The sequence below is a fragment of the Gorilla gorilla genome, chromosome 20, assembly GCF_029281585.2.
Source record: "Gorilla gorilla gorilla isolate KB3781 chromosome 20, NHGRI_mGorGor1-v2.1_pri, whole genome shotgun sequence".
In the NCBI taxonomy this organism is placed as follows: domain Eukaryota; kingdom Metazoa; phylum Chordata; class Mammalia; order Primates; family Hominidae; genus Gorilla; species Gorilla gorilla.
In genome coordinates this window covers 40,271,380-40,341,715 of record NC_073244.2, presented here as the reverse complement: position 1 = coordinate 40,341,715, position 70,336 = coordinate 40,271,380, and the positions used below count along the sequence as shown (strand labels likewise).

At 52.0% G+C, this 70,336-nt stretch overlaps 1 protein-coding gene across 4 annotated transcripts; it reads right to left on the bottom strand.

Annotated features, from left to right (window-relative positions):
* Positions 1-16,520: 16,520 nt before the first annotated feature.
* Positions 16,521-55,182, bottom strand: VSTM2B (V-set and transmembrane domain containing 2B). Of its 4 annotated transcripts, XM_055370671.2 has the most exons (6): positions 55,079-55,182; positions 54,071-54,673; positions 53,342-53,526; positions 52,289-52,318; positions 50,460-50,931; positions 16,521-17,224 (listed from the first exon to the last, which is right to left on the bottom strand). In XM_055370671.2, exons 2-6 carry the CDS (start codon positions 54,150-54,152, stop codon positions 17,136-17,138), a joined length of 858 nt encoding a protein of 285 aa, XP_055226646.1. In that variant the 5' UTR covers positions 54,153-54,673; positions 55,079-55,182; the 3' UTR covers positions 16,521-17,135. The 4 variants fall into 4 exon arrangements, with proteins under 4 accessions (XP_055226646.1, XP_004060480.2, XP_018869954.2 ...); XM_004060432.4 differs by lacking the exon at positions 55,079-55,182 and having other exon boundaries at positions 54,071-55,023; XM_019014409.3 differs by lacking the exons at positions 52,289-52,318; positions 55,079-55,182 and having other exon boundaries at positions 54,071-55,025.
* Between the last annotated feature and the right edge of the window lie 15,154 nt (positions 55,183-70,336).

Below are 70,336 nucleotides of genomic sequence, written 5' to 3'. Positions count from 1 at the left end.
CTCTCTTGCCTGCCACCATGTAAGAGATAACTTTCCTTCTCCTTGTCTTCCCCCATGATTGTGAGGCCTCCTGAGCCATGTGGAACCATGAGTCCCTTAAACCTCTTTCCTTTATAAATTACCCAGTCTCTGGTATGTCTTTATTAGCAGCGTGGGAACAGGTGAATACAGTTCCCCAGTGGAATTAGTTCCCCTGTTGGATTAGTTCTAATCTCCCATAGTGGTAACTAGCCTGATAGCACACCCTTTTTAGGGTGTCTTCCCTTCCCTGTCTCACTTTCCCTCTACCCTGCAGATATTTCATGACTTCCCAAAGAGACTACTTTTGCTCAAATCCTAATCTCAGGATCTGCATCTGGGTCAACCCAAATTAAGAATTTCAGCAATCTGAGAGTATGGTGTGTGGGGCTCAACTACATTAACTAGAAATATGGAATTATCCAGGACATGCTATTTCTTGAGTCTGTTGGTTAACTGCTTAATGTAATACTATTTGTAGTAATTGCAAGTCAAAGTGCTATGTGTTGTTCCCAAAGGTTTAGTTATTGTAGCCAAATTGTGATTTGCTTGCCTTCTTTTGCTAGCAGCTCCTCAACTTCTCTCTGGGGAGCCCCACCTCCCACCCTCAGTCCTTAGCTCTAGTGTTAGGCTTATGATTCATGCCTGGCCAAGAAGAGCACAATGTCTCCCTGACCACCATGAATGGCTCCGTGTGGCACACAACCCAAGCCAGACAAATGGGCCCATTCCACTAGCTGCTAAATTAGGAAGATGTGAGGCAGGAGCCCTTGGAGTCAAGACATGGAGAGGAGCCTGCCTTGCAGCCAGGTCAGCCCAAGGAAGCCAGAACCAAGAGACAGAAGGAGAATTGGGCCTGATAATGCTTGCACCCTGGGTCCAGCCATGCCTGCACTTTGTAGTCACATGAGTTGTTTTTCTATTACTTGCGATTGAACCAGTCCTGACCATGCTGCTGAATTGAGGAGGGGGGTTCTCTGGGCGGAGGTCAGGGATGCAGAATTCTCTTTTCAGAAGTTGCTTCGCTAATGAGGGTTGCAAGCTACTTTGTGAGCGTGGATGCCCAGAAGAAGACTCTTGGCTCTGGGGCCAGGCCTACACCCAAGATTAACCTCCGTGAAGACCACATGCACATCCTGGGTCCCAATTCTGGCTCTGGATAGTGTTGGGAAACTTGCTTTTCCAGAAGGCAGCTGTGCAGAGGGTGGGCCAAAACATAGGGTACAGTGGCCGTGTGAAGTGCTGAGTACCTGATGCATGGCTGTGTTGCTTCTGCATTGGCAGGATTCCCCTTGGAAGGTGGTCCCCGGAACACAGTGCCATGTGGCCCCCCAGGGCCCCCATATGCCTGTTTCTGAGGCTCTGAGTAAAGGGACATATGGACCTCCACCACCTGGCAGCCTCATGGCAGGCACTGTAGCATTCAGTTTGTAGGGTCACTGGTAAGATGGTGCTGCTGCCCTAAATGGTCCCTGACCCATGCCTGGGGTGCCTTGTGCAGAGACCTTGGCCACCTGCAGACTGATAGCAAGAAGGCAAGGTCTCTGAAGGGCCACACTGGCTGCAGCCACAAAGAGCAGTTGGAATAGGGAAGGCTGGTACCTGTGGCAATCGAGATCACAAACAGGACAGGACAAGAGCAGATGGAGACCAGGGAGGGGAAGGCACATTATGATGGGTGCAGATCAGGGTCTCTGCAGATCAGGATCCATCTTGAAAGAAGGCAGAAGACACCACGACTGCAGGGGATGAGATTTACGGGAGGCTGGGGGCACAGGGTAAACAGCTGAGGACTCTGGGGACTGGGCAAGTGGGACAGATGACAGACCACTTTGACGTGGCCAGTTGATGTGGTCGAGGCAAAAGTGCTGTGTCCAGATGTAGAATTACCATTTATAATTTATCAGTGATGTTCCCATCACCATCCCTGGCAGATGATGGGGTGAGGCTTAGGGCTGGGGTCTGATTTGATCTGATTTGCTCACTACTTGGTGAAAGTAATTGCTTGGCTGAACATTTAATGGTTTGATTTGTAGGCTTTGTTAAATGTCCCTGTGTAAAAAAAGCCTCATCAAAATGTCAGTGACAACTCACCCCTTATCATATCTCAACAAGCAAGAAGGCTTGCTTTTAATCTTTGCAGTTAAGCAAACAGATTTCTCTCATTGGAAGGAAGGAGGGGTGGGTGGCTTCCTTGGTGAGATGAAAAGGGGTGAGTATGTCCTCCTTACCCAATCTGGAATGCTCTGCTACTCAACGTATGGGTCCTGTACAGCCACATCAGCAGCCTCCGAGAGTTTGCTAGAAATGCAGACCCTCAGGCCTTAACCTAAGCCCAGTGAAGCAAGACCTGCTTTTTAATAAGGTCTTCCTGTGATTCGTATGCATGGAGACTGTTGAAAAGTGCTGCTGTGGTGAACATCCTTTAGAGCATCTTCCCAGATCCCGGTGGCTGTCTGTTCCCTCCAACAGCGGGGGTGAGGCTGGTAGTCCTAGGGGTTGGGGCTGGCAGTCCTACTGGATAACTCCTCATGCCTTGTCATCGTTGGCTGAATGAATTAAGGGTGGTTGTCTGACCCAAGCTGTGCCAATCTGAGTGCTTCTCTGGGAATTTGAATTAGGACTCTCTCTCTCTGTATGCATGAGAGAGACAGAGAGAGAGAGAGAGAAAGAGAGAAATGGAGGGAGGAAAGGAAGGGAGGGAGAGAGGGAGGGAGGGAGGAAGAGAGAGAGAGAAAGAGAGAGAAAGTGGGAGAAAGAGGTGAACACCCTTTCTTTGGGTAGCTGCAAGTATCACGAATATTTGGGAGTGGGTCATTTTTCACCAGCTGTGCGGCCCTGAGTGAAGGAAGCCAGTAGGTAGAGAGAGGGGCATGAAGCAGATGTGTTAGACACTGGGTAGTGATGGTGTCTTAGTCCATCCAGGCTGCTATAACAAAATCCCATAGGCTGGATGGCTTAAAAACAACAGAAATTTATTTGTCACCATTCTGGAGGCTGGGAAGTCCAAGATGGAGGCACCAGCAGATTTGGTGTCTGGTGAGGGCTTCCTGGTTCATGGACAGTGCTTTCTTTTTGTGTCCTTGGTGGAAAGAGTGAGGGTCCCTCTGGGGTCTCTTTTATAACGACACTAATTCCATAGAGCCTTCATGACGTAATGACCTCCCAAAGGCCCTCACCTTCTTGTACCATCATTTTGAGGGTTAGGATTTCAACATATGAATATTGGGAGGACATAAACATTCAGATCATAACCCCACCCTGACGTGCAGGTGAAATTCCACACTTGGGTTCCATGAAGCTCCCCCATATCCTGATATACTACCCTGGCTAGCCTAGGCTGGCTTGAGCTGGCTCTGTCACTGCAGCTAGCCATGTCAGTTGGGGATCTGGGCGGCACCCACAGAACCTGCCCCGTTCCCTTCCACTGGGGAGAATCTCCTATTGGTGGTAGTGGAAAGGGGTGTCAGGAGCTCAGGGGAGGTAGGTGGCACCAAGGGAGCTGGGTGGGCCAGGCAGGAGAAGCCACAGCCAGGGCCATACAGCAGAGACAGTTCAGCGCAAACCAAGCCCCTGCCCCTGGGGACCGGCAGCGAGCTGCTCCCCTCATCCTTGCTCCCCTCCAGGGGAAACTGGTGGCTCAGGCATGAGTCAGTGCTTGTCCCAGAGGTGGCCTCGGGGATGGGGAAGCGAGCATCTGGCCACTTTGGTTCCCTCCTGGATCTGCCTCCCTCAAATCTGTGCACACCAAGAACATGGTAATTCCCCAAGGAAACACCCAGTCTATTCCCCAGTGAGGCAAATGGATGCTGGTATCACACAGCTGCACAGTCTGTGTTCTCATCAGAGCCTGGGGCAAGGACAGAGGGGGAAGTCATTTATTTGGGGGTCAGTCTAGAAAGTGGGAGAGAAGGAGCAGAGAGTGTGAGTCTGGAAGAAGAAAAAGCCAAGAAAGGATGTGCTATGGAGCTCGCTGCTTGGGCAACAGGGGTGTGGCTGTACACTGAGGAGCAGGCACAACGCCTTCCGGAAGGACCTGCCTGCGGACAGGGAGATGCAGACATTCACCTGTGGGACCCTCCAGGAGCCATTCAACTGCAGTGTGCTTCCGCAGAGCCTGATCTTGAGCCAAACAGGCTACATGGCTTAGAGGAAGCCCTGGAGGGAAAATCAGAGAGGCGCGGGTTTCCCCTTTGAGTATCTCTTTCTCCTCTACAGGAGCCTGGGTCAGTCCTAGAAGCTTCCACCCCAGCAGGGGCTGAAGTCGGGAGGGCTGCGGGAATGTCAGGCACGGCGCAAAAAGATTCTGCTATAGTCAGGATACAGCTAAAGTTCACATCTCTAGCCCTGAGTGCCTGAGTAAGCCAGGTTGTGGGAAGGTAGTAGACGCCCCCACATTGGAGTGGCTGAATCATCTTGAGGGTCATTTGCATATGATCTTACAGTGAAAATTCCCCTTTTCATCTTTACCAGTGACATACATTGGGAAACAGAGAACTTCATAGCAACAAGCAGGGACAAAATCTCAACTTTCTCTCTGGTTTTTATGGATTTCTATTTTGTAGAAAATGTACACTGTAGCATGCCAAACTCTGTACACCTCTCTAATAAATAAAAACCAATAGCTAAAATATTTCCTGCTTGATGGATCATTTTCTTAGTCCCCGCCTCATAAAATTTGGGGGGGAAATGGCAAATTTCTCATTTATTTGACTGATTTTAGTTTTCTGACACCGTCAACAAATGCAACACATGGCTCTCTCTGACTATTCATTTGCAAAATGTCCACCCAGCCCTGTTTTCTGTTGTCTCGGGTGAGTCTCTGTGCACAGAGCAGCCCGGCTTTGGCAAGGCTAAGAGCTGACGTTTCTCTAGTTTCATTTGCCCAGAGTTTTCCTTGTTATTTTTGATTTGTGGTGTGGCTGGCTTACCCCACACATCTGTCTCCATCATTATAGGTGCCCTCTGATTCACGCGGTGCAGCCCATCTCTCCCAGGCATCGCCTGCTGGAGCTGCTTAGGATGCACCACTCTCCAGGGCTGACTCAACTTTCTGCATATGCTGCCTGTCACAATCCTGTCCCGAGATTTATCCATGCTCTTGAGTGGGCTCCGAGACTCCCACACGGGCTGCCTGTGGTTCAGATACCCCGAGACTCACTGGCTCTTGTTTCCACATCTCAACACGCCTCAGAAAGAGATGCAATGAGGCTGCCACTTCTGGTGACAGCTGCTGGTGAGGAAGGATTGACTTTTGCCCAAACAACAGTGGCTCTGGTTGTAGGGGAGATCCAGCTGTCTGTGTCTAATAAGACTCTCTGAGCACCAGGGAGAGACGAGGAGGCCTCTTAAGACCCAGCTCAAATGCTACTTGAGCTCATTTTCACAAACATTTGATAAGTACCCCCACCCATCACAATGAATTGTTTCCCTTCCTGAGTCACTTGCTAAGCTCCCTACTGTGGGTCTCACAGTCCAGCTTGAATTCCACTTAGCTGTGGAGGTGTTGATTCTTCTTACCAGACCACCAGCTCCCTTACCGGGGGTTAGGGGGTGATCCTTGCATACTTTATCTGTTTCTCCCATACAGGGCTGTTTATGGAGTAGTGATCAATGTGTGTTTGCTGAATGAATAAACGTAGTTAATGTCCAGGTGCTGCAGATCTTTGGGGGTCCATGGTCCCAGAGGCACCCCACATTTCCAGCCTCTCCTTCCCCTGAGTCCTGGTTGCCACCAGGACAACTCTTGGTGGGCCATCTCTTGGTGAGGTGGGTGTGGTAGGGGACCACCCACCCAGAGGTGCCTCAAGCTCCCCACCCAAGTGATGTGCTCAGAGCCCCCGTGCTCAGTTATCAAAGAACGAGGACTAAATAGCATGTTCCTGGAGAGCCTCTTTTTACACAGCAAATGTTCTTCTGAAAACAGGTGGAGAGTTACATCTTTATAAATTGAAGCTTACATTTTTTTGGGGGGTGGAATTGTCTTTTGTTAAATTAAAAATATTATACTGCTTTTATCTTATTACAGAAGTAATAAATGTTCATCACAGAGAAGCCAGACCTCAGTCAGGCATTAAAGTGTCTACAATGCTACTTACATAGAAACATAAACTTTTAACACCTTGGTGTCTAACCTTCTAAATCATTATTCATATGTATGTGTGTGCTTCTCTTTCTCTGTATAATAAAATTGGGATTCAGATCCTATTTTAAACATGCTACAGGAGCTTGCTATTTAAAGGCATTCTGAAGTGAATCCTTTTGAAATATGAATAATTCCTTGGGATTTATTTGTGCTGTTGGTTCAGGCAAAATCCAGAAGTCATAAAGTGTTTATGGGTGGGGGTGAGGGGTAAGGGATGTCTGATAATCTTTGAACATTTGTCTGTCTCTTTCTCTATATCCATTTATCCATCCATCTGTCCATCCATCCATCCATCCATCCATCCATCCATCCATCCATCCTCTATTAGCCTATCATATATTTCCTAATTGAGTGTTGAGAGATTGACATACAGACAGGCAGGAAAGCCAGGGCTGGGTTGATTGAGTGCCCTCCTCAGGGAGCCTCACATGAGCAGCGCCACATATTTATGGCATTCCCCAAGGACTGGATTACATGGCAAAAGATTAACATCCCTGCTGCACAAATTAAAAATGCTCTATTATTTGCAGCATGGAGCAGACTAGCTGAAGATCAGCATCTTCTCTTTGAGCAACTTAATTGAATGTCTCTCAGCCTGAACCCCTCGCTGTATTGATTTGAATTAATTATTTGTGCATTTGTAATCTCCTGGTTTCCCCAGCCCAGGAGTGCCCCGCATCGCAAGGCTGCATGTCTGCCTCCTCCCAAGCCGTCATCCCTAGTCTGGAAACCTTTGACAGTTCTAAGGACAATTAATTAGTCAAATGGAATCAGTTTTTGCTGATAAAGGAGAGCCTTCCTTGTAAAACTGACATCCCATTTTATGGGAATTAACGTTTTGAAAAGTGACCGTGGTCTGTCTTAGTTAAAAGCACCAATTCATTAGGGCACAGTTTGGAGAAACCATGGTAGGTGGAGGTGCAGGGGCGGGGAGCAAAATTTTACCATCAAAGGGCTTAGAAATGAGTCCGTGAAGGAGGCTTAAACAATAATGGCCACGTCTTTTGGTATTTAGGGAGCAGAAAGATGTCTGGTCACAAACAGGGACTTAATCGGTTATGCAGATAAGAGTATGTTAGTAGATTGTGTTTTAGACACACAGCAGACCTTCTTTCAAAGCAAAACCAGAACATTTTGTATACTATAATTTACCAAAATAAAAAAGCACAGAAAAGTCTTGCACAGAAAAAGAAAGCGCAGGTTATCTGCAATCTAATTTAACTTCTTTGCTGTGTTCTTAAATAAAAAACTGGATACATGTTATTCGAAAACATCAATTACCTGCTTCAGGAATGGGATTCTGGTTAACCCTAAAACTTCTTTTGCTTCAGCTCTCTTTGAGAAACACTCTGAATGGCGGCAATGTTTTCTGGCCCTGTGAGGCTGGTACAGTGACCACAGCTGGCCGAGGCTGCAGAGGGTGAAGTCAGGGTAGAGCCAGGGAAGGACCTCCTGGAGTATCATGGGGGCAGCTGTTACTTGGCACCCACCAGTTGTCACCACATAGGAATATGGGCCCCGTGTGGCTGCATATTATATTTTTTTCAGGAGAAGCCAGAAATTTGGGTTTTTAAAACAAATTTTAAGTATATGTGTGTGTTTGTTACATAGGCATATAGCGTAATGGTTGGGATTGAGCTTCTAGCAAACCCACCTCCCGAACAGTGAACACTCTACCTGATAGGTAATTTTTCAACCCTCACTTCCCTCCCATTCTCCTGGCTTTTGGAGTCCCTAGTGTCTGTCATTCTCATCATGTCCCTATGTATGTACCCACTGTTTAGCTCTCTAATCAGGGAGAACATGTGGTATTTGATTTTCTGTTTCTGAATTAGTTCACTTAGAATAATGGTCCCTAGCTCCATCCATGTTGCTGCAAAGGACAGGAGAAATTTGGATGTTTACATGAGACTTTCCGATATTGTAAAATAACAAGAAACATCCCTGTGAACGTCAAACATAGCATGTCTGCAGCCAGATGCAGCTTGAGAAGTGCTAGTTTGCAACCTCTGGGTGGGAGATGGAGTTAGATGTGAATTTGTCTTGGGGACTGTGGAAAAGAAAAGTTGGTACTTTGTTTTTGTTTTAATGTAAGTCCTGGATAGGACTGTATCATTTTTTCCTCTCCCCCCGCCCCTTTTTTTTTTGAGACAGAGTTTCGCCCTTGGCCCCCTGGCTGGAGTGCAATGATGTGATCTTGGCTCACTGTAACCTCTGCCTCCTGGGTTCAAGTGATTCTGCTGCCTCAGCCTTCCGAGTAGCTGGGATTACAGGCACCCGCCACCACGTCCAGCTAATTTTTGTATTTTTAGTAGAGATAGGGTTTCAACATGTTGGCTAAGCTGGTCTCGAACTCCTGGCCTCAAGTAATCCACCTACCTTGGCCTCTCAAAGTGCTGGGATTACAGGAATGAGCCACCGCACCTGGCCATTCATTCATTTTTGATAACACGAGATGTACCCTAACCCATCACTCAGTTTGAAAACTAAGAGTTTTATGACGACCTTCATCCACTTGTGGGCTCCTTATACCTCTGCTTCCCCACACCAAGGTAATCACGGTCTTGTATCCATCTTCACCTTTCCATTGCTTTCCTTTGAAGACAGTTTTATCTTAGCTATGTGTTTTCTTAAGAAGTCTATCTGTCCATCGATCCATCCATCCATCCATCCATCCTCCCTCTATCTGTTGGTTTTAGTTTGGATTTAACTTTATGACAAAGGTATTATACTGTGTGTAATCTTCAGGGCTTTTTTCTTTTCTTTTTTTTTTTTTTGAGACATGGTCTCACTAGGTCGCTCAGGCTGGAGTGCAGTGGTGCTATCAAGTCAAAGCTCATGGCAGCCTTGACTTCCCTGGCTTAAGTAATCCTCCCACTTCAGCCTCCCACATACTGCCACACCTGGCTACATTTTTAAAATTTTTAATAGAGACAGAGTTTCGCTATGTTGCCCAGGCTGGTCTTGAACTCCTGGGCTCAAACGATCCTCCCACCTCGGCCTCCCAAAGTGCTGGGATTACAGACGTGAGCACTCTGCCCTTTTTGGGGGTTTTCCCCACTAATAGATGCTAAGACTCAGTGTTTTGTTTCATGTTCCTTGCAGTTCATTCATGTTGACCCTTGATGGAGTAGCTGGTGTCGTGTTCATATCATTGTGAGAACTGTCTACAGCATCTGCATCCTCTCTCCTGTAGATGGGAACTCATCTGTTTCCAGGGTATTGAATGGGGCTGCCTTGAAGGTTTTTTTTTTTTTTTTTTTTTTTTAATGTTCCCCAGAGCACAAGAGAAAGAGATTTTGCTACTAAGGATTGGAATCTCTGGGTCACAATGTGTGAATGTTCACTTTTAACAGTTAGTGCCAAAGTGTTTTCCAGTGAGGTTGTATCAATTTACACTCCCACAGTCACTCACAGTCAATGCTTAGGTGATCTTGGAGATGGACAACTTCTCTAACACTTGGTATGTCAGACTCTTATTTATTTTTAGGTTTTTAGAGATACGGTCTAACTCTGTCACTCAGGCTGGAGTGCAGTGGCGTGACCACAGCTCACTGCTACCTTGAACTCCTGGGCTCAAGTGATTCTCCTGTCTCACCTTCCTGAGTAGCTGGTACTACAGGCTTGCCATCATGCATGGCTATCTTTAATTTTTTTTTTTGCAAAGATGGTAATATGGTTTGGATGTTGGTCCCCTCCACATCTGATGTTGAAATGTGATCCCCAGTGTTGGAGTTGGGGCATGGTGGGAGGTGTTTGGGTCATGGGGCGGATCCCTCATGAATGGTTTCGTGCCATCCCTTTGGTGTTGAGTGAGCTCTCCTTCAGTTAGTTCACTTGAGATCTGGTTGTTTTAAGAGTGTGGCACCCATCCCCTCCTCGTCTCTCTCCTCACGGCTCTCCCCTCCCTGGCTCTCACTTCACCTTCCACCACAAGTGAAATCTTTCTGAGACCTCACCAGAAGCCAAGCAGATGCCAGAATCATGCTTCCTGTAAAGCTTGCAGAACCATGAGCCAAATAAACCTCTTTGCTTTATAATTTACCCAGTCTCAGATATTTCTTTACAGCAATGCAGTAACAATGGACTAACACAGATGAGGTCTCGCTGTCATGCTAAGACAGGGTCTGGAACTCCTGGCTTCACATGACCCTCCTGCCTTGGTCTCCCACAGTGCTGAGATTACAGGCATGAACCACGGCACCCGGCCTTTGTCAGACTTAAATTTTTGATAATTAAATGGGCATAATCACTGTGGCCTTGATTTGCATTTCTCTTGTAACTATTGAGGCTGAAAACCTTTTATATTTTTTTCTGGCCATATTTTCTCTCCCATGATATGGTGGTTCACATCCTTTGTCCATCTTCCCATTGTACTTATTGTGCATTTCTTTTTTTTTTTTTTTTTTTTTTGAGATGGAGTCAACTTGCTCTGTCGCCCAGGCTGGAGTGCAGTGGCTTGATCTCGGCTCACTGCAACCTCCGTCTCCTGGGTTCAAGCGATTCTCCTGCCTCCGCCTCCCTAGTAGCTGGGATTACAGGCATGTGCCACCAGACCTGGCTAATTTTCATATTTTTAGTAGAGACGGGGTTTCACCATCTTTGCCAGGATGGTCTCGAACTCCTGACCTCAGGTGATCCACCTGCCTCGCCTGTGTGAGCCACCATGCCCAGCCTGTTTTTGCTTTTCTTATTGATTTCTAGGAATTCTTTGTACGTGTTTGATAGTAATCCTTTCTTGGGTGTATTTTGTAAGTCTCTTTTCACTTTCTTTGTGACGGTTTTTGATAAACGAGTGCTCTTTGTTGTAATGTAGTCAAAATTGTCCATATTTTCTTTCTGTCTTTTTTTTTTTTTTTTTTGAGAAAGAGTCTTGCTCTGTCACCCAGGCTGGAGTGCAGTGGCACAGTCTCAGCTCACTGCAACCTCTGGCTCCCAGGTTCAAGCAATTCTCCTGCCTCAGCCTCTGGAGTAGCTGGGACTACAGGTGCGCACCACCACACTGGGCTAATTTTTGTATTTTCAGTAGAGATGGGATTTTACCATGTTGGCCAGGCTGGTCTTGAACTCCTGACCTCATGATCCACCCACCTCGGCCTCCCAAAGTGCTAGGATTACAGGCATGAGTCACCATGCCCGGTCCATATTTTCTTTTATAATTACTGCTTTTTTGGTCTCATTTAAAAAATCTTTTCTAACTTCAAAATCTAAACGAGACCATATATGCTTTCTACTAAAAGTCCACTTACCATTTCTCCCTTTTAAACAATCAGGTACAGGGAACACATGTGATCTTTGTTGGGTCTTTGCTAGTTGGTGGCAAGTTAGGCTTGGTGTGAAGTCATGTTTTCTGTGACTTGAAATATATTTTTGGTGCTCCTTGGGTCTTTGTCATTTAAAAGGGGTCACCCCTGGTGGTGTTTCCAGACTCTACCTCATGTTGTGTCTGCAGCCACAAAGTGGGGCAGGTCCCTCATAAAGGTCGTGGGTTTTCCATGTGTTTCTAGGGCCCCTGGCATGAGGTAAAAGGTGTATTTATGCTGTGATAGGGTGTGCAGGCTCTTCTTGGCTGATGAAGGCAGGGAGCCCTGAGGGGCAGCAGCTCCATTCTGGGCAGACCGGGCGCCCAGTTGGCTGAGGTTTCACCAGTGCTGCACCACTCCTGCTGCTGCAGCCTTAGTGAGAAGGAAAGAAACGGTATTCTAAAGCAGCAGGCTGCTACATACAGGTGTGTGCATGCATATAGGGGCAAATGCATCAAAGCCTCTGGCCACCTGTCCCCCAGGAAAAGCAGGAGTTGCATCCTCTGAAATGCGGCAAAATGAATGCCCAGTGTCACCCAAAGTGGGGATGGGCCCACTGGAAGAAGCAGTGCAAAAATAGGCAAGAACTCGCCGGGTGCAGTGCCTCACACCTGTAATCCAAACTCTGGGAGGCCAAGGTGGGTAGATTACCTGAGGTCAGGAGTTTGAGACCAGCCTGGCCAACATGGTGAAACAGTCTCTACTAAAAATACAAAAAAATTTAGCCGGGTGTGTTGGCGGGTGCCTGTAGTCCCAGTTATTTGGGAGGCCAAGGCAAGAGATTTGCTTGAACCCAGGGGCAGAGGTTGCAGTGAGCCGAGATCATGCCACTGTACTCCAACCTGGGCGACAGAGTGAGACTCCATCTCAAAAAGAAAAAAAAAAAAAAGGCAAGAACTGTTCCCCTGGCTGGCAGGTGCAGAAGTCCCTTTAGCCACAAGCTCAGCAGCTCACAAATGGCTGTTTGCTGTATTCCAACCAACGGCAGGCTTGGATCCGACAGAGCTGTTGTTTTCTGAGCCAGAGCTGTAACCAGGAACGTGGGGTTGAAACAGAACTGAAACTCAGAATGCTGCAGCTCTGCTCATACCACCTCCTGTCAAATTCTGGGAATTCCTGTCCTTCCTTCCAGGCTATGCCCCTAAATGGTGGCCGCTGCCTGGAGGGCGCAGGTGGGTCAGCACCACATGAGGGGCTAGAATCAGGGACAATCCTCATCACCAGGCAGAGCAGGGCTCCTCCACGGGGGTCTGGGCTTGGCTCGGTCTCCACCTGCCCCTACCCTGGCTGCCCTCCTTCTCTTCCCTGCTGTCACTCAGCCCCGGGCTGGGGTGGAGTTTGCACTCCCTCTGGACTCCTGTCCCTCACTTTGGAGTTAGTTGCTACACAGACCCACTGCTCCACAGTCTCTTGAAGCAGGCGGGGGTCCTCTCAGCCTGCACCTGAGCTCCCGAGGCCGCCCACAGTGCATTCTTCCCAAACCGAAATAAATTGTCTTGCTCTCCAACCCCAGCCCATGTCTGCCCAGGCTGAAAGCAAACTCCAAAGGGAAAGGCAGTTTTGGGAGTGAGCACCACGCCACGGTTTTTGTTTCTGGAGGGCGCTTCTCTCTTCTGGTTTGTATGCATTCCATAAAACACAGTGCAGGCTGAGCGTTCTTTGTCCTCATTCTCGGAGTGCATGAGACCCCAGAAAACGGGAGCCCAGGCCCCGTGGATCGGCACTACGGATACTTACGGGTGCACTTAACGTCTCCTTTCTTTGTGTCCTGGGCCTTGGACCAGTGGGAATGCTGGCAGCCGCTCCACGGAAGCCTGGGTCCAGAGATTTGCCTTGGCTTCCAGCCCCACGACAGCCCCAGTCTCAGTTCCATTAACTTCTGCTGGAGGCCAGGTTCAGCCTCCCCTTCAGGGAACTTGCTCAGCCTCATGCTCGGCTTCCCACCTGGAAGTTCTCTGTCCCCAGGAGGCAGATATGAGGAATAATTTTCTGTGTTTGAGGGGAATCGTCTTTGTGCAGAAAAAGCTGGTTTCTCCAAAGCACACCTGTTCCTCTCACCAGGGCCCATCACACCAGCCCCTCCCCTGTGCCCATCACACCTGCCCCTTCCCTGTGCCCATCACACAAGGCCACGCCCCTGTGCCCATCACAACTGCTCCTTCCTCTGTGACCATGACACCAGCCCCTCCCCTGTGCCCATCACACCAGCTTCTCCCCTGTGCCTATCATAGCAGTCCCTCCCATGTGCCCATCACACCAGCCCCTCCCCTGTGCCCATCACACCAGCTTCTCCCCTGTGCCTATCACAGCAGTCCCTCCCCTGTGCCCATCACACCAGCCCCTCCCCTGTGCCCATCACACCAGCTTCTCCTCTGTGCCTATTACACCTGCCCCTCCCCTGTAGCCATTACACCTGCCCCCTCCCCTATACCCATCACACCAGCCCCTACCCTGTGTCCATCACACCAGCCCCTCCCCTGTGCCCATCACACCTGTCCCCTCCACTGTAGCCATCACACTTGCCCCTCCCCTGTACCCATCTCACCTGCCCACTCCCCTGTGCCTATCACAGCAGTTCCCCCCGTGCCCATTACACCAGCCCCTCCCCTGTACCTATCACACCTGTCCCCTTCCCCGTGCCATCACACCTGACCCCCTTCCCTGTGCCTATCAACCTGCCCCTCCCCTTTGCCCATCACACCAGCCCCTCCCCTATGCCCATCACACCTGACCCTCCCCTGTGCCCATCACACCAGCTTCTCCTCTGTGCCCATTACACCTGCCCTTCCCTTGTAGCCATTACACCTGCCCCCTCCCCTGTACCCATCACACCAGCACCTCCCCTGTGCCCATCACACCAGCCCCTCCCCTGTGCCCATCACACCAGCCCCTCCCCTGTGTCCATCACACCAGCACCTCCCCTGTGCTCATCACACCAGCCCCTCCCTTGTGCCCATCACACCACTTCTCCTCTGTGCTCATCACACCAGCCCCTTCCCTCCCCTGTGCCCATCACACCGGCTCCTCCCCTGTGCCTATCACACCTGCCCCTCTCCTGTGCCCATCATAGCAGTCCCTTCTATGTGCCCATTACACCAGCCCCTCCTCAGTGCCCATCACACCTGTCCCCTCTGCTGTAGGCATCACACCTGCCCCTCCCCTCTACCTATCTCACCTGCCCATTCCCCTGTGCCTATCACAGCAGTTCCTCCCCTGTGCCCATTACACCAGCCCCTCCCCTATGCCTATCACATCTGCCCCTCCTTTATGCCCATCACATCAGCCCCTCCCCTGTGCCCATCACACTTGCCCACTCCCCTGTGCCCATCACACCAGCCCCTCCCGTGCCCATCACACCAGCTTCTCTGCTGTGCCTATCACATCAGCCCCTCCCCTGTGCCCATCACACCTGCCCCCTCCCCTGTGCCCATCACACTTGCCCCCTCCACTGTGCCCATCAAACCTGCCCCTCCCCTGTACCCATCACACCTGCCCCCTCCACTGTGCCCATCACACTTGCCCCTCCCCTGTGCATATCACGCTAAAGGTTGGGAGCTTCCAGGCTGGGACCTGACTACCTGTGTTTGTACAGAGGCATCTGGTTTTGGTGATGGGGAATGACTCCCCAGCTCTCCATCCCCTGGAACGATCTGGTACAACGTCACCCTTACTGACACATTGTCCCCCTTCCACCGGTATCCGGGAAGTACGGTTTGCTCTCCAGCACACTGGGCCAGTATTTAACATGACATTAGCTGCTGCAGTATTGAGTTAACTATAAAAGGAGATGATCCTTCTGGACAGAATCACTATCCACCAGACAGAGTGATTAAACTTACAGCTCAATTGGTGCTGATCAATATAAAGGAAATGTGAAACAAGTTAATGTACCCATCAGAAACAGTGGTCCCGACGTTCTCTCCACACAGGCCTCCCCCGACATCAGCTCCATCCTGGGAGTCTCCGTACACGTGGGACTGTCCAAATGCACAATTACTCCTCCCCTGAGCTAAATACAGTCGATCAACTGCACACTGAGCCAATCAGGACAGGCTGGCTTATGCTGCGATAATGCCCGAAGATGAGTGGGTGAAGCGGCAATGGCGGACTTCTCATGGGGCCGCAGGATCCAGAGCTGGCCATAGGGAAGGCTGTGTTCATCGCAGTCACTCAGCGACCTAGGCTGGAAGAACACTTGCTGATGTGAACGCTGAGAGTCGTCACGTTAGAGGACAAGTGCTTTGGAGGGCGTCGCACTAGCAATCCTGTGCCTTGGACTAGAAGCAATGCGGATCCCTTCTATTCCCAGCTCATGCGCCAGAGCTGTGGCCCCACCCGCCACAGGAGGCCAGGAAGCGCTCTCCTGCCCTGGGCCTGGCCAGCGGAGAACGGAAGTATTTGGTGAACAACATCAATGACAACCACACTTATTGAAACTGCAGGTGTTAAAATCTGGCTGGGTTTTAAACAAATCCATGGGCTCCAGCTATCTAATGAGATGCTGTCTTAGAATGAAGTATAAATAGTAGCCCCCACCCAGGGCATGCCCGTTTCCTTAGGGCATGTGTAACCTGCCCCAAATCTGTGAGTTTCAGAGGCTCAAAGCAATCTTCAGATGCACGCGAAGGAGTGTGGCAAGCTCTACTTTCTCTCCAAATTCCCCCTTCAAACTAGCAGCAAAGCTAACCACAGTAAATACACCTTGACGTACAATCTCCAAGTGGGCGAATGAATTGCATGATTCATTGAAACGAAGTCGGGGAGGAGTGGTTCTTGACTTATTTCACACCTCCTCCTAGCGATCTCCTTTCCTTCAGGACCCAGGCTGGGGGCTCGTCTCACTGCCACCTCCATGAAGTGCCCTGTCCCTAGGGGAGGCTGGTCAGGTGCTCCCATCTGCTCAGCGTGGTCTCAGCCAGGTGCCCTGGGCTGTCCTCCACGCCGGGTGACACCCAGCCAAAAGTGCGGCTGGCGTCAGAGCACAGGAGGGAACGGCAGGCAGCCAGGCTGCAGTGGGCACCAACGCTTGACATTCATACATGGCTGTAGAAAGGTTATTTCAAAGTTGTTTTTTATTCAACTGTTCTTCAGCAATATACAATACAGTTTATAAACAAGTGTCTGACCTTGTTTCCAATCTTTATTTAAAAATAAATATTATTAACAGTGAATTTTAATTATGATAAGGTGTCTTTTTAAATCAAAATGCCTCAAAAGAAATAATTTAATAAAAAAGAAAAGCCCCCAAAGAAAAAAAGTAAATTAAAAAAAAATCCTAAACACAATAATCTACTAAAAATATTTTGCTTTGTCAAAAGGCTTTGACCCCAACATTTGTACATATTATCCTAAAGATAACTGCTCAACAGTTCGTGCAAAATGAAGACTTGGAGGGAAAGTGTAGAAAAGAAAACTACATTAAAGTAGAGAAATCATTGATTCCCATGCAGACTGCATGGGCCAAACTCCAAATTATTTGGAAACTAGATGCATTATTTTAGGTGTTCTACATTTGTGTAACTTTCCCAAAAATATGATTTATTTATTTTCCATGTGGACTTTTTCATGCGTCTCTCAGTCTCTCTGTGTCCATCCAGCGACGTGGTCCTCACCGAGGGCCCTGGGCAGGTCATGTGCAGCCTCTGAGATGCTCGGGTTGGTCTTGTCTGTCAATGTCCCATGAGCAGGCGCAGGAACTTATGCAGAGCTAACAGGAGCAGGGACAACAGTGGGTCTGTGGTGTAGCTACGGCCGGTGCCTGCAAGGGATGAGAAAACAGGCAAGGTTAACACCCGAGTCACAAGAACCTAGGAGCTCACAGCAGACCAGGAACAGTGAGGTTCCCCAGGCTGGGGCCACTCACGCTTAGCACCCAGCTGGAGGCTAGTGCGTGGTGGCTGCCTTGGTTTAACGATAAAGCATTTTTGCTGCAGTTTGTAATTTACAGACCATACACCTTAGGATCCTAGTGAGATCAGACACAAGCGCCTGGCCTGAAGTGGGGAGTGACAGCTCTAATGTCCAAGTCATTACCTTATTTTAGTCAAAAGATGATATAAGCTGGGTGTGGTGGATTATGCCTGTAATCCCAAAACTTTGGGAGGCTGAGGCTGGAGGATCACTTGAGCCCAGGAGCTTGAGACCAGCCTGGGCTACATAGTGAGACCCCATCACAACAAAAAATAAAAAATTAGCTGTGTGCGGTGGCATGCACCTGTATTCCCAGCTGCTCAGAAGGCTGTATCGCTTGAGACCAAGAGTTGGAGGCTGCAGAGAGCTGTGATTGCACCACTGCACTCCAGCCTGGGAGACAGAGTGAGACTCTGTCTCAAAAAAAGAAAAAAAAAAAGACAATATGCTTCCTTCTCCCCAGATACATGCTGCAAAATGTCCTCATCATTTCTGGCCCTGCTTGTCCTCTTCCTCCATGAAGGCTACACGATCCTACACAATTCTGTCCCTTGTGCATCCCGGCATCCCCTCCATGCCCCTGCCTAAACTGCACAGCTTCGCACTCCCACGCACCCTGTCTCGGGCATCCTGACGTTGCTGTGTGTAAGTCTTTTTTCCACAGCAACCTTGTCTGTCCACCCTTTGGGTTGCAGTGTGGAGCTGAGAAATTGCAGGTTGGTGGAGATGAGTGGGCTGGGGTCTTTGAGGAATGACCCCAGCAACTTCTGGGTCACTCCCACCTGTCTCTCCAATGTGATCATAACCTGGCCCCTGGCCTGCCATGGATGCTGTAACACCTGTGCCTCACCCTGCTTCGCCTTGGTCCCCCGCCTGCTCCCCGTCGGTCCTTAGGGTCTTCACCTGTTTTAAGGCCTCCCGTGCAACTGGGGAAAGCCCACCCATAAACCCTGGGCTTCTCACCTGGAAAGTGGGATGCTCCCTCCAGGGTTATGAGAGGAGCAAGTGTGGAAGCACCCTGCACGATCCTTGGTGCTGCCAAAACCCCCGGGGGACGTCACTACTTGCTTAGAGTCAGCGGCATGAATGGATGCAGTTTTCAGCCCCGCCCTGCTCACCTGCACCATCCGGAGGCCTCTCTCCTCCCTTCTCTTGACCCCACCAGCTGGGCTGCAGCCCCGTGCCTGTGAGGAGGGGTGTGGGAGACCCTACCCTGTGTCAATTTTCAGTAGTGCAGAGGGCTCGGCTGCTTTCACTCCACCACTGCAGCCAGGACGGCTGGTTCCCTCCAGCCTTAATAAACAGAGACTTGAGGCTTCCCTGACAAGGCTGGGCCTGAATGCACAGCTCTCCTCTCTCCAGGTAGCAGCACACTTAGTCCTTCCTATCGAAGGCATCTCCTGCTCCTTAATTCTCCCTGCTCTGGCCATAGCTGTCTGTGTCATGGAGTTCATGTCCTGGCCCCCATCATCCTCTTTTTGTAGAAGGAGGAGGTTGTACAAATCATCTGGCCTGAAAGTCCAGGATTCCACCTGACCACTGTGGGAAACACAGGCTGTGTTCAAACATCCGAATGCAAAGTGGGTGGTGCTATCCGAGGGGCAGGTGAATTGTCCATAGACCATCGCTTCTGCACACCGTTCTGGGCCCCGGCTGAGAAGCGTTAGGACAGCAAAACTCCAGGTGTGCAGACCTTCCTCTCCAGATCTTTATGCTTCAGGCAGTCATCCCTCCTGGCCCTCCTGGCCCTCCTGGCCCTCCTGCAGCACAGCTCAGGCTGGTGCTCTGCCTCTGGGCCCCTTTTGTGGGAAGAATTGTCCTGCGTTTGTCACTGCAAAGACTCCAATCTGCTCTCATTCCTTGCTGTCAGGCATTACTGGGAAGGACGACAGGCGGATGTGATGGACGAGCTGATGGATGCCCACGTGCCTGGGTGGAGTTCACTGAGGCTCGGGTGTGTGGAAAGTGGGGATCCAGCCAGGAGAGCAGGGTACTGCCTCCTGGGTACTTCACCCACAGCCAGACTGGTCCCATGGGCCTCACAGATCTCCTGGCTCTGATTTATTTAATTAATTAATCGAGATGGAGTTGCGCTCTTGTTGCCCAGGCTGGAGTGCAATGGTGCAATCTCAGCTCACTGCAACCTCCATCTCCTGGGTTCAAGCAATTCTCCTGCCTCAGCCTCCCAAGTAGCTGGGATTACAGGCACCCCACACCAAGCCCAGCTAATTTTTTGTATTTTTAGTAGACATGGGGTTTCACCATGTTGGCCAGGCTTGTCTCGAACTCCTGACCTCAGGTGATCCACCTGCCTCGGCCTCCCAAAGTGCTGGGATTACAGGTGTGAGTCACCATGCCTGGCCTTTTTAATTTTTATTTTTTTGAGATGGAGTCTCACTCTGTCACCCAGGTTGGAGTGCAGTGGCATGATCTCAGCTCACTGCAACATCTGCCTCTCAGGTTCAAGTGATTCTCCTGCTCAGCCTCTCGAGCAGCTGGGATTACAGGTGCTGGCCACCATGCTTGGCTAATTTTTGTATTTTTAGTAGAGATGGAATTTCATCATGTTGCCCAGGCTGGTCTCAAACTTCTGAACTCAAGTGATCTGCCCACTTCGACCTCCCAAAGTGCTGGGATTACAGGTATGAGCCATCGTGGCTGGCCCCTGGCTCTGATCTTTAGGCTTCTGCAAGTCCTGACACGAAGGCAGGTGCAGGTGAGACAGAAATAATCTGCATGAGGTGTTTAAAGGTGGATGCACTTGTGCATGGAACTCCAGGCCCTCAGGGTATGCAGCGGCAGGAGAAATGGCTAACAGGAAGGTGAGCCTGGCAACGTGAACCTTGCCTGGTGCCCCATGGGACTGTTGGCATGGAGGTTTCAGGAGACATTTAAAGTTGCCTCTAAGTACTCCCAACTAGTTATTGGCACTATCACAGCCTCACCTACTCATGTTTAAAAGGTTTTAAATTGCAAGATTTTCAAAACACCGTTGATTGAAATAACCAGCCTGCCACTCTGTGCTGGGCCAGGGTGGGGGCTACAGTGGCAGTGGGGCTGCAGCATTGGCTCCTGGAGGCTGATGCCTGGGGAGGGTTCACCCAGGGTCTGCTGTGTCTCTGTTGCTGGATGTCTGTATGGGTGGCCAGGGTTTGGCTCCTGGATGACACTTCATTCTCTCCCTGGCCTGGCACTGACGTTGGGGTGGGAGGGAACCAAGAGAAGTGGGATGGTGCAGTGGGCTGGCACTGGAGAGATGGGCTTCCAAGCCTAGTCCTGTTTCCAGCTTGCTATGTGACCCAGCTTGCTATGTGACCCAGGGCAACATTCTTCACCTCATAAAATGGGATGTGCATGGCTCCATAAAATTAATATGTGCATGGCATGTCTCACTGGGCAGGGGTCCAGATTAAGCAATATTATAGTGGTTGATTGCAAAAATGGCTACAAGTCCCCCTTCCCCATCCCAGCATCCCTATCATAGTGCCCTCCCACACTGACTCTGGGCTTGGTCACATGACTTGCTTTTGCTGGTGGAACATTATCGGGTGTGAAGTGAGCAAAGGCCTGAAAAGTGCTTGTGCACTGAGGTTTGCCCTCTCTCTTGTGCCTCCTAGAACCCACTGTCACATGAACAAGCCTGGGACAGCCTGTTGCAGGATAAGAGCCATGAGATGTCCTAGTGGACATCCCTCTAGACCAACATGGCCTCAATTGAATTAGCAGCCAATCATAGACACATGAATGAGCCCAACAGACCAGCAGAAGAATCGCCCAACTGAGCCCAGCCCAAATTGCTGAGCCACAGAATCCTGAGCTAAAAACGGCTGTGGTGTTCTGCCAAAGCCATTGAGTTTTGGGGTCCTTCATTATGTATCAAAAGCCAACAAAACAAACATGTAAACAACAGCGCCTCAAACAGAGTCAAGTGCCATGCAAATAGATGTTACAGAAAAGGGTGACATAGCTTCTTCTTTAAAAGGGCTGGAGAATAATCTTTCTCAGGTTGCGGATTTCCTTCTCTCAAGAGGAAAATTTTCCAAGCTAGAACCAGCAAGGCAAACTATCTCTTCAACCACCTACTTATTTATTTAAAATATTATTATACTTTAGGTTCTGGGATACATGTGCAGAATGTGCAGCTTTGTTACATAGGTATACACGTACCATGGTAGTTTGCTACACCCATCAACCAGTCACCTACATTAGGTATTTCTCCTGATGTTATCCCTCCCCTAGCCTTTCAACCCCCAGTAGGCCCCAGTGTGTGATGTTCCCCTCCCTGTGTCCATGTGTTCTCATTGTTCAACTCCCACTTATGAATGAGAACATGCGGTGTTTGGTTTTCTGTTCCTGTGTTAGTTTGCTGAGAATGGTGATTTCCAGCTTCATCCACGTCCCTGCAAAGGACATGAACTCATCTTTTTTATGCCTGCATAGTATTCCATGGTGTATATGTGCCACATTTTCTTTATCCAGTCTATCATTGATGGGGATTTGGGTTGGTTCCAAGTCTTTGCTATTGTGAACAGTGCTGCAATAAACATATGTGTGCATGTGTCTTTATAGTAGAATGATTTATAATCCTTTGGGTATATACCCAGTAATGAGATTGTTGGGTCAAATGGTATTTCTGGTTCTAGATCCTTGAGGAATAGCCACATTGTCTTCCACAATGGTTGAGCTAATTTACACTCCCACCAACAGTGTAAAAGCGTTCCTATTTCTCCACATCCTCTCCAGCATCTGTTGTTTCCTGACTTTTTAATGATTGCCATTCTAACTGGCATGAGATGGTATCTCACTGTGGTTTTATTTTTATGTTTCTTTTTAAAAAATTTTTTATTTCAAGTATTGGGACACTTGTGCATGATGTGCAGGTTTGTTACATAGGTAAACATGTGCCATGGTGGTTTGCTGCACCTATCAACTCATCACCTAGGTATTAAGCCCCATATGCATCAGCTATTTATCCTGATGCTCTCCCTCCTAACCTCCCACTGACAGGTCCCAGTGTGTGTCATTCCTCTCCCTGTGTTCATGTGTTCTCATTGTTCAGCTGCTATTTATTAATAATAACATGTGGTGTTTGGTTTTCTGTTCTTGCATTAGTTTCCTGAGGATAATGGCTTCCAGCTCCATCCATGTCCCTGTAAAGGACATGATCTCATTCCCTTTTATGGGTGCATAGTATTCTATGGTGTATACATACCACATTTTCTTTATCCAGTCTATGATTGATGGGCATTTGGGTTGATTCCATGTCTTTGCTATTGTGAATAGTGCTGCAGTGAACACGTGTGTGCATGTATCTTTATAATAGAATGATTTATATTCCTTTGGGTAAATACCCAGTAATGGGATTGCTGGGTCAAATGATATTTCCTGTTCTAGGTCTTTGAGGAATCACCACACTGTTTCCCAAAATGGTTGAACTAATTTACATTCCCACCAACACTGTAAAACCACTTCTATTTCCCCACAGCCTTTCCAGCATCTATTGTTTCTTGACTTTTTAATAATCACCATTCTGACTGGTGTGAGATGGTATCTCATTGACGTTTTGATTTGCATTCTCTAATGATCAGTGATGTTGAGCTTTATATATGTATACATATATATACATGTTTGTTGGCTGCATAAATGTTTTCTTTTGAGAAGTGTCTGTTCATGTCCTTTGCCCAGTCTTTCATGAGGTTGTTTTTTTCTTGTAAATTTGTTTAAATTCCTTGTAGTTTCTGGATATCAGACCTTTGTCAGATGGATAGATTGCAAAAATTTTCTCCCATTCTATAGGTTGTCTGTTCACTCTGATGATAGTTTCTTTTGCTGCACAGAAGCTCTTTAGTTTAATTGGATCCCATTTGTCAATTTTTGCTTTTGTTGCAATTGCTTTTGACACTTTCGTCATGAAATCTTTGCCTGTGCCTATGTCCCAAATGGTATTGCCTGGATTTTCTTCTGGGGTTTTTATAGTTTTGGGTTTTACATTTAAGTCTTTTTTTTTTTTTTTGAGATGGAGTTTTGCTCTTGTTGCCCAGGCTGGAGTGCAATGGCACCATCTCAGCTCATTGCAACCTCCACCTCCCGTGTTCAAGCAATTCTCCTGCCTCAGCGCCCTGAGTAGCTGGGATTACAGGCATCCACCACCACACTCGGCTAATTTTTTGTATTTTCAGTAGAGATGGGGTTTCACCATGTTGGTCAGGCTGGTCTTCAACTCCTGACCTCAGGTGATCCACCCACCTTGGTCTCCCAAAGTGCTGGATTACAGGCATAAGCCACCGTGCCCAGCTTACATTTAAGTCTTTAATCCATCTTGAGTTAATTATTGTATAAGGTGTAAGGAAGAGGTCCAGTTTCAATTTTCTGCATATGGCTAGCCAGTTTTCCCAGCACCATTTATTAAATAGGGAATCCTTTCCCCATTGCTTGTTTTTGTCAGGTTTGTCAAAGATCAGATGGTTGCAGATGTGCGTCTTATTTATTTCTGAGTTCTCTATTCTGTTCCATTGCTCTATGTGGCTGTTTTTGTATCAGTTTTTGTACCATGCTGTTTGGTTACTGTAGCCCTGTAGTATAGTTTGAAGTCAGGTAGCATGATGCCTCCAGCTTTGTTCTTTTTGCTTAGGATTGTCTTGGCTATATGGACTCTTTTTGGGCTCCATATGAATTTTAAAATAGTTTTTTTTATAATTCTGTGAAGCATGTCAATGGTAGTTTAATGGGAATGGCATTGAATCTATAAATTGCTTTGGGTAGTATGGCCATTTTCACAACATTGATTCTTCCTATCCATGAGCATGGAATGTTTTTCCATTTGTTTGTGTCCTCTCTGATTTCCTTGAGCAGTGATTTGTAGTTCTCTTTGAAGAGATCCTTCACTTCTCTTGTCAGCTGTATTCCTAGGCATTTGATTCCCTTTGAAGCAATTGTGAATGGGAGTTCATTTGTGATTTGGCTTTCTTTTTGTCTATTGTTGCTTGTCTATCACAGGAATACTCGTGATTTTTGCACAATGATTTTGTATCCTGAGACTGCTGAAGTTGCTTATCAGCTTAAGTTGCTTTTTCGCTGAGACACTGGGGTTTTCTAGATATAGGATCATGTCATCTGCAAACAGACACAATTCAACTTCCTCTCTTCCCATTTGAATACCCTTTATTTCTTTCTCTTGCCTGATTGTCCTGGCCAGAACTTCCAACACTATGGTGAATAGGAGTGGTGACAGAGGGCATCCTTTTCCTGTGCTGGTTTTCAAGGGGAACACTTTCAGCTTTTGCCCATTCTGTAGATATTGGCTGTAGGTTTGTCATAAATGGCTTTCATTATTTTGAGGTATGTTCCATCAATACCTAGTTAATTGAGAGTTTTTGACATGAAGGGATGTTGAATTTTATCGAAGGCCTTTTCTATGTCTATTGAGATAATCATGTGGTTTTGGTCTTTCGTTCTGTTTAGAATTATGTTTTATGCATCCCAGGGCTGAAGCTGACTTGATTGTGGTGAATAAGCTTTTTGATGTGCCTCTAGATTTGGTGTGCCAGTATTTTATTGAGTATTTTTGCATCGATGTTCATCAGGGATATTGGCTTAAAGTTTTCTTTCTTTTTTTTTTTTTTGTATCTCTGCCAGATTTTGGTATCAGGATGATGCTGGCCTCATAAAATGAGTTAGGGAGAAGTCCTTCCTTTTCAATTGTTTGGAATAGTTTAAGAAGAAATGGTAACAGCTCCTCTTTGTACCTCTGGTAGAATTCAGCTGTAAATCCATCTGGTCCCAGGCTTTTGTTGGTTGGTAGGCTATTTATTACTGCCTCGATTTCAAAACTTATTACTGGTCTATTCAGGGATTCAACTTCTTCCTGGTTCAGTCTTGGGAGGTTATATATATCCAGAAAGTTTTTCGTTTCTTATAGAGTTTTTAGTTTACTTGCATAGAGGGGTTTATAGTATTCTCTGATGGTTGTTTGTATTTCTGTGGCGTCAGTAGTGATATCTCCTTTATCATTTTTTATTTTCTATTTCATTCTTCTTTCTCTTCATCTTTATTAGTCTAGCTGGCAGTCTATCTATTTTATTAATTTTTTCAAAAAACTAGCTCCTGGATTCATTAATTTTTTGAAGGATTTTTCATGTCTCTATTTCCTTTAGTTCCACTCTGATCTTGGTTAACTATTTCTTTTCTTTTACTAGCTTTGGAGTTTGTTTTGTCTTGGTTCTCTAGTTCTTTTAGTTGTGATGCTAGGGTGTCAATTTGAGATCTTTCTAGCTTTTTGATGTGGGCATTTAGTGCTATAATTTTCCCTCTTAACACTGCTTCAGTTGTGTCCCAGAAATTTTGGTACATTGTCCCTGTTCTCATTGATTTCAAATAACTTCTTGATTTCTGCCTTAATTTCATTATCTACTCAGGAGTCATTCAGGAGCTAGTTGTTCCATTTCCATATGGTCATGTGGTTTTGAGTGAGTTTCTTAATTTTGAGTTCTAATTTGATTGCACTGTGGTCTGAGAGAAAGTTATGATCTCAGTTCTTTTGCATTTGCTGAGGAGTGTTTTACTTCCAATTTTGTGATTGATTTTAGAGTAAGTGCCAAGTGTCACCAAGAAGAATGCATATTCCATTGTTTTTGGGTGGAGACTTCTGTAGCTATGTATCAGGTCCACTTAATCCAGAGCTGAGTTCAAGTCCTAAATATCCTTGTTAATTTTCTGTCTCAATGATCTAATATTGACAATAGGGTGTTAAAGTCTCCCACTATTATTGTGTGGGAGTCTAAGTCACTTTGTAGGTCTCTAAGAACTTGTTTTATGAATCTGGGTACTCCTGTATTGGGTGCATGTATATTTAGGATAGTTAGCTCTTCTTGTTGAATTGATCCTTTTTATCATTATGTAATGCCCTTTGTCTTTTTGATCTTTGTTGGCTTAAAGTCTCTTTTGTCAGAAACTAGAATTGCAACCCCTGCTTTTTTCTGCTTTCCATTTGCTTGGTAAATTTTCCTCTATCTCTTTATTTTGAGCTTATGTGTGTCTTCGCATGTAAGATGGGTCTCTTGAATACAGCACACCAATGGGTCCTGACTCTTTATCAGCTTGCCATTCTATGTCTTTTAATTGGGGCATTTAGAGCTTTTACATTTAAGGTTAATATTGTTATGTGTGCATTTGATCCTGTCATCATGATGCTAGTTGGTTATTTTGCAGACTTGTTGACATAGTTGCTTCATAGTGTCATTGGTCTTTGTACTTCAGTGTGTTTTTGCAGTGGCTGGCAAAAGTTTTTCCTTTCCATATTTAGTGCTTCCTCCAGGAGCTCTTGCAAGGCAGGCCTAGTGGTGACAAATTCCCTTAGCATTTGCTTGTCTGAAAAGATTTTATTTCTTCTTCGCTTATAAAGTTTAGTTTGGCTGGGTATGATATTCTGTGTTGGAAATTCTTTTAAGAATGTTGAATATTGGCCCCCAGTTTCTTCTGGCTTGTAGGGTTTCTGCTAAGAGGTCCACCATTAGTATAATGGGCTTCCCTTTGTAGGTGATCTGGCCTATCTCTCTGGCTGCCCTTAACATTTTTTTCTTCATTTCAACCTTGGAGAATCTGAAGATTATGTGTCTTGGGGTTGATCTTCTCATGGAGTATCTTTCTGGGGTTCTCTGGGTTTCCTGAATTTGAATGTTGGCCTGTCTTGCTAGGTTGGGGAAGTTCTCCTGGATGATATTGTGAAGTGTGTTTTCCAACTTGGTTCTGTTCTCCCCACCTCTTTCAGGCACTTCAAACAGTTGTAGGTTTGGTCTTTCTACATAATCCCATAGTTCTTGGGGGTTTTGTTCATTCCTTTTCATTCTTTTTTCTCTAATCTGGTCTGCCGGTCTTATTTCAGTGAGATAGTCTTCAAGCTCTGAAATTCTTTCCCCTGCTTGGTCAATTTGGCTATTGATATTTGTGATTGTATTGTCAAGTTCTTGTGTTGTGTTTCTCAGCTCCATCAGGTCATTTCAGTTCCTCTCTAAACTGGTCATTCTGGTTAACAGCTCCTGTAATGTTTTCTCATGTCTCTTAGTGCAGCAAAGTTTGTTATTATCCACCTTCTGAAGCCTACTTCTGTCAATTCATCCATCTCAGCCTCTGCCCCATTCTGTGCTCTTGTTGGAGAGGTGTTGCAATCATTTGGAGGAGAAGAGGCACTCTGGCGTTCTGAGTTTTCAGTGTTTTTTCATTGATTCTCATCTTTGTGAGTTTATGTAGCTTCAATCTTTGAGGATGCTGGCCTTTGGATGGGGTTTTCTTGCAGGGACTTTTTTTGTTGATGCTGTTGTTGTTGCTTTCTGTTTGTTTGTTTGTTTTAACAGTCAGGCCCTGCTTCTGTAGGGCTTCTGTGGTTTGCTGGGGGTCCACTCCAGACCCTATTCACCTGGGTTTCTCCCACACCTGGAGGTGTCATCAGTGGAGGCTGCAGAACAGCAAAGATGGCTGCCTGCTCCTTCCTCTGAGATCTCCATCCCAGAGGGGCACCAACCTGATGCCAGCATGAACACTCCTGTATGAAGTGTATGGTGACCCCTGTTGTGGGGGGGCCTTGGTCAGCAGGCATGGGATCTGGTACTGCTTAATGAAACACTTTGGCTACCCCTTGGCAGAGGGGGTGTGCTATGCTGGGGGGGATTCCACTTGTCCAGACTGCCCAGATTTCTCAGAGCCAGCAGGGGAAAAGACTAAGTCTGCTGATCTATGAAGACCGCAGATGCCCCTCCCCCTAGGGGCTCAGTCCCAGGGAGATCAGAGCTCTGTCCCTATACGCCTGGCTGTAGTTGCTGAAATTCCTGCAGGGAGGCCCCACCAGGTGAGGAGGGATGGGTCAGGGTCGGGCCTAAAGGGGCAGTCTGACCTTGATCTGCCACAGCTGCTGTGCTGCACTGTGGGGAATTCCTCCTGGGTCCAAACCACCTAGTCTCCCCAATACTGGCAGGGGAAAAGCAGCAGACTGGAACTGCAGTGATGGCTGCCGCCCTTCCCCCCTGGGAGCTTAGCCATCTTAGGCAGCAGGCAGCCTCAGTGATGACAGCTGCCCCTCTCCCTGGAACTCAGTAGTCTTAGGCAGTCTCTAGCTGAGTGGCATGCTTGGGACCCAAGGCCCTGGTGGCACAGGCTCATGAAGGAGATCCCCTGACCCACAGGTTGCATAGATCTGTGGAAATAGCATGGTTTCCTGGGTAAGGTAGCATGATCACTCACTGCCTCCCTTGGCTGGTGGTAGGTGCTTCCCTTGTCCCATGCGGCCCCCAGGTGGGCCACCGCACCACCCTCCTTTTCCTCGCCCTCCATGGGTCTTGCCAATGAAGTCAGTACCAGTGAGAGAACCTGGATACCCCAGTTGCCTGTGCAGGATTCCTCAACCACTTATTTTGAGACATCCCTGGATCTTCGGCAAAAGAAGGACCTAGGATTTGCAACCTTTTACTACCTGATTCATCAGACATATAAACAATCTAGGTTTCCCAAACGAATCGGGGCAGACCAAGGAAGACTGGCTTCCAGGCTGACCCTGAGTAAGTGGGGTCTGTACAACAGCAATGGTTCAGAGCTCAGGAGTCTTGCAGCCCAGTGTCCACCTGCTCCCCAGGCATTGCCTCCTTTTCCAAATGTGACACAAGACCCACAGAAGTGAAGGATGTTGCCCAGGATCACATTTTCTGTTCCAATGTCTAGCACTTGGCCTCTGCTGTCCATTGCTGTCCAGAGTGACAGGTCCCAGGCCCAAATTGACCCTACAAGGCAAGGCCCAGAGGGTACGTTCTGCTCAGCTGAGGTAGGATCTCATTCCCATCCCTGTAGCCTCTTTTTTTACATGGCGTGGAGACATCTGTGTTCCTGGGGGCTGTGTGCTGAGCGGGCTGGCTGGCATGCAGGCTGATGCATTGATTGGATGCTAATGGTTTCTTTATCTATTCCCTCCTGTCCTGAGGAGTACCAGGAATAGCGCTGGAGCATGCGCAAGTTTATTTGTCATGATTAAGGTGCAAAATCAGGCTGCTTGAGAGGTGAGGGAAGCCCTCTGATGGAACAGGAGCTGATTCATCCCTTATATTAAGCAAGTATCATCATTTTGCTAATCACTCTTCTTAAAGGAATCAAAGCTTCTTTGGCTCAAGATTAAGATATCAATTAAGATATTAATTTTTATCATTCAGATAGTGAGCAGGATAAGAGACACGCTGGAGCCATTTGAAAGAGACCCTCAAAGAACACAACGGGCATCTGTACTTCCCCCTGCCCCCCACCCCACCATAAGCACACTAAAGGTGCCAGCCCAGCAGCTTGTCTGGGAAATTCCTCATTTCAATTTATCAAGCAAAAGCAGAATTCCAAATCCCTGCCAGAAAGCAATATGGCAGCTCTCAAGCCATTTCATGCCTTGTGCTAAAAGTAAAGGTGAAAGTTCCTCCAGGTCATCGTCTGACCCAAGCTCTGCCCAAGCCTGTGAGTTAGCTTCCTGGAGAGTGGGGAGAAGGGTTGGGAATACCCATATGGGCTGGGACTTCCATAGGCATGGAGTATCTGTTTCTATGCTGTGGAACGGAGTGCAGAGGGGCCACTCCTACCCTGTGGGCATTGGGATCACAGTAGGGGGCTCCCAGCTTACCAGCCTGCACAGCTCGCCAGGGTGCTGCTGCCCATGTTTCTAGAAGTATGGATGGCTTCCCTCTGCCTTTGGGGTAATATGGGCCCCAGCTGTAGTCTGTGGCCCTTGTTTTCTGGCTGTGGCTTAGAAGAGAGCTGCAGCCCTCTCCGCTGGGGCTGAGATCCTTTGGGCCTGGCCAGGTCCCTTGCCCCTGCAAACCTGCTGGTGGCCTGGGAGCTGCATCTGGGGTCAGGGGTTTGCAAACAGTGCTGTTTTTTTTTTTTTTTTTTTTCAGGTTTGAGAAGAGTAAGTAAAATGAAGACACATTTGAGGTCTGGCTCTACACACAAAAATGGACAACAGGCTGGTCTGGCTCTTGCAGCCTGGCTAAGTGGAGGCTCATTTCATAGGCTGACGCTGTAATGCTTCTGTCTTTCACTTGCTTTGTCCAGTATTGCATAGAATATTCACACACTGAGTACAGGAAGCCACTAGAGAAGAGCTAGTTCAAGGGAAGACATTGTCATCTTCAGACAAAGCCATTCCAACAGCAAGCTTGGATATTCTACCATGAGGACAACCATGGAGGTCTCACAGACAGGTCCCTCCTCTGTGTCAAGCAGATCAAGGCCACTCATGTCTGTTCTGCATTTTGTGCTGTCATAGCACATTGATTGATTGACTGATTGACAGTGGTGCAATCATAGCTCACTGCAGCCAACTCCCAGGCTCAAGTGATTCTCCTGCCTCAGCCTCCTGAGTAGCTGGGACTACAGGCACATGCCACCATGCCCAGATAATTCTAAAATTTTTTGGTAATAATGGAATCTTGCTATGTTGCCCAGGCTGCTCTTAAAATCCTGGTCTCAAGTGATCCTCCCGCCTTGGCCTCCCAAAGTGTTGGGATTATAGGTGAGAACCACCACTCCTGGCTTATAACAGATCTTTAGTCAGAACAAGGGCTTCTTGGCTAGAAAGGTTAGAGAGCCAAGCTGAGGGTCCTGGATAGGGGCCCCTCAGCTCTGATGTTCAAGCCTATTTCTAGTCTCTTTTGCTGTCATCTGAGAATGAAACAAGAGGGCTGCCCCCAAGGGGCAACCATGGCCTTAATGGGCTGGACTTGAACATCCATTTAGCCATGGGGATGGCTGTCTGCCTGGGGCAGCTGGGAGCAGACCTGCTCTTCCCGATTCCCCATCACCTGCCCTGGGGCCCGCTCAGGAGTGCAGCAGAAGGCCACGCCCCAGCTGAAGGAGGAGCCTCCGTCTCCGAGCTTCCTGGGGCCAGTGTACAACGAATTTCTCTGGGTTTTCAGGGACTTGTGGAGTGAGAGTAGGAGAGGGCATCTAGTAGCCAGCCTGGCTACAGTCAAACCCCATCCTTTTCCCTGTGGGGAGACATATATGGTCCAGATGCCAAGGCCAGGGTCAGGGCCAGCACTGAGGCCAGCGTCAGGGGTCTACTGGGGTAGCATTGGGGCCAGCATCAGGGGTCTCCTGGGGCAGCATTGGGGCCAGTGTCTGGGGTCTCCTAGAGCAGCCTTGGGGCCAGCATCAGGGTTCTCCTGGGGCAGCACTGGAGCCAGCGTCAGGGGCCTCCTGGGGCAGTACTGGAGCCAGCGTCAGGGACCTCCTGGGGCAGCACTGGGGGCAGCGTTGGGCTCTCCTGGGGCAATGTTGAGGCAGCACTGGGGGAAGTATCAGGCTCTCCTGGGGCAGCACTGGGGCCAGTGCTAGAGCTCCCCTGGGGCAGCATGGGTGCAGCATTGGGGGCAGCGTTGGGACTCCCCCAGAGCCTGGCCTTTCACTCTTCTTATTTCCCTGCCTGCCCCACTCCCTGATTTCCTGGTTACAAAATGCTGTCTTCTACAGAGCCCAGGGACAAGGTAAAGGCACAAAGTGGCCACCTGAGGGCTGTCTGGTTTGCAGAAGGGTCTAGTTTGGCGCACACAGAGTCTTACAAATTGTAAATTATAATCCGGCATGTAAAAATTGGGAGACTTCTACATAAAAGCAGAGATTCAGGTATTTCCTAGAAAGGCTCCAGAATCAGCAACCCCAGGCCTGCTTTTCCACCAAGCTATAAGACACTGGGGTGGGCGGGGGCTGGCTGCTCTTCCCAGCAGAAATCCTTCCCCTCATCCCTCCCTGCTAGCCACCAGCCTGGGCCCAGGGCGAGCTGCCAGTCCTGCCCCAGCCTCCTGCGCAGTTGGGCCCCTTTTGCTCAGCCAACCTGGCCCTTTGTGGGTGCCTGAATTTGCACTCTATGTGCCAGGCCTGGCGCAGGACCCAGGAGGCCTGGCATGCATCCTATCTTTGTCCCCATGCAGTTGTGTGGCCAGACACACCCCTTCCTTCATGTAGGGGGCTGGCTCTCCTAGCTCCCACATTCCCGGCTTCCTGATGGGGCTCCTGAGCCTGCCCCACCCTGGGAGCATCTGGCGGGATCTCCCAGGCCCTGCTGAGAACCTGGCTCCCAGCTCTCCCCTGGACGCAGCACTGGCCCAGCCCACTGCAGGGTGAGAACCTCTGCCACCTTGCAAGGAGGCTGCCTCCCTTGTTGATGTTTTATTAAAAGCCTCTTCATGGATATTTATTCAAAGGCAGTCAGCGAGGAATAATTGAACACTAATGGAGTTCAGGTAGAATTAGTTTCTGCCATAAAATTAATGTAACTGGGGCAGAAGCGAGGGGCCACTGAGGCAGTTGGGCTTTAAAGGAAATCGAGATATTTTAAAGAAAAGTCCAGTGTGGGGTGCGGACCTTTGAGAGCAGACGAGACGTGCACAGGTCCTCCTGCCCTGTCCCTCGCTTCCAGGCCCTGGGTAGTCAGCTCCTGGGTTTGCAGACAAGCTGTCCTCCTGGGGGTGACGTCATATCCCTTGGTGATGATGCCGAGATGGCTGCCTCCGTGTCCAGGACGTGGAAGAAGCCTGAGTACTCCTGGGCAAACGTGGCTGGACTGCCTGTTCGCCGCCTGTTTTAGCCATTCCCTGCTGTGCCCTCTCTCCCCTGCTGCAGCCCCAGTTCAGGCCTCCACTATGCCCAATGACAGCAGTGGCCCCTACAGCATTCTCCTGCCTTCATAACCACTCCATCCTTCAGACGCACCTGGACACTCTCTCTGAGAAGCAGAACCTTTGATGACTGCCCTCTGCCCACAGGAGAAAGAGCTGCTGCCTGAGTGCCACAGTTGGGGTTTGTCCGTAATTCCCCATCCCCCCACTTCAATCTGACCATTCCCCTGCTGCAGCCATGTGCTCTGGTTCCCTACAAGCATATCCAGGCTGACCCCGTAGAACGACTAGCCCCCTACTTTTCCTTTGTCTAGATGCTGCCTCTTCCAGGCAGCCCTCCCTGAGCACCCAAACACAGAGGGCTTGGCACAAACGTCTCTGCTGTTTGTTTAGGTGCCCCTTGCCTCTGCCTTCTTCTCTTCTGCTACCCTCTAAGTGCCTTCCTCACATGTCCTACCTCTCTGGTCGTGGAGGAAGCCCATGCATCAGAGGGCTGGCCTAGGGCCTCCCTCTCTCCTCAGCCCCCAGCAAGCAGCCCCACCCAAAGCCAGGACATGGCAATTGCCTGGTGTTGCAACTGATGACCTCTAGTCAAGAGCAGATGGCAGGGACCAGACCAGTCAAGCAGACAGAACCCAGCACCTTTCGGATAATAAGGCAAAGGTTGCCAGCACTTATTAGGGCCAGGTACCGCAGCAAGTATGTGACCTACGTTAAATTCAATCCTTGTAATGGCAGGAGTTACTTTTACTCCTATTTTATAGTTGGGGAAACTGAGGTCCAGGGAGATGAAGTGATTTGCCCCAGGCCTGGGGTTGCCAGATAAAAAACAGGACACTCCATTGAATTTGAATTGCAGAAAAACAATGGATACTTTTTAGTACAAGTATGTCCCAAATATTGCATGGAACATACTTACGTTCATAAGATGTTACTGGTGGTTTATCTGAAATTCAAATTTAATGGGGTGTCCTATATTTTTATTTGCTAAATCTGGCAGCCCAACCAAGGCCACACTGAGATACACAGCAGGGCTGGGACTTGCACCCGGGCAGTCTGGCCCCTGTGTACACCTAACCACTGCCACACACACCACCTCTCGGGCCCAAAGAGCCAGAACTCTCCTTCCCCATGAATGCCTCAGCCTGACCCTGGCCCCTGGCTACTTGCAAGGGAAGGAGAATGGGGGATGAAATTTTTCCCTGAAAGTTAACATTCATGGTGGCTTTTTAATGTGGCCAACTTTGCCGCCACCTCCTCTCCAGTTTTCCATCTCTTTTGAGATAACATCTTGCCCCCAATGGCCCTTTAATGATGTCACTTAATGTGAATGGCAAACAGGCCTTTTCTCTGTGGTCGGGCAGCTGCTGTCAGAGGGGGCCGCAGGCGGCCCGACTGCAGTGAGCATCGGGGTGGGGGGGGCTCCCCAGCGGGGACGGCGAGGCTGCCTCCCTCAGCGTGGGGCCCATTCCTCACCTGAGGGGCCCCTGCCCCATCTGGATTGCTAACCTTTGAGGCTGTGGGCTGCTAAAAGGCACACAATTCTCAGTGCCAGCAGCTGCACTCGGCCCCTGCAAAAGAATTTTCCCCTTTATCCCTCTCAGCAGCCTTAGGAGGTAGAAACCACTTTCCCCTTTCATAGGTGAGGCCCAGAGAGGTTGGGTGACTTGACTAAGGTCACACAGTGGGTAGGTGGTAGAAGGTTATCTCCAGTGACTCCTTGGTACCTATGAATGAGTCCAAGTTCCTTAGCCAGCTGGAAGCCCTTTCACCCAGTGGACAGTGCCGCCTTGCCTGTCTCCACACTCCTTTGAGTGTCTTGAGCTCCAGGTAAATGGGGCTCCTGCGCTGGGGGCTGCATGCACCCAGGCTCTCCTGAATTCAAGCCTTTGCTCAGTCTGTTCCCTTTGCTAGATTCCCTTCCTGTTCCTCTCTGGCTCTTTCGAGCTCACCCATCTTCTCTGGCCCATCTCAGAGGCCCCCACAAGTTGACTCCAACACAGCTCTGAATCTATCTACTTCCTGCCCCTGCCATTACCCCACACCCACCCCGCCCTGGCACTCCAACCCTCCCCCTCACTGCATCAGCTCTCACCTGGGCGGGGGCAGCAGCTCCTGACTGGCCTCCCTGCATCCACCGAGCCCCCGCAAGCCAGTCACCGATAGCCCAGCACTCTAACGTGGCTGCCCAGAGTGCCATTTTTCTTTTCTTTTCTGTCTTTCTTCAACTTTTATTTTAGAATCAGGGGGTACATGTGCAGGTTGGTTCTACCAAAAAGACACCTGCACCTGTATGTTCATCATAGCACTCATGACTCACAACAGCAAACACATGGAACCAACAACCCAGATGCCCATCAATGGTGGGCTGGATAAAGAAAATGTGATGCATACATACCATGGAATACTATGCAGCCATAAAAAAGAACCAAACCATGTCCTTTGCAGAAACAGAGTGCTCTTATCTTTTCTTTTCTTTTTCTGAGATGGAGTTTCACTCTTGTCGCCCAGGCTGGCGTGCAATGGCATGATTTTGGCTCACTGCAACCTCCACCTCCCAGGTTCAAGTCATTCTCCTGCCTCAGCCTCCTGAGTAGCTGGGGTTACAGGCATGCGCCAGCACGCCCAGCTAATTTTTGTATTTTTAGTAGAGATGGGGTTTCACCATGATGGCTAGGCTGGTCTTGAACTCCTGACCTCAGGTGATCTAACCGCCTCAGCCTCCCGAAGTGCTGGGATTGCAGGTGTGAGCCACCGTGCCCGACCCAGAGTACTCTTTTCACATGCAAAGAACAATTTCCTCCTGCTCCCCAAGTTCCCAGGAGTCTCTGTCTCAGGCTGAAGACCTAACTCTTCTCGCCTGGCTACCTCTCTCCCCGCACCCCTGCCTGCCTCCCAGTGCCATCATGAATCCACCCTGCCGACCCCCGGAGACCTCCCATTCACTCATTTCAGTCCTCCTCAGACCACAGGTCTCCTTCAGACATTGGGCCCTCGCTGACCCAGTCTGGAGGCTCCCTTTGTCCTACAGGCTCCAAGGCAAGTTCCATTTCTTCGGGGCTGTATGTGGATGGCCGTAGTGTGTTACCGTCTGACCCTTGTCTTCTCTGCTAGCGGGTGTGCCTGAGAGAGTGGAGACCATGGCTGTCTCAGCTGCATATGTCCTCATTACCCAGCACACTGCCCGAACCCTGACAGGCTCACAAAATATTTGTTGAATGCATGAATGAAAGTCTTTCTTAGACATCCCAGCTGGTCTAACCATCCATAATGCACCAGACATGGGCCAGGTCCTTCAAAGGTGGCCTCGCATTTTTAACCTTCAGATACAAGCTGGCGCTGAGAGGCCTGTCTCGAGTTCCCTCTGGGGAGCCCAGGGCTGCAAGAGTGACCTTGACCTCACCTTCCAGCTTCCCAACACTGCCAGTACACATGTCTTTGTCTAACTTTTTCTCAAGATAATTTCACAAATTCACCTTCATTTTCCTTTTATTCCAATTTGTTCATTAAAAACTTTTCATTCTATTATGCCACATTCAGTTTTATAAGCCACTTCAAATTCTTCCCTTAGAAGGCAGCATATATATGAAAACTATTTGTATATTTAATATAAAGTGCATATATATATTTAATATAATGTGCATATATATATATGTAGGTATATATATACACAGAACTATATAAGCTGCTTTTAAATCTTTTAAAGCAGTAGAACCCTATTTTCAACTAATGGCTGCATGGAACCCCAATATGTAAAACCATTAGAAGCAGAATGGCTCTGGTTGAAGTTGGGGTGGGGCTCCTGGGGTTCTAAGGAGCACAGTTTGGGAATCACTCACCCTAGGCTCTCTAAGAGCCCCTTCCAGATCTGAAACTCTGGGACTTGGGAATGCTGGAGCACTCGTGTGCCCATTATGTAGATGGCAGAGCTGGGGGACCTGTCCATATTTTGAAAGAGTGGAGCCTGCCCCTCCTTGAAGTCTCCTATACTAGCCCTATTTAAACCCCAGTTGTCTGGGGGTACCTCACCTCCACGCTACAATCTTCCCAACCTTGGAGCCAGGGTGTACCTTGGATCTCCTGGGTCAGGCAAATAGTGGGTAGTCAATTAATGCCTGCTCAAGGAAGGCCGCTCACTGTATGGGTCCAGGCTTCAGCTCCTTGTCCTGCACAGTGGAAATGGGCCTGGCCATGCAAGGGCAGGGATGGTGCAGCATGGCCTGAGGTCCGGGAGGAGGCTGTAGGTCCCTCCAGCCAGCACACGCAGGACCTAACAGCAGTCCTTTCCCATTACAATCTGCCTTTGGGTTCCACCTCAGTGACACCTGGATATTTCTTTCTGTTTCACAGTGAGGACTTTTCTTTAGAAACACAATTTAACCAAAAGGTTAACATATTTTAATTGCCCAGGGATAGTGCTCTGAAAATTCTATAACATGCGCTCATTAAATGAAATTAGCATAAAGGAGCTGCCTGGGATATGTCACACATTAAAATATGACTCTGTAGAATAGAATGCATTATGAATTATTGCCTGGTGTATTTTTGTTACATTAGTCTTTAATGTGAATAGAGTTATTTATCTGCCCACCTGGAGATGGGATTTCTGAAATGCCTGAAAAAACATATCTACATTAATTTGTATGTGGACAAGAATCAGCAAATCTGGGCCAGGCTGCATCCACCAGAGTACCCAGTGCCCAGCAGAGGGAGGAGGTCCGCTGCTCCTGTCCCTGAAGGCTGAGGGGTTAGGGGAGCCGGAAGCAGGCTGGGATTGGCTGTGTCCACTCACTCTGCCCTTCCCCTCTGTCTATGTTCAGTGGCGTAGGGACTGCAGGCAGAAGCATGGAATGGCATGGAATTCTGGGCCCTACCACCACTTGGAGACTTTTTTCCTATGGCCTCCTTCCTGGAAGACATGAGTGTGCAGTATTCAGTTGCTGGAAACTCCAACCTTAGGCATGCCTGCAATCCCAATCTCACCCATCCTGCAAGCCTCAACTTGTATCCCAAATCTACCCATCTTTCCATCCATGTTTTACCTACCTACCCATTCTCCTACTTTCTACTCTCCATTCACCCATCCACCCACTTATATCTTCTTTCCACCTATCCGTCAGCTATTTATTTTTCCACTCATTCCCAATCTACTCATCCATCAATCCATCCATCCATCCATTCATTCTCCCATCCATTCACCCATCTATCCATCCACTCATCATCCCTCCACCCACCCATTTATTCTCCCATCCACCTATCTACCCATCCACTCATCTTCCTTCTACCCACCCATTCATTCTCCCAACCATCAACCCATCTACCCATCTACGCATCATTCTTCTATGCATCCATTCATTCTCCCATCCATCCACCCATTCACACATTGATTCACCCTTCTTCTTACCCACCCATTCGTTCTCCCATCCATCCACCCATTCACACATTAATTCATCCTTCTTCTTACCCACCTATTCATTCTCTCATCCATCCACCCATCTATCCATCCACTCATCATCCTTGTATCTATGCATTCATTCTCCCATCCATTCACCCATCTACCCATCTACTTATCATTCTTCTACCCATCCACTCATTCTCCAGTCCATCCACCCATCTACCCATCTACTCATCATCCTTCTGCCCACCCATTCATTCTCCCATCCATTCACCCATCTACCATCTACTCATCATCCTTCTACCCATCTGTTCGTTCTCCCATCCACTCACCCATCTACCATCTACTCACCATCCTTCTACCTACCCATTCGTTCTCCCATCCATCAACCCATCTACCCATCCACTCATCATCCTTGTATCCATCCATTCATTCTCCCATCCATCCACCCATCTACCCATCCACTCGTCATCCTTATATCCATTCATTCATTCTCCCATCTGCCCACCCATCTACCCATCCACTCATTCTCCTTCTACCCATCCATTCATTCTCCCACTCATTCACCCATTCATTTATCCTTCCTTCCACCCATCCAATAATTCTCCCACCATCCACCCATCTACCTATTCACTCATCCTTCCTTCTACCCATCCACCCAACTACCCATCAACTTATCATCCTTCTACCCACCAATTTATTCTCCCTTCTATGTACCCATCTACCCATCTACTCATTTTCTGTCTACCCATCCATTTATTATCCCATCCATTTATTATTCCATCCATTCATTATCCCATCCATTCATCCTTCCTTCCACCCATCTATTAATTCTCCAATTCATCCACTCATCCACTCATTCTTCCTTCTACCCATCCATTCATTCTTCCATCATCCACCCATCTATTCATCCTTCCTCCCATTCATCCCCCATCCATTCACACATCCTTCCCTTCACTCACCCACCAGCTACTTGTTTTTATCACCCCATTCAGACATCCATCAACCCATCCATCCAATGAGTCCAAGCCCCATCATCTCTTGACTGGATCACTGCCTCCAAAGTGGTCTTCCCCATCTATCAAATTCATCCCACCTCGCCAATCTCCACATTGCAACCAGAGTGACCATTTCTGAAGGCATCATGCCCTAGCCACTCAAACCCCATCCCACTGCCCTTAGGATAAAGTCAAAGCTTCCTGATCTCTTCAAAAAGCCTTACAGTTTGACCCTGTTTGACCAGTAAACTCTAACCTTGACTTAATTTCCCCTTTGCTTCCCCATCTTGCTTTCTCTGCACCCACTACAGTAAGCTTCTGTGAGGCCTTTGCATTTCCCCAGATCCCTCTTGCCACAGGACCTTTGCACATGTGAGTCCCTCTTCCTGGAAAGCTCTACCTTCTTTCTTTACCTGGCCAACTCTTAACTGTCTTCCTGATTATGGCTCAAATGTCACTTTCTTGGTGACCCTTCCCTGACTGGGTCAAATCTCCCTATTTTAGCTCCCATAGCCCATGGGCCTCTCGTTTAGAGTACCAGCCATGGCTGCTAATTTCCACTTGCTATGTGACTATTTGATCAATATCTGTCTCTTCCTCTGTCACTTTCTCAGGACCTCATTAGTCTTAATCACATTATGCCCTCAGTGACTAGAAAAGTTCCTGCACATAAAAAAATGCTCCATGGACATTTGCTGGATGAATGATTGAATGAATGAATGAACTAGTACCAAGTCCAATGAATATAGGACAGTGGTGAAACAGCAGTGAGAATGAACCAGGCCTGCTGTCCATGGGCATCAGTCTGGATGGGGCACTCAGCCAGGTGTTGACTGCAGGACAGGGAAAGAACTGCGGGGAGCCCTGAGGCAGCAGCAAGGCACATCTAGGTGCTCAGAATGAAAGAAACTCCTTTGGCTGCAGGATCAGGAAGTCTTCTCCCAACTACCAGCCCACCCTGGCCCCACCTTTCTGAGTTCTTCCCAACTACTAGTCCATCCTCGTAGCCCACCATTTCTGAGCCCCTCTTGTGCCTGAGCTGAGCCCTGGGTTCATCCTCCTGCATGGCCACCATAACTAGACCATGAGCTCCTCCCTGGGGCAGGGGCTAGGTCTGCCTGATGCTCTGGGTAGCTCCCTGCCCCTTGGCCTGGGCCAGACCAGATACAGCAGACCAGGAATCCCCATCCCCCACTCGGACTGAGCCTGATGTGATGTCAGCTCCCCCTTCCGTGGGTTTATTAAAGATCTTTCCTCTGGGCCAAGCGGCATTTGTATGAGAATCAATTGTAATAAAAGTCACTCTAAGGGGACTGACATTGCAGCTGGGCTTTCCTGGCTTAAATAAAACCGTGCCTTCCTCCCTGAGGGCAGCTGATGGACAGCAGGCCAGGGTCAGCAGAGGGAAGGCTCTCTGTCTCTAGAGCTATACGATTACAGGTGGGTGGGCCTCCAGCAGGAGTCTGCAGTGGGCTGTCTGTGCTGGGAGGGAGGCAGGCTCACATGGGCGTGAGGGGTGGAGACAGGCAGGAGGGGTCCTGGCTTCCTGGCCTGGCCTGCAGCCTGCTTACACTCCTAGCACATCCCAGAGGTGGTATCTCTGTCCTGCATTCTTCTCACTAGCCTCGGTGCCAGGTGGCACCTTTATTAGCATCTCTGGGCACAGTGAGCCACAGAAAGGGAAGCTGGGGTGGATGTGAACATGAAAAGCAAAATGCAGGAACGCAAGTGGAAGAACCAGCACACATCCTGAGCCTGTAACAGTGGCGTGAGTCCCCAAAAGGCCCATCCCTGTGTGGCACTCCCTGACATAGGTGGCTCTCACTCTCTCTCTCTCACTCTATCTCTGTAAAGGCCCAAGTGATGGGGACTCTGGGCACCTCCTCTCAGTCTAGACCTACCCCAGGAGGCTCTCTGGCTATATGACATGGTGAGAGAGCTTTCTACCTTCTCCCCACTTCTCCCCTGGAGACACAGCTGTCCAGTGCTGCAAACACCAGCCTCTCCTCTGAGCTTCTCCTTGCCACCCGAAAGGCCCTACCCCCTCACATCACAGTGCCCGCGCAACTGGCAGCAGCCTATATGACAAAGAAGCACGACCAGGCATGACATGGAGCAGCTTTCCCCAGGAGCCCTGTTAGCACAGCCAGGACTCAGCACGTGGGCAAACCTGGGGGTTTAATTTGCTGATGGACCACACGAAACCATGATGAAGCTGTCCTTCTTCACCAAGAAGCTCGTGACTCATGGCAAACAGCCCCAACCAGACTAGGATGAGGATGTGGCACCATCCCCATCTTTCTACCTTCCCCCCTTGAAATGGTGCAGCCAGAGAACGTACAAAAACAGTAACTCTCTGAGCCATTTGCAATCGGATGGCCCTTTCTGTTTCTGAGCTCCATCAGCCCCATCACTGAGATGGTTTGGATGTTCATCCCCTCCAACCTTATGTTGAAATGTTACCCCCAGTGTTGGAGGTGGGTCCCGGTGGGAGGTAACTGGGTCATGGGAGTGGATCCCCCACGAATGGCCTGGTGCCCTCCTCATGGTAATGAGATAATGGGTGAGTTCCTATTCTGTTACTTCACATGACAGCTGGTTGTTTAAAGAGCCTGGCACATCCTCCCTCTCTCTCTTGCTTCCTCTCTCACCATGTGACACGTCTACTCCCCCGCCTTAAGTTAAAGCTCCTTGAAGCCTCACCAGAAGCCAAGTAGATGCTGGTGCCTTGCTCGCACAGCCTGCAGAACTGTGAGCCAAATAAACCTCTTTTCTCTGTAAATGACCAGACTCAGGTATTCCCTCATAGCAATGCAAAATGGACGAATACAATCACAATTAGCTCCATCATGCTCACAGCATGTGCAGGAGGGAGGGCGGTCTCATGAAGGAAGTCTCAGATCAGAGCACCCTGTCCAGCTTAGTAAGCGATCCTGGATGGTTAACACCATTCCCATGAATAACGCTGGTTACCAAAGCCAGCATCCACTGAGTGTATTCTAGGTGCCAGGACCTGTGCTAAGCTAACATCTTTCCACGGATTATCCCCCCCGATCCTGCCAACCACTCTCTGGCATAGGAATCGGTGGTGTGCTGATGATAACAGATGACGGAACTCGCACACAGAGAGTGGGAAGTGATGGACTCAAGATTCCAATCAAATGGGTGGATGTATCCGGAAAACAAGCATAATACTTAGGGTATGAAGGGCAGAAGTGAGAAGCACATGCTGTGACTTTTGCAGGGCCAGAGCCCTGTAAAGGCCCAGAAATGGGGCATATTTGTTGGCATTGAAATCCTGGCTTACCTGTGAGCCAGCAGGCTGAACAGTGAGGAACATTTGAAATGTCAGGAGAGAATGCAATGGTTGGAAGTGGTGGTGAGTGTAACTTCCTCCGGAACCATGTTCAGTCTCCCTCGGGTGATGCTTTGGTTCTCCCACCAGCATGGGCAGCTGTGGGGAGGACTGATCTGCCTAGGTAATTTTCCTGGCCTCGGTCTCTAGCGGGCATCGGGTGCTCAGCTGGGACTTTTAGGGGGTGCTCTGTCCCTCTCAGTGGCCCTTCTGGCAAGCTGGTTACTTCTGAGCTGGATGGAGCAGGGCCCATGGGTGCGGGAGAGTAGGTGGGTGCGGGAGAGTAGGTGGGTGTGGGGGCGGGTGGTTGTGGGGAAAAGCTTCCGAAATGTCCACTTTGGCTCCTTATTTCATGCCAACGCCAGGACCCCTCAATGTTCCTCTTGAACTGCAAGAACCAGAGCCAACTGAAGCCTGTCCAAAGTAGCTTTGCTATTTTAGCCCAGAGAGCAGTAACGACAGAACAGAACAACCAATAACTTCCAGAAACAGGATTGCTGGCAGGGACAGGCTTCGCACAAGGTCTGTCTCTCAAGGGCCGTCCTGTGGAGGATGCAGGCAGGAGAAGGGGCCTGGGCTATGCTCATACTTTGTGGTCACCGAGGGTGCTGCTGTCTGCAAGCAGCTCCCCCAGCCACCTCCACCGCTGGCTGTTTAACAGCAGCTACACCCTAACCCACAGGAGGCCAGACTGGATCCTCCATCTTGGTATTTATAGCACATCTTCCCTGAGAGCACCAAAGCCACTGACAAGCAGGCTAATTTCCCTAGAAGCACGACCCCAGGGAAGGAGGTGTATCATTCTTCATCAGGAATAGTCAGGAATCAAGAGTTACAGGGGCTGAGCCCCATCTCAAACTTCCCTGCAGCCCTTATGTAAGGCAAAGTGAAGCCTTCTCACCACTCTGGATACAAGTTTACAAGAGATGCCTGGTGATAGTCAGCAAAGCATGGGGGAATAAAAAAGATAATGCTTTTATTTTTCTCCTGTGCTGCAAAAATGTCTTAAAACCATGCTGGAATCTCCCAGAAAGCTCAGGGGTTTAGACCACAGCCAAGGCCTTGCTCTGTCCACACAGAGCAGAACTAATCAATATCATATTACAAAAGCACTTGACCTCATTTATCCCCACGGATGCTTGGGGAATCCTTAATATTCAGAGCTTTAGGGATATGCACCTGGCGTGTTTAATGAGCAGCTCCTTGTTAGGGGGTTAGTTCCCGGTGACATTTAACAAGGCTGGCTTCCAGCTCTTTTCTTGGGGGCTGCCACTCCAGCCGGGCAGAGTGTGGGCTCTGGCTATGAGCACAGAGAGAGCGCTCTGTCTTCTGGGGGATGGACTGAAGCAGGAGGCATTAGGGAGAACTGCGGGAAGGAGGAAAGCCGGTGAGAGGAGAGCGTGGCACATAGTAAGTGCTCAGTAAAAGGCAAATGTTATTATTTATCATTATTATAATCCAAGAGCAGCTGTTTTTATCCTGAATTTAGGGTCTTGCTGATGCTGAGAGGATGGTTGCCCAGTGAGCTGACTGATACACAAAGGCCATTCCATTTGGTGTGGACTTCTCCAACCTTGGGAAGGAGAGAGGGGGCATCTGAAAGCTTTCCAAGGTCTGACCTAATTGGGAGGACTGCAGCCTCAGGTGCTTCTTTCAAGCTGTAAGTCACACACCACCTACATGAAGCCTCTCCTGATTGCCTCAGCTGGATTAGTGCTGGCACAGCACAGACTGCTTTGTCCTGGAATTACCTGGGTGCCCTGGCTCCTCTAAGTTTGGGTCCACGCTGCCATCTCTGGTTCCCCCTCATGGCAAGCGTGGGGCTGGGCCCAGCAGGCTCCCAGTGACTGGCTGCTGGGGGAGAGGATGCCATGTCGCTGATAATGGCGTAAGATTGCTGCTGTTAGGGATGAAGCAGGCATTGCTTGCCAGCTGTGAGGCTCAGCCATTTCCTTTATGAAATCCTTTAATTTTCTTTTTCAGGATGCTCAGAGAGCCTCGCCCTCTCTTCTCTGGGACATCCTTTGCCAGATTTGTTTTCTTCTTAATTATAATTCTCATGTCGCATCAGAGCTTGGGGGAAGAGTGGACTGTTCATTTAAGGCGAGGGCCTTTGGGTCCTCGTGGGTCCGGGGAGATGGGAAAACCAGGTGGCTGCCTCAATGGCTTGCTCAGGGCCCACAGGTCCTGGGCCTGCTGGTACTGCTGGTGACTCTGCTGCATCGCGATTCTCCTGGGTCACGTGTGTGCCATTCCTTCAGCTCTATCACCACCGGGGCATGGGTCGAGATGTAGTGACTGTCTCCACCTTGCCCACGGCCCCCTTTGGTCACGGTTTACGGTTGCCATGGCGACATCCAAGGATGCTCCCCTTTGATGGCTCCCAGCAGCCACAGCCTCTCTACAGCCGTCATACCCATGGCCTTGGCTGTCTTTCTCTCACTATTAATTGAAATATTGAGAGCCAGTTCTCCGTGTGGGCACCCAGCAGCAGCTTGCCACATCCAGCCGGCTCTCTGTGGGGGCCATGGTGCCTTTCCTTGGAGCCAGAGCCCTGAGGCTAATTAGAGGTTCACACGCCACTGCTCTGATCCCAAGGTCCCTGCAGAGGGGAACCTCTGGCCAACACACCAGCCATTCAGTTGCAAACTGGATTCTTTTGAGGCCGCGCTAGACTTCACTGCGGTGCCTTTTCCATTTAGAAGTGTTAGTCTGGAAGATACTCTGTTTGGTCTCTCTCTCTCTTTTCTAGAAATGGCAACCAGCAACAAAGTGTTCACGAAAAATGGGTCAGCATTCAGATTAATTAGGAGCCAGATTTATGAACACAGCTAAGACGGGGCCCGGCCTCCTGCGCCTGCTCTGCTCTGCTAATCCAGTCCATGTTTATTTTTAAGCACAAATACCAAAATGTCTCTTGACAAATGAGACGTGAAATGAATGAGTTTTTGCACATCAACTTTTAGTGCAAATATGTATTTGGGTGTATTAGGTACATATGCGGCATGGGAAGGGCTTTCTTGCCTGGCTGTGCAGTAGCTAATGGATGAGGGCTGGAGGAAGTCCCCGCTCTCTCCTTCGTGGCATTACCAAAGTGGCTCACTTAAAAAATAGGGACTTTTTTTCTGACTTCCTTCCAGGAACGATCGCTTAATGGGGGACTATCTGGGGAGATGTACTGGGACCGCCCCTGCAGTTGCCAGTCTGAAATGGCCAGTGTCCTGAGTCTCTTTCTTTTCTTTTCTTTCTTTCTTTCTTTTTTTTTTTTTTTTTGAGACAGAGTTTCACTCTTGTTGCCCAGGCTGGAGTGCAACGGCGCGATCTCGGCTCACTTCAAACTCCGCCTCCCAGGTTCAAGTCATTATCCTGCCTCAGCCTCCCAAGTATCTGGGATTACAGGTGCCTGCCACCACACCCAGCTAATTTTTTGTGTTTTTAGTAGAGACAGGATCTCGTCATGTTGGCCAGGCTGGTCTCAAACTTCTGTCCTCAGGTGATCCACCCGCCTCGGCCTTCCAAAGTGCTGGGATTACAGGCGTGAGCCACTGTGCCTGGCCCTGAGCCTCTTCAGTGACCCAGGTCCTCAGCCCACCCTTCTCCACTCTGCTGTGAGCCCCTGAGGGCTGACCTCTACAGCTTGCACCACCTGGGTGCCCCTGCCCTCAGGTTCCAGGAGGGTTTGGCTAAAGGGAGGCCCAGACAGGGAATGGAGGGCAGGAGGAGAGAGAGATCCTTGCTGGGTGACTGTGGGTTGGCTGTGTGCCTCCCCTCCTACTCTCTGGGTGCTACCAGCTGCCCCCAGACCTTTAGGCTAGGTCTGCTGATGGCTCCCACTGATGCCAGCCCCGGGGACCTGCACCAGTCCTTTGTTGGCTGCCCTAACCCTGTCCACACCTTGATACCTACGCTCTTTCCATCCCCCCGGTGACTCTGTTTGAATGTTCCATGTGCCTCTGCCAGCACCCTGGTTGATATCCTCTGCAAACACTCTTGACTATTAACCAAGAGGCAGCGGTCCTTTCTGGACCCCTCCCCATCAAGCTGCTTAGAATTGCGTGGCTGGGAGGCCAGGCCCAAGGTCATCTGCCCCGAGCTCCCTCTGCAGCTCAGGCTGCTGTGGTTCTGAGCAAAGCAGCTGGCTTGCTGCCTCTCAGGGCGCTCAGCAGGACGTGGTGCCAGCAGCTGAGCTCGGGGCACTGGCTGGTGATGCAGCCCTACAGAAAGGTTACTAATGCCCATCCTCCAAAACACAGTCTGCAGGCTTCACATTGACAGCACACAGCCTGGGTGGCCTTGGGTGACCGGGGTGAGGTGGGACACAAGACTGAGCATGGTTCCCTCCTTGGCATCAAGGCTGTTCGGATGTGTTTGTGAATGACAGGTCTGCTATCCATTTTCCGTGCCCAGAGTGGGACATAGAGTGCCTGGAGCAGAACCACTCTCATGAGAGCTTCACCTGGAGAGTGAGGGACACAGGTTTTCTGACCTCCCAGCTGAAGGCCCACCTTCTGGGCACCCCAAAGGAGACTTGGAGAGAGACTGGAGGTTCGTTCTGAGATGTGTCTACACAGTTCCTGGCCAGTTCAGGAGCTGGCAAGGGTTAGGGGGTGACAGAGACCTCAGAGGCCACTGTACCTCTATCCCAGGGGTGCTGCTGTCAGCCCCGCTGGGATCCAGGCAAGCTGTGCTTTCTAAATGGCAGTGGACATCAGCCCCTCCAGGGAAGGCAGAGTGACCCACATGGGCATTAACATATGGCCCTGTGGCTGGTGGGTGCCCAAGGTCCTACCTGCTGGGATGGCACTGGGCACTGTGCCATCAGCATTGAGTTGACCTGAGGACCTCCATATCTTCTGGGAAGAAGGGCACTGACTGGCCCACCTTCCCTGGATGAGATGTCCTGGAGCATCTTCACTCTCTCATTCAGCCTCCATGGCCAGCACAGAGACTGGAGATCAGACTGGCTATGGCAGGCAGTCAGGTCATCTGTGGCTGGGCCTGGGACTCAGGCTGAAGGCCAAGGGAAGAGGGAGATTCAAGCAGGAGTGCGCTCATGACCTTGGTCTCATTATCATTTTGTGAGCACAACCAAGTTCACTCTCAAAGATCTCTTTCACATGGTCTTGACCGGTCTTTAACCAACTGCTGGTTCCACTTGGCATTCAAGGCCCTCCATAGCCTGGCTTCCAACTGCCAACCTTTTAGCTTTATCTGCCCATCCCCTCCTCTCCAGCTAGTGCAGCTAATGACCAGGGTGATAATAATGAACATATATGTGCAGCAATTTCCATACCAAACTGCCTCTGAGGTCAGAGAGATTATCCTGTTCATTTTACAGATGACTCAGAGATGGTAAGTCACTAGCCTAAAATCACACAGCCAGTAAGTGGTGGAGGCACAACCTACATCTGAACTTCTGCCTTTCAAATCCTCCAGGAATATCCTAGAGGTACGTCCCAGCCTGTAATGCACACATTTCCTTGCTGGGGCCCAAGGGGAGGGGGAAGAAGGATGTTCTCTTCACCAACAAGCATCAGTTAAGCCAATGGCTCTGTAAGTCAATAGGAACTCTCCCTGAGCACTGCCTGTATGCTGAACAGAGAAGGTTAACTCCTCGAAGAGTCACGCTCCCCTTGCACTGTGAAGAGATGAGGCCCGAAAGCAGCCGCCACACCAAGGACTACATTTCCCAGCGGGCCCTACATCCATGTTGGACCATGTGACTGAGTTCTGGCCGATGGAAGAGGGTAGAAGTAATATTTACCACTTCTAGACCTAGCCCTTAAAAAACGCCTTGCCATTTTTCTAAACCAGCTTTTCTCTGAGAGAGTTAAGCGCTGCCAGAATGATTTGAGTGGCTATTTTCTCAGTCTCCCAAGAATGATACATACTTAGGGCCCTCCTAAATGCATATGAAACAAGTTGATTCATTATACACAATGCATGCCTGAGAGCATTAGGGCTTCATTCTCTTAGGGCAGTGAGCTGACAAGGGCTGCTTCTGTCTCTCCTCACTGGTCTGCTGGCTCTATGTCATGCCCAGAGTGACTTTGGAAGCCTCCTGCTGAGGCTGGTACTCTCAGCCTGGGTCCCTGGATGACTGCATGGAACAGAGCCGCCACATGCCCTGGGGCACTCCAGGGCAGGACTTGATATGAACGAGGAATATTAAATTTGAATTGTGTCAAGCCACTGGCCTTTTGGGGTTTATTTGTCACAGCACCTAGTGATATCTTAGTGCAGAGGGTGGAAAGTTCCCAGCTGGGCTGTGGAGGCTCTCTGCAGGTCCCTACCTTCCCCAGTAGCCTGAGAGACAGTCTTGTGGGGCCCTGTGTGGCATCCAAGAGGGATGAGGCCTTTGGATCAAGCCAATAGCCTGAGATGCACTGAGGCGGCTGCTACAGTGGGTAGAGCTAAATGAGAAACAGAACTGAACTGATGTGCCAGGCAGACTGCAGGCTCAACTGTCGGAGGGCTTGAGAGTTAGCCAGGGAGGCAGGATGAGATGGTGACACTAAGGATATGAAGACCTGCCCCAGCGGATTCTGCAGGTAGTCCAGGAGCCTGCAGGAAGACCACCCTTTGAGAACTACCACTGTAGGGGTGTGACAATGTGCTCCATCACATCTAGGAAGTTTCACATGCACCTGTACCCAAAGCCAGGCTCCCAGGGCCATGTGGCCAGGAGATATGCTCCCTGTGGGACTCTGCATCAAACAAGACTGAGGAGAGGGGCTGAGGGAGGGAGCAACCTGCTCACAGTCAGGCACTGGGGTGGGCTCTGAGGCCCAGCTTGGAGCAGGGGGAGAGAGTAGGGGATGCCTTGGGAGGAGGGGCACACTGGGCAAGCCTTTCTACCCTCCATAACCGCCCCCCACCGCCCCCATCCCTGCCTCTGCCAATGGCTCCTACTGCCCCAGAGCTGCCTACCAGGGGGTAGTCAAGCCATCATTTTCTCCTCCTTCTGCCTTCTCACATCCCACCCCCCACCCCCAATCCCTTCTCCCAGCCTCTCAGCTCCCTAAGAAAGCAAGCCTTCCCCTCTGGGTGCCTTCCTAACAGTGGCTTAGGGCTCAGTCCCTACTGCCCCCACCCCAAAGCCAAAGGGAGAGGATCTGCGATTTACAGCAGAGTGCAGAGCTGGTGCCTAGGGCCATCCTGCATTTAGCCAAAGAGGGCGGAGGTTACACAGCCAGGCCCCTCCACGCCCTTGGACAAAGTCTGTTCAATCGAGCACACAAAATAGAAACCAACGCAACTCAAGTTTTAAACGCCTCCCGCTCTCCACCAGGTGCCAGTGCCCCCATCTGGGGATGGCTCATTTCCACCACCGGTGCTGGCTGAGTACTGGCCCCTTGCCACCATCGGAGCTCAGCCCTCAGGGTCCAGTTCTCCAAACCCAAAAGAGGTCGCCTCCCCACACTACAGCCTGCAGCGTACCCTGAGGTAGCTGGCAGGGCAGCCCCCTCCTCCATTCATAAATGCACATCAGAAATGCTTCCAGAGGCCAGGAGTAAAGACAGAGAAACCACGGGAAGAGGGCCCTAGGGGAGGGCGCTCCCGACCTAACTAGGAAGGAGTATGCATATGCAAATGTGCCCAGGGGGCGGGTCCTGGGTCCGGAGCCCCCCGGGGCGTCCCGGCGCAGCCCTAGCCCTGCGCCATCCCCGCACGTGCGCCCCCTCTCCGCGAGCCCTTACCCGAGCCGTGCCTCTGGCGCAGCAGGACCGCCTGTCCCGATGGCGGCGACGCTGACGAGGCAGCAGCAGCTGCCGCGACTGTGGTGGTGGGCGTGTGGGCCGCGGAGGCTGCCGCGGCCTCGGGGACTGCGGGATCGATGGCGGCTGGAGGGCTCCCGGGCGGCGGGCTCTTGTCGCCGCGGCCGGGCTCGGAGGTGGTACGGCTCGCGGCGCCCGCGTTGTTGGCGTTGGCGGCGCTGGCTGGGCCGTGGCGACGCGGTCCGCTGCTCTGGATGTGGGACACGGCCTCGGCGGCCTGCATGTTGGGCGGCGCGAAGCGCGAGAGCACGCGCAGCAGCGCCTGGGCCTTGTGCTCCTGCGTGTCGTCGTCGCTGTAGTCCGACACGCGGCACTCGTACACGCCCTCGTCCTGCAGCCGCACGGCAGACAGCCGAAGCCGGTGTGAGATGTCATTGCCCTGGACGCGTACGGTCTGCAAGAGAGCAGGGTTAGAGGCCGGGCTGGGCAGCTCCCAAACCTGCTCTTCTGGCCACCCTGGCCGTCGCGCCCCCTCATCCGCGCACCCCAACACTTCCCCGATCCTGGTTTGCCCACCATTACGATCCAGCTTCCCTTTCACCCGCATCTACCTCGTGGCATAGGGCTTCCAACTCTGCGTGGACGCCGGGCAGCCAGCTCTTTGGACTGTGTCCCCACGTCCCCATCACGTTAACCAAACGCCCGCCTTGCATCTGCCCCGCCCATACAAACCAACACTGCTTGTCTTCCCGTAGCTGGCGCTTCAGAAGGGCAGAGTCCACCTCTCCTTCCTCCCTCCTGCACCTTCAGGAAACCCCAGGCTGGATTCCTTGTTCCTTAACCGCCCCACGTCTTTCCCGCCCCGACGCGCTCCAACCGACAGTCCCGCCCCAGCCGGCCCTCCTCACCTCCCGGAGCACGGAGGGCCTGCCTGAATCGCTTCCTAAGGAAAGCCACCCTGTCACCGGACCCCGCCCTTTACAGCTAACACTCTGCTTTCTTAAGAAGGCAAGCAACGCTGAGGCTGCTGCCTGGCTCCCTGGCCACCTGCTACCAACCCGCCTTTCCGCGGGATCTCCAGAAGCCCCCCAGCGAAATGCTCCTCCCCTGCGCCCCGGTGGGGACTTCGGGAAGTACTGCTCTATGGCTCTCAACAAACACCCAGGGAGCCCTCACCTCTGAACCGAGCCCACGAGGAGGCTTCGTCATCTCCAGGCCTTTCTACGCTCCAGCTGGGAAGCTTGGGCGCATCTCCTCCCAGAGTTAGCAACCCCATGACCCGGGCCCCTTGCAGCCTGGCACAACCATCCCCTACCCCGTCCCCTGCAAGCCTGCAACACCCCGCACCCAGACCCGCAATCCAGGCGGAGGATAAAGGGTTGCAGCGGAGGGCGCAGAGCAGATGCTCAGGGCGGGGCAGAGGGGGCAAGAAGCTGGCGCCACGGTCGCGGCGAGGGCGAGCAGCCGCGCGCTCCCGGTGCCAGGAGGAACGCCCGCAGAGCGGAGGCTGGCAGGCGCGAGAGAGCCTAAGCGCGCAGTCCGGACCAAGGGGAGTTTTACAGGTCAGCGCCAAGCCGAATTAGGGGACTCAAGCCTTGGACCCTTGATTTACACAAAAGAGAACCCGACCCTGCAACCGGCGGCAGATGGCGCCCGGACACGCCGAGCAGCCACCAATGCAAGGCTGCGATCGCTGCCCTACTTGCGCGGCCCCACTTGCGCGGCCGCCGCGGCTTGCTAAGGGAGGGAGCTGCGGGACCCGAGGCGGCCAGAAGGGGTCTCCCGCGGCCCGCGCTGGGCTCCACACTTACGCTGATTTTAGTTGCATCCTTATTTGTTACCTAAAATGCAAAGAGGGAGAGAGAGAGACGTGAGGCTCGCGGCCTTCTGGCTAGGGGAACTCGGATCCGTCTTTAGGCAAGGGCACCCTCCTCCGGCAGGCTAGGACCGAAACCGCCCGGGGGATGGGGGTTGAGGGCACAAAGGACGTCCGGCTTTCCAGGAGTTTCCCAGGAGGAAGCGGGCTTTGGAGCTAGCATGGTGCCTGACCAACGGGTGGCTGCCCTGGTGCACACCTGCCGGCTGAACTGGGGAGACTGGATGGACACCAGGGTGGGAAGGAAAGCCCCTCTCCTTCCCTCTGGGCATCCTTAGGCCCTGCCGCGTGGCTCAAAATCCTCCCCCAGCTCACTGGGAGCCGTGAAGAACTGGAGGGAGGGCCGCTGTGCCTGGACAGGACCCAGCGGGAGGCTCAGTGGGAGTAACTCTGGGTGGGACCCTGGGAGAATGTAGGTGTGTGTGTAGGTGTGTGTGCACGCGTGCACACTAGAGTGTGTAAGAGAGTGTGGGTTTTGAGGCAGACAGGCAGCGTGGGCCTGTTTTCGGCCACAGAGAAGTGGCCCCTCTGTGCCCCTGAGGGCTGGAGGTCCTGCCGGCTTTCCGATACTCGGTTTTCTGGTGGCCTCTGGAACGCAGCCGTGGGAGCCCTGGGGTCCTCAAAGTGGCAGAGGGCGGGGAGAGCCTGATGGGACCAAGGGGGCTTCCTTCACTACCCAGCACCCATCAGAGGGCCGCAGCCAGCGTGCACGAGCAAGCGACCTGGCTGAGGTGTGGCTCTTTAGGGGCTGGGCGTGAATGGAGTTCTGGGAGGTGGCGGGAACAGCTATGTTGTCAAAATAATTGACAGGTTTGGGGGTAACCACTACTGACTTTGAAGATGCTTTGGGATGCGAAGGTGGAAGATGGGCTGCGCCACAGGGCGGCGCCCTGCGTGAGTGAAGCCCGCTGCTCCCCTTCCCGGGTTAGCCTTCGCCGCCCCGGGCGCGAGCCGGGCGCGCGCCGGTACCACGTGGGCGGCGGGTTACCTTGCTCCGGGCGCCCGGCACGCTGAGCGCCAGCTCGTGCAGCAGCTCCCGGGGTGGCTCCTTGAGGTACCACCACTGAATCTCCAGCGAATACGAGGTGGCTCCGCTGGCCCGGAACGCGCAGGGCATTTCGATGTCGTCTCCCTCCCGTACTGTCACATCTTTGGGGACTTCTGTGAATGTAGCTGGGGGTGGGGAGAGAGAGAGAGGCGTGACCAGCTGTAGGTCGGGGGCCTGGGGTAAGCCAAAGCGAGGCAGTCGGTCTCTGGCTCGCTGGCCTTGTGCCCCCCACCCCGCAGCTGCTCCGTGGCGCACGGCCGGAGGGGCTAGCAAAGTTCGGGGAAGCGGCTGCAGGGCCGAGGCAGGGACCGGCCATCGGCTGCCTACTGCTTCCCTCCGGATGGGGCGGGGCGGCAGGGGCGACTCATGCTTCTCCCCCGCCCCTGGCCACACCGCCAGAGCCTGGCTGGGGCGCGCCAACTCCCGCTCCCCGCAGGCATCCTTTCCGCAGCCGGGGCCCCGGCGGGACTGGGAACGACTCGGGCGCGGCGCTGCTGCTGCGGCGACCCTTCGCCGCTCGCCTCCCCCTACCCCTCCGGGCCCGGGCTGCACAGCGGGATTGCTGGAGACCGCGAAGCTTCCCGGTTCGTTCTCTTTCTTCTTCTTCTCGGTGGCGGCCCCAGCAAAGACCCCCCGAGCCCACCGCGGCAGCAAAGTTCCCGCGCTCACCGTCGGCCACGAAGAGCAGCAGGGCATGCAGCAGCAGAGGCGGCAGGTATCCGAGGGCACCGAGCCGGTTCCGCTGTTCCATCTCCCGCGGGGGGCGCGGTGGCGGCGGGGGCCCGGGAGCGGAGAGGCGGCGGCCGCGTGGGCTGGGATAGGCTCCGGCTCGGGCTAGGACGCCTCCGAGCCTGCCATGGCCCCGCGCGGTGCCCCCTCCCCTGGCCGCCGGCGGCCGCCAATCAGCCCAGCTCCCTCGCCGGCTTGCCCGGTGCGGCTCCGGCGGGGGGCGCTGCGCGGGGTGTGCAGGAGACGCGGTCCCACCGGGAGGCTGCTGGCGATCGGTCAGTGCCTCTCTCTGTCCGGTCGTCCACAGGACGGTGGGGATCCGCGGTTCAGTCTCTGCCCGGCGGGCCGGGCAGGGGCTGGGCCGCGCCGGGACCCATCCCTGGCCGAGGGAGTGCGTGCCACGGAGCCGCGAGCTTCTGCCTGCCTGTCTCCTTCTGGTTCTGCTCCCGACTGCCACCTCCTTCGGCTCCCGCCGCCGCCCCCGCCGGTTCCTCCGCGGCTCTTTCCGCAGGGCGAGTGGGCGCTCAGCCGCGGCGCGCAAACCTGGCGTCCGACCCAGCGCAGCGCGGGGAGAGCGGGTCCGGCGTGGCGGACCCGGAGCCGGAGAGAGGCGGGGAGAGGGGGAGGGGAGGGGAAGGGAGGGGGCGGTCAGTGGCTGGGCGCCAAGCCGCCTCCACCGCTGCATCGCCCCCGCCCTCTCCTCTCCTGCCACAGCCCGCCCCTCCCCCGCCCCAGAGCGCGCCCCCTCTCTCCTCGGGGGTCGCTCGGAGGGACCACCGTCTTTCTGGTTGGAGTACAGCCCCGCCCCGCACCCGCTTGGGTTGGGAGTCCTCCCACCCAAACTCTCCCTGGCTTCTTCCCAGTCTCCACGGCTCGAGACAGCCGCTCATCCCTGCTCCCCGTGTGTCCCTCGGTCCTCTCTGCAGCTCCCAGCCCTCAACTCCTTACCCCAGTTTGGGCAACCAGCTGCCCCGCTGTTTGGCCCAGGCCTGGGCCATGGCGGGTGGGTGGGCGCCCGGGGCCGCGAGAAGGGCGGAACGCTGTGCCCAGCCGGAGACTACGCTGGGTGGCGGCGGCAGCGCCGGGAGTCTGCAGTGCGCGAGGGAGAAGTGAGCGCACAGCGCCCAGCGAGCAGGTGCCTGCGGCGCGGAGAGCGCACACGCTAGCCAGCCCGCAGCGGCCGTGAGTGACGGCAGGGGCAGCGGGGGTGGGGTGGGGAGCGCCGGGCACGACTCAGGGCCCGGGAGGTTTCCGGGAGGGGGCGGGGTTCCTGCCCCTGGATCGCGGGTCCCTGCGTCTCCACGCGCTCTTCGCCGGTCGTGGCCCCTTCTTTGCCCCGTGCAAAGCGAGATGCCGAGGCGGCAGGAAGCCGGAACCCATCCCCCGCCTGCTCTGGCGTACTCGGCATCCCGGTACCTCCCCCAGCCTTCACCCGGAGCCTGCTCCCTCCCCAGCCATCTGAGGGAGCGCGGTCTGGTCCCCGAAGGCAAATGCGGGGTGGACATGTGGTTCGGACGCAGCGCGTAGTCATAGTCATAGGGGCGAGTCCTAAGGCTCGCCTTGGGTCTCTCCTCTCTCCTTCCTCCGGGAGCCCCCAACTAGTGCATTTCGGCACCTCTGCCCCTACCCCGGCCCCTACGCCTCAGCTCTGACCTCAGGTTGGGGTGGGGCAGCCCGGTGGATTCAGGTGCCTGCTTCCCCGGCTACCAGCCTCCCGGAGGCACCGCCAGAGGATTCCCTGGGAGCCAAGGAGAAGGAAACCCAGAGGGAAAACACTTTCCAGCAGCCACCCTGGTCCAGGCGGCCAGCGCAGCACAGCTCAGAGGGGAGGAGCTGCAGGCCCTCTCCAAGGCTGTCCTCGCCAGCGGGTGCCCCGGGCCAGCCCTTCTTGCCTCCAGTGCCTGCCTTTCAGTTTCCTCGTCTATGGCCCAGGAGTCACTCCCACCCCCTGGCTCACTGTGGCTCATCTATCAAGCCCTTGTTTTCTAAGGTCTCCTGCTGGGGGCGGAGGGAAGAAGGGGGTCCTATAGGACTTTCCTCCTTTCCGTCAAGTTCCTCTCTAGGGGCTCCACAGAGGCAGTTGCCAGCTCCTTCTGTCATGGCAGGAGCTTTTCCTAGGAAATCCCATGTGCCCTTAGAAACCACTTTGGAACCCCGAATGTAAGACCCTGCCAGGCCCCATTGCTGTCCTCAGCTTCTGAAGGGAGAGGGCAGACTTGCACCGCTCTATGCAGATTCAGGATCACGGCGGGGTTCCAGGAAAGCAGGCTCATTTGGGGACTGATTCCAAGCAGGGTTCTGAAGAAAGAGCTAGCCCACTGCGCAGTGGCCCACCTGGAGAGGTAGCAGTCTCCTTTCCTGATGCCAGATCCAAGCAGAGGCTAATGCTGGAGACCAGCGATGCCCGTGGGAGAATCCCTGTAGCTAGAGGGAATTATCTGGAAGTAATTTATCCCTGTACCACCTTGTGGGGTTGGGTGTTTCTTGCCCACTGCATGAGTTGGTATTGCTCTAAGAGCGACAGATACATGTTTTCACATGCTTTCCATGTACTAGACACTTTCTAGGCATCAGTTCTCAACATGACAAAGAGATCCTTCTCAGGGAAATCAGATCCCTCTTCCACTGCTGAAAAACCCCACAGTGGCTCCCATTTCACTCGGCATAAACACCAGTGGCCTTGCAGTGGCTGCCAAGGTCAAACCATCTGCCTTTCTGCTTCCTGCTCACCCTTTTCCTTCATCTCCTCATCTTTTCTGTCTTCTCCATAGCTCACACTCCCCTAGCCACACTGTTCTCCTTCCTACAATGCAGCACACTGGGCATGCTTCTACCCCAGGGCCCTTGCACCAGCCGCACCATCTGGTTGACATGCTTCTCCCACAGATACTTGCTTGGCTAACTCTGTTGTGCTCTGGTTTTTGTCAAGCAGTCACCTTCTCCATGAGGCCCACCTGGGCCACCATATTTAACACTGCAGTCTACACTGCCTCTCCTCCCACCACCCAGCACTCCCAGGCCCTCACTCTGCTTCCTTTATTTTTTCCATTTCGCCAGCCATCTTCCAACACATGGGACCACATCCTTATTTATTGAGTGTCTTCTTGCAGGTCTCTAAGACTGTGCCTGCCTTGTTCACTGATGTATCTCTAGCGCCTAGAACAGGGTCGGGCACAGAGTAGGAGCTCAGTAAATACTTGTGGAATGAATGAATGAGCTCATTTTACCTCAATCACAACTCCAGGGGTAGACACTCTGATTTCACCCCATTTTATGGTTGAAGCTCAGAAGCTTACGGAACTTGCCCAAGGTCACATAGTTAGTAAGTGGCTGAGTGACGCATCAACCCAAAGCCTGTCTTACTCTGGGGTCCTGGATCTTAACCAAAATACTAAGCTCTTCCCTACTCCAGGTGAGCCCCTGGTCCTGATGCCTCGAGTTGGTGTGGAGAGCAAGGCCCTACCCTTGACTGATGGGAGTAAGGAGCAGCCTGAGCTAGACTTGTAGTCTCTTTCCTGTCTGTTCAGCTTGGTCTATCTGTTTTCTGCCCTGCCTTGTAGACTGTGATGAGAGCAGCTGACCCACCTTCACTGTGGTTTTTTTTTTTTTTTTTTTTTTTTTGACACGGTCTTTTTCTGTTGTCCAGGCTGGAGTGCAGTGGCACGATCTTAGCTCACTGCACCTCAACATCCTGAGCTCAAGCACCTCAGCCTCCAGAGTTATCATGCTGACACCAGGAGGATTAGCCCACCATGCCTTGCTAATATATATATATATATTTTGTAGAGATGGGGTGTTGCTATGTTGCCTAGGCTGGTCTTGAACCCCTGGGCTCAAGGGATCCTTCTGCCTCAGCCTTCCAAGTAGCTAGGACTACAGGCATGCACCATCACACTTGGCTAATTTTGTGCTTAAAATTTTTGTAGAGGTGAGGTCTTGCTCTGTTGCCCAGGTTGGTCTTGAACCCCTGGGCTCAAGCCATCTTACTGTCTCAGCCTTCTAAGTAGCTGAGACTACAGGCATGCGCCACCATACCCAGCTAATTTTTAAAATGTTTTTTGTAGAGATGGGGTCTTGCTGTTGCCCAGGCTGGTCTTGAATGCCTGGCCTCAAACAGTCCTCCTGCCTCTGCCTCCCAAAGCACTGGGATTATAGGAGTGAGCCACCACACTGGCTTTCTCTGTGTCTTTAACTCCCAGCTGGGCCTGCCCATAGTTAGAGCCCAGTAAATGTTCGGACAGGGAATCCTGCTGGGAGCACTTTGCCTCCCTTTTGCTGTGGGTTTTCTGTGAGCAGGGCAGGGATTTTGTCTCTTCGACTTAGCCCTTTGGCTAATTGGAGGATTAGTGAGCTAAGACCAGACTGCAGCTCCTGCCAGTCAGAGGGCACTGGGTTCCTTCCCTGCCAGTCTCTGCCAAGCCTGGCTCCCCACTCCCTGCAGGGGAGCCATTTCCTTCTCACTAAGTCCTGGTGGGATGTGGTCTCTCAGTTGGAGACTGTAAAGAAGGTGGCTGGGAAGAAGCATGCGTGTCACTTCTCCCAAAGGGACACTAAGCTCTGCGGACACAGCCATTCAGCTCTACCTACTGTGGTATCTCTCGGGCTCCTACAAACATGACCTGTTTGCAGTGAATCATGGTTATGTGAAGTGATGGACTTGAGAGTATTTCATGATCATTTTGTTTCTAGTCCTGATTAGTCATCAATGGGAACTAACACGGTTTTCCCCTCCCCCCATCCACAGCTATAAAATGCCTGTGGGGTCGCTGTGCACAGAGACCTGGAGGCAGATCCTCTTGTAATGTGGTTGATGGGGCCATGGGTTGGCTGCCCTGCCCAGTTGGCTGTGCCCGGGGGTCTTGCTTCTGCCAGGGCCTGGCTACTGTGTGCCCAGCCTCGGGGCTCTCACTCATTACCTATCATGAGCTGTTATTATAGGGCTATGAGCTGGGGTGCTTGTCAATACCATTTTGTGGATGGATTCACTTGACTCTCAGAGGCACTTTAAAAAGCGCTATTTAAAAAGACTGCCCAGCCTCTTGTGAAAGTACCCTTAAATTACAGCCCTAAGTGAGTGTTTTTCCTGGAACTCACTTCCAAAATTTATTTATTTTAATGCTCAGGTCCTCCTGGAGTTGGGGTTTCAGTATTCTTGTCTCAGATGACCTTTCTTGTCCTCCCTGTACCATGTACGGCAACATTGATTTTGGGTAATGTATTTTGATTTTAAGATGCAGCCCATCCATAAACTTTTCTATCAATAATCCCAGCACACTCTGTGTACCAGACAGCTTATAGGAAAATAGGAGATTTATGCGGGCTTTTATTTTTGGCCAGTTTAGTCATTCACATGCCACCAGTGTCAGGGATAATGGCCTGAAGTCCGGTCCCAGGAAGACGCCCCTCCAAGGGCACACATCAGGTCACCGAGGGGTGGAGGCCTGGCCCTGCCTGGACCCTGACAAGGACTGCTGGGTACTGCTGGAGAGGGAAGCAGTGTTTGATGCCCCTAAGACGGAAGGAAGGGCAGGTGAAAGGGCTCACATTTTGGGTTCCTGGGGCCCTTGCCTGCCCCACGTCCTCAGCAACTTGGAGTGCTGAGTTCCAGGAGGAGGGTAGCAGGTGCCAGTCCCTGCATTGCATGGAGACAAGAGAGGGCCCCCTGCTGTCACCAGGGCCATCAGGGAGGCAGCCTGCCCTTTCCCGTGTGCGCTCGCATTTGGCAAAGCAGGCCTGCTCGTGGTCAGCCAGGGGTTGGCCAGCAGCAGCAAGAGGACTCACAGCTGCCAGGCCCCAGGGTCTGGCCTGACATCGCTGCATCAGTGCCATCACACTGCATCTTCAGAGCCTTGGGCTGTTTGCTTCCCAAGCAAACAGGCAGGATCAGTTGGGTTTGGGGATGGTCTAGAGAAGGGGAACACAACGGGAGAAACTCCAGGCAGGGCCTGTTTCACCCCAGACATTTTTCCAGCCAACATGTCCCGAAGACTGATCATTTATCTAGCATGTGTCCCACGATATGCTGGTGGAGGGGATGCTGCCATAAGCAAGACAGACGGGCTTCCTGCCTGCAGAGAATTCGTATTTGCACCCGGGAGCGGGTGGAGACAGACCCCCAGAGAAGAAACAAAAACTAAGTCTGATATTTCACCCAGTGCTCGGTGCACACCCGCACGTAGTGGGAATTTTCGTGGTGGGGGAAGGTCTGGGGCTGTCAGCCAAGCAGACCTGGGGAAGGAAGAGTGCTTTTGGCAGAGGACACACGAGCGCCAAGCCCATGGGAGGAGACATGGGGGTGGAGCATGGCGTGTGAGCGAGGGGGGCTTGGTGGGACAGGAGGCAGGACAAGGGAAGCTGGGGCTTTGCAGCCACATCAAGGATTCCTGTGCCCAGAAGAGCGGGGCTCAGAGCTAAGCAAGATGTGGCCCTGGCTATGAGGCTCAGAGCCTCGTGGGGAATCAAGCTAAGCACACAGTGATCCCAGCCCTGGCAGGGGCCACCTGAAGAGGTGAGCAGTGGGTCCTGCCTGGGGAGGCTTCCTGAGCTCCGCCTAAGTGCAGAGTAGAATCTGGCCGAGCTAGGTGGGAAGGGGTTAGGGTACATCGGCATCCCAGACAAGCAGCTGCCTATGCAAGGGGGTAGAGGCAGGAGATCTGGGGACTTTGCTGGGACAAAGAGAAAACTCCAAGAAAGCAGGATCAGCAGAAGTGGCATTGGGGGACAGGACAGGGTAAGGCTTTGGGCTTGGTGACAAGGAGGAGTTCTGACCCTGATGGCAGCATAGGGGGCAGTGGGAGCTGGGAAACTGCCATCCCCTAGAGGGGCGGTGGCTGGGAGCTGAGGGCAAAAGCCAGGTGGTTGCCACAGACCCCTCCTTATTGGGTCCTGGCTCTGAGGAGAGACCATTTGATGTGTCCTCACCTCCCACCTTCCTCTGCTGGCCACCCCCTTTGCCTGCAGAGCTGGCCCCAGCAAACAGCAGTGCATCTGGTGCAGTGAAGGTGGGTGGGTTTCAGAGCGGGTCCCCGTGCCCAAGTCCCGGGGCCAGCCTGCCTCGCCCCACCCTTCCTGGTTCCTCTGCCCTCCCTGGGGTGCCAGCCTCTGTGTTCTATAGGGAAAGCCCAGACGCTGTCTCTGATGAGTGTCATCAAAGCAAGATCCTGCCTCACGGCCTGGGCCGTGTATGGCCAAATGGACAATTAAGTAAAAAGCAAAACAAAGCAAAGCAGAATGAAGCAGAGTGGGGTCCAAGGCTATGGAGTCTGATGGACGTTGGCTCAGATCCTGGCTTTGCCTTGGCCTTGCAGAACTTCGTTTTTCTCATCTGTAAAATGGGTGTACTGGCATTGCTGCCTGCAGTGGGTGAATGGGGGGATTGGTTTTGAGAGCCAGTCAGTCAGCACCTGGGGTGTGGCCCTAACAGCAACAGTCCACATGTGGGTGCATACGCATTGCTAGCTTTGGTGATGTGAGGATGTAGCATGGGGTATTTGAGGGCATAGCCCAGCCACTTTTGAACCCAGGTGCTTAAGTGGGGTGGTGTTACTAAGAGGAGAGGAATGGCCAGAACTTGGAGGTGACTGGTGGAGCTGAGCACCCCCAAATTGATTTTATTACAGCCTCTGTGTGTGTGTGTGTGTGTGTGTGTGTGTGTTATTTAATCATTTGCCAAGATAAATCTTATAGACCCATGGGGAGTTTATTTTTTTATTTTTAATATTCTCAATACACTTGGGGTTTTATTTCCCACTAGATCTATTAGTTTAATTTAGTAGAGGACAGACTGTATACTTAACCAAAAATTGCTTTGACATTATGGAGAATTAAGAGGCTGGGGCCAGATGGATCTCAGCAGATCGATCTGTTGGAGATAAACTCTGCTATTTCCCTGTGCGCTTCCTTCACCTTAATGGCAAGGCTGGTGATTAGAAATCATGGAGCCGGCTCATCATGACCAAGGGTCGGCCAGAGGGTCAGGGCCCTGGCTCCCTTGTGCTCTCCAGACCCATGGAGAAGGCTCCCTGCTGGCAGGATGCCGTTTAATGGTTCCAGTGGAGATGCTATGGGGGCCTGGGGCATCTGTGGCAGCTTCCCAGTGCTGGGTCCTGCCAGCCTTGGTCCCCTGTGACTGACCAGCCTCCTGCAGGGTTGGTCTGATGTCGTCAGGGAAGCAGGAACACAGGGCGGGGAGCACGGTGCAATGGAGGCAGTGAAGGGGTGGTCAAAGCCTGGATGCAGACACTGCCGCTGTTGGATCTGTGCTGAGTCTCTCCACCACACTGAGCCTTGGACCCTCTGCTCAGAGGGCACTGGGTTCCTTCCCTGCTCCCAGGGCTGCTGTGAGGTCCACCAGCTGATGCCCAGGAAGCAGCTTTGCAAATTGTCATGGGGTGCATTCAGGTCAATGTTCATGTTTCTGTGTCCCCTGAATTTCTGGATCCCGAGTGGCTCGGGAAATGCCAGTCACACTAAAGTGTGGCTTCTGATCCAAACCCCCAAGGTTCTGGCATCCCTTCTCCATTTTCCTGGGCCACCATCTAGAGGCTTCTGACCAGAGCATCCCTGAGAATGGGTCCTGGGGCCAGCTGGAGACACTGTGGACACAGGAGTTTCCTGGCTCTTGGTGGCTCGCCTCTGTGCCCTGGGGTGGCTCTGAAGGGTGGGGGAAGCAGAGGATCCTCCATCCCACCAACACTGTCCTGGGCTGAGTGGCCCCTGACCCACCAGGGCCCCACCTGGGGCTCCACGGTAGGGCACAGGATGTGGACTCCGTCCCACTTCACAACCCCCGCGGTTGCCAGCCTGGCTCGGGTCTGCACCTGCTTGCCTGCCTGTTCACACAGCTTTCCTGGCAGACTCGGGCCAGCTGCAGTCTCTCTTCCTCCAGGAAGCCTTCCTCCTGCTTGCTTCCTCCTAACATGTTGGACTGCCCTTGTTTTTGTCCCTACATCAAGAACTGCCCTCGTGTCTGGCTTTAAGCTCTTATTTCAGGAAGGCCCTAGACTTGCTTTCATCTCAGGCCAGCTCCCAGAGTCTGAGGCTGCACCTGGACTTAGCACGAGAGTGTACCATGTTGCGATGTCTGCTGAGGGCTTGGGGGCTGGGGGAGGTGGCAGGATTCGCTACCTCTAGAGTGGCTTTCTGGGTCTCCCTGAGTACTGGAGGGAGCTAACGGCTTCTTGCACTGTCCCTCGAAGGCCAGCACAGGGCTGGCTCTATGCGCATGCAAGTCTGTGCCAGAGTTGATGGGCTCTGGGAGGCCCAATGTCCATGTGAGAGGCGATGTGCTCGGGGAGGGGGCTGGGACCTGGCAGGGTCTCATTTCAGCCCACTCCCAGCTTCTGCCCAGGTGGGGTTACCTGGAAAAAAAGATGCCTGCTCTGAGCCCTTCCAGGGCAGGAGCTGTGCTCTGGTCATCCTCGTACCTGCCTAGTCACCTTGCCTGGCACATGGCAGGGGTCAGTGGGTGCTGGCCTGCAGGAAGCTGAGGCCATTTCACATCTTCTGGTGGGGCCTCAGGCCCAAGCTGTTCTCTCAGAGGAACCTTGGTCTGTCCTGGTCTCATCCTAGGTGGTGGCCTCTGCACTGTGGGACTGCAGTAGGCACAGTACTGGGGTTTGAGGACAGTCACAACCTCCGGATTTGACATCATCTTTGGCTTCAGAGGTCAGTTCATTCCCCCACTGCAGAGAGCACATGTGGCAAATGGACCAACCAGGTGCAAAGGGATGGGGTGGTCCTGCGGGGGCTGTGGCCATCTAGGCCCTTTCTCCCCTTGGTGCTGACATGGGGCCTGGGCAGAGCTCTCTGGTACTGCCGTGACCTTCATGCCTGACTTGTCCCCTTCGAGTCCCTCCTGCTGATAGACTGGCAGCTGCCAGCGCTGCGCGGTTTGTGAAATGTCAATGGTTTAATATCAATTCTAGAGGTTTTATTGCCTTTCCCCCTGTTTTCCGATGGGATTTTGATCCAATCAAAGCTGATATAGAGTGATGGTAGATTTGTGTTCCGGTCCGAAGTTGACAAAAGGTCACCGTGCCTGGGGAGCTGGGGCTGCCTGGCGTCGTGTACATGTGGCTGCTGTCCCCTAGGCTCTGGAGGCAGACCACGCTTCCCCAGAAGCCCAGGGTCAGGTGGACACAGACTGCTCCCCCTGGGGCCTGCTGGCTGGGCCAGGGTACCTGCGGGTTTAAATTCAGCAATCGCCAGCCACAGAGAGCCCTGGTTTTATTTGCGAAACATCTGTGATCCTTCAGATCTAGCTTAATTTTTCACAGTAATGTTGCAAAATGTCATTTTTCCATTTCAAAATAAAAATAAAAAGCCCTATTGATTGAGATTCTCTGTCTGGGGAGAGCCCCGGCGCCGGGCCACACTGGCTTGTGCCCCCAATCCCCCTTTCCTTCCTCTCTCCGGCTGGGCTCTCTGTACTCACCAGCAAGTGCCACTCGCTGTCCGGCTCCTTCCAGGACCGGGGGCTGGTGAGGTGGGATAATGGGTGCGAGATTCTTTGTCAAGTTTTGAGCTGGTCGCATGCCACTTTAGACAAGTGGTATCTAGAGGTTTTACCCAGCTTGGCGAGTCTCTAGGGAGTGCCTGCTGTGTGAACGGCCTGGTGCTGGCTTTGAGGTGGGTGGTGGGGGGCACATCTGGATGGAGGACCAGGCCTTGCTGGGCTCAGAGCTCTCACTTCTTTGCTGTGGAAGGGTTGGTCCCGTGTGATTGCAGTGGTGCCATCGGTCTACACCGTGGCTTCCAGAGCCCTTTTGGCTGGGGGATGGGCAGAGAGATACTAGGGTGACCAGGCTGAGGGGACAGAGGGGAAGGGGATGAGTGACAGAGCTGGGGGAGGCCTGGTGAGAGATGAGAAAGGGAGCGGCAAGTGCACCTGGAGGGTTGGCAGGGGCTAGAGTTCCCCCACACCTGGAGTGCGCCTGGTGGGTCGGTAGGGGCATAGTTCCCCCACACCTGCCTCCCTGTCTCTGGGCCTGGGGAGGGACCCAGAGGTTAGCCACCCCTTGGTCTCAGCCTCAAGCACCACCCTTTCCCAAGGCTATATGTCCCCTAACTCTTCTAGGTGCTGGGGTCCCAGGGGTGTGACCTCAGGACACAGCAGGTATGCAGAGAGGATGTGTATGTGTGTGCACACACTTGTATGCGGACGGTATACCCGTGTGTGGATGGCATGCCTATTGTGTGCGGACAGAGAGCGTGTGTGCAGATGGGGTGTCCCCTGTGTGTGTGTGTGTGCGTGCACACACACAAATAATGTCTGCTGGCATAGACGAGTGACAGCTGATGTGAGCAGATGACACAGGTGTGTATAATGACATGCCCAGAGTGTGTGCAGGCGGTATGTATGTATACAGAATGTGTGTGTGTAGGGGAAAGGCAGCAAGGTGTGTTCCAGCCAAGAGGCTGGCAGTCCGTGTGGAGCAACAGGAAAGTGGAGACCTTGCTCTTGGAAGAGACCCTCTCCTTCCTCCTCATCCTCATTCTCTGTCTTCCTCATGTCCCCCTCTCCTTCTTCCTCATACCCTGTCTCCTTCCTCCTGATTCCCCCCTCCTTCCTCCTGATTCCCCCCTCCTTCCTCCTGATTCCCCCTCTCCTTCCTCCTCATCTTCCCTCTCCTTCCTCCTCATCACACCTCTCCTTCCTCCTCATCTTCCCTCTCCTTCCTCCTCATCCCCCCTCTCCTTCCTCCTCATCCCCCTCTCCTTCCTCCTCATCCCCCCTCCTTCCTCCTCATCCCCTCTCCATCCTCCTCATCCCCTTCTCCTTCCTCCTCATCCTCTAGCTCCTTCCTCCTCATCTCCCTCTCCTTCCTCCTCATCCCTTCTCCTTCCTCCTCATCCCTCCTCCTTTCTCATCCCTGCTCCTTTCTCCTCTTCCTTCCTCTTCTTCCTCCTCATCTTTTCTCTCCTTCCTCGTCTCCCCTCTTCTTCCTTCTCATCCCTGCTCTTCTTTCTCCTATTCCCCCTCTCTTTCCTCCTCATCCCCCATCTCCTTTCTTCTCATCCCTGCTCTTCCTCCTATTCTCCTTCTCCTTTTTCTCATCCCCCCTCTCCTTTCTTCTCATCCCCTGTCTTCTTCCTCCTCATCCCCCTCCTTCCTCCTCATCCCCCTCTCCTTCCTCCTCATTCCCCCTCCTTCCTCCTCATCCCCCTCTCCTTCCTTCTCATCCCCTTCTCCTTCCTCTTCGTCCCCCCTCCTTCCTCCTCATCCCCCTCTCCTTCCTCCTCATTCCCCCTCCTTCCTCCTCATCCCCCTCTCCTTCCTCCTCATCCCCCTCTCCTTCCTCCTCATCCCCCTCTCCTTCCTCCTCATCTCCCTCTCCTTCCTCCTCATCTTCCCTCTCCTTCCTCCTTATTCTCACTCTCCTTCCTCCTCATCCTTCCTCTCCTTCCTCCTCATCCTCCCTCTCCTTCGTCCTCATCCTCACTCTCTTTGCTCCTCATCACCCCCTCCTTCCTCCTTATCCTCCCTCTCCTTCCTCCTCATCTTCCCTCTCCTTCCTCCTTATTCTCACTCTCCTTCCTCCTCATCCTTCCTCTCCTTCCTCCTCATCCTCCCTCTCCTTCGTCCTCATCCTCACTCTCTTTGCTCCTCATCACCCCCTCCTTCCTCCTTATCCTCCTCTCCTTCCTCCTCATCCCCCTCTCCTTCCTCCTCATCCTTCCTCTCCTTCCTCCTCATCCCCCTCTCCTTCCTCCTCATCCTCCCTCTCCTTTCAACTCATCCTCCCTCTCCTTCCTCCTCATCCCCCTCTTTTCTCCTCATCCCCACTCTCCTTCCTCCCCATTCCCCCTCTCATTTCTCCTCGTCCCCCCTCTCCTTCCTCCTCATCCCCACTCTCCTTCCTCCTCATTCCCAGTCTCCTTCTGTTTTCCTCCCTCCACCTCCCATCCTTCCTCTCACCTCCTCCTCCTGCTTTCTTTTCTTTTCTTTTTTTCTTTTTTTTTTTTGAGATGGAGTCTCACTTTGTCGCCCAGGCGTGCAGTGGCACGATCTTGCCTCACTGCAACCTCCACCTCCTGAGTTCGAGTGATTCTCCTGCCTTACTCAGTCCCCTGAGTAGCTGGGATTACAGGCACGCACCACCATACCCAGCTAATTTTTATATTTTTAGTAGCGACAGGGTTGCACCATGTTGGCCAGGCTGATCTCGAACTCTTGACCTCAGGTGATCCACCTGCCTCGGCCTCCCAAATTGCTGGGATTACAGGTGTGAGCCACCTCACCCTGCCCCATCCTGCTTTCTTCTAAGGGCACACTTTCCCTCCTGGGACCACAATTCTGGGCCCGACTTCCCTTTCTTCCTCATTCCTCAGAACAGTCCTCCTTCCCCTGCTGGGCTGCTCTTGGGGGCAGAGTGGATCGTGACCCTTCCCCTCCATGCCAGGCAGACTTGGGGTGGCCGGAAAGACCTGCTCCCCAGGATTTGCCCTAGCCGCAGAAGAGGGGACCCCCTGCCCGTGCAGCCCCGGGGCTTCTTTCCCTCCCCTGCTGCCTGGAAGGTGGCCTCCGAGAGCTCTCAGAGGCTTGGGGCCCCGCATGTGGATTTGCAGGCCATAAGGGGCAGGAGGACAAGCAGGGAAATGGGTGGAGGGGCCTGCAGGGGACAGGCAGACATGGAATGGGGTGTGGGGGGGCGGGCCTGAGATGCTGGGGAGTGGCAGGGCCTGGAGCCACATGGCCCTCGCGTATTCCTGGGGTGGGAGCTGCTGGGCTCTGGCCTGTGGCTGCCCTGTGGAGAGCAAGCCCTGTGTGGCCAGCTGCGCCAGTGTTTCAGATGAAGCTGGAAACCCAGATTTTTATGCAAAATCTAATTGTTATATGTTGGTTCTATTGCGAAAATAAACCCTGCTGGGTCTGCAGGCTGATGTGAGGGCCCAGCTTGCCACCTCTGTTCAGCCTGCATGGGGCTCTAGGCCTCCTCTGTCCAGCCCCAGCTATGGCTCCCTGGGCAGGATACTTTGGTGTGGCATCCAACCAGAGGGTCTGAGGTGGGTCCTTGCCCACTCTCCTCCCAGCCTTATTAAAACCTGTGGTGACCGGCCAAGTGCAGTGGCTGACGCCTGTAATCCCAACACTTTGGGAGGTTAAGGTAGGCAGATTGCTTGAGCCCAGGGGGTTGAGACCAGTTTGGGCAACATGGCAAGACTCTGTCTCTACCAAAAACTACGGAAAATTAGCTGGGTATGGTGGTGCGTGCCTGTGGTTCCAGCTACTCAGGAAGCTGAGACAAGAGGATCACTTGAGCCTGGGAGGTGGAGGCTGTAGTGAGCTATGATTGCACCACTGCATTCCAGCTGGGTGACAAAGTGAGACCCTGTCTCAAAAAAATACCTGAGGGGACAGTGATAGAGGACTGGGGAGAATTGGGCACCCTCATGCCAGCTGTAGGGATGCTCGTGAGACTTGAGGTGCCTGTGAGCTATGTTCCCCATGGGTTCGCAAACTCACTTGAGTTTTTAATCTATTTCAAGTTTGGGTGAGGATGTTACCCCTGAATTTGGCCTTTTTTTTCAGTCCTGTATCTAAGTTACCCTCTCACCTGTGCCTGGTACTGGAGCATTTGAGCCCAGGAATAATCGCGGATGGTGCTGGTCACAGGGAAGCATCTGGCAGGTGGTGCTGGCTGCAGGGAGGCGTTTGTGCGTTGCTCTGCCTGGGAGGGCTGTGCACCTCTGCAGGTCAGGTTCTGTGCTCTCCTTTCACCCTCATGCCAACGCTGTGCCTAGAATTCCTCTCCTTTTTACAGACAAGAAACCGAGCTCGATGCAAGAAGTAGCTGGAGCCCCAGCCCTGAGGTCCCTGCCACTGCCTACTTAGCTCCTCACTCCTGGGCTTGAGGGTCCCAGGCTGGGGAGGACAGAGGGCTTGCCCCATTTCCAGGTCTTCCTGCACAGGCCGACAGGGGCCACCACCCATCTCCCTTCCCTGCACAGCAAGGCCTCCCTGCCTCCTGGACAAGTGTGTCTTCTGCGTGGACTTCCAGGCCACCCTGTCCCGGAATTGGCTCCTGCTGAGATGCCTCAGTGCTGGCGTGTTCTCAAATTCAAGGTGCATGTGTTAGTCCTCATCTTGACTTTCTAGCTTATTAGGCTGAGCTCTGCTTTCTGAAGCGCTGGGTTTCTGTGACCAGATCTCTTGACTTTCCTGTAGTGACTCCGGCCACACATCTCCGTCTCCTTGTAAGTTCTCTGGTGGCCGCCTTTGTCAAACCCCAGAGTGTAGGGGTTCCCCACAGCTCAGTGCCGTGCCCTCTTCTCTAGCTCCAGATGGAGGTGGTCCTTTATCTTGGTGGGCTTCCATGGAGATGTCACAAGGGAACTTCACAGTGTTCGTATGAAGCTGGTGATTTTCCTTCGCAAGCCAGGCTCTCGGCAGGGGCTTGAGGCTGGTCTACTATGAGCCTGGTAGTTGCTTCTGTTTTTTGTCTTGGTAATTGGCCTGACACCCACATAGCCCAACATGAGGGATCCCTGATGCCTTTCCCTCCCTACCCTCTGTGGCCTATTGCTGAGACCTGGGCTGTTACCTTTGGGACAGCTCTCAGATCTGTCTATTTCTCTTCACCGCCTCAGCCTCCAGCCTCGTCCCGGCCCCTGTTGCCTCTCCCATGCCCTGACACCTAGTACTATGCTTCCTCGTAGAAGAGGCTCCATGAGCAGTTGGAGGAGCCCTCCTGCACTGAACGACACATCCTTCTGGCTGTGTCCTTCAGGGCTTGGGCTGTATCTGCAGACAGATGTCTCTGATTTCTCTGCCTCTGTTGCCATGGTGCCATTCAACTCTGAGACGCCACCCAGACCCAGGAGGTACCCACGGGCTCACTCTGCCAGGATGTCTGTGCCTCCTCCTCCTGAGAGTCATCACTTCCATTTGTTTTATTCTTTTAAAATTTATTTCAGATTTGGGGGACACATGCGGGTTTGTCACATGGGTATATTGAGTGATACTGAGGTTTGGGCTTCCAATGACCCCTTAACCCAAACAGTGGACATGGTACCTGATAGGTGGTTTTTCAACACACACTGCCCACCTTCTTGTAGACCCAGTGTCTGTTGATCCCATCTCCATGTCCATGTGTACCTGGTGTTTACCTCCCACTTGTAAGTGAGAATAGTGGTATTTGGCTTTCTGTTTTGGTGTTAATTCCTTTAGGATATAGCCTCCAGCTGCATCCACATTGCTGCAAA

What these genes read in the sequence shown, in the direction of transcription:
- VSTM2B (XM_004060432.4), bottom strand. Translation starts at nt 54,815, where the DNA reads ATGCAGCGGTGGAGGCGGCTTGGCGCCCAGCCACTGACCGCCCCCTCC. An exon ending in GCTGCTCTTCGTGGCCGACG is followed by an intron (nt 53,527 to 54,070) that starts GTGAGCGCGGGA and finishes CCCCACCCCCAG; the next exon opens with CTACATTCACAGAAGTCCCC. An exon ending in AGGATGCAACTAAAATCAGC is followed by an intron (nt 50,932 to 52,288) that starts GTAAGTGTGGAG and finishes GCTCTCTTGCAG; the next exon opens with ACCGTACGCGTCCAGGGCAA.